This window comes from Arachis ipaensis, chromosome B9, assembly GCF_059453495.1.
Source record: "Arachis ipaensis isolate K30076 ecotype BB chromosome B9, ASM5945349v1, whole genome shotgun sequence".
Classification (NCBI taxonomy): Eukaryota; Viridiplantae; Streptophyta; class Magnoliopsida; order Fabales; family Fabaceae; genus Arachis; species Arachis ipaensis.
This window is the reverse complement of record NC_142444.1, coordinates 139,756,022-139,828,110: the sequence shown is the minus strand read 5'-3', so window position 1 is coordinate 139,828,110 and position 72,089 is coordinate 139,756,022. Positions and strand designations below refer to the sequence as shown.

Sequence of the window (72,089 nt, the reverse complement as noted above, 5' to 3'; positions counted from 1 at the left end):
TCCTGCTCATTTAATTGACACTGAGCTTCATTGAAAACTCTGAAATTTATTGTATCTTAATCTTCTTTTTATCCTACTTTGTTTTTAGTTGGTTGGGGACAAGCAACAGTTTAAGTTTGGTGTTGTGATGAGCGAATATTTTATACACTTTTTGGCATCATTTTCATGTAGTTTTTAGTATGTTCTATTTAGTTTTTATTAAGTTTTCATAGGTTTTAGTGTTAAATTCACATTTTTGGATTCTACTATGAGTTTTTATGTTTTTATGAAATTTCAGGTATTTTTTGGTTAAAATTGAGGAGCTGGAGCAAAAGTCTAATTCAGAGACAGAGAAAGCATTGCAGATGCTATCCGGATCTGACCTCGTTGCACTCGAAAGAGCTTTGCTAGAGCTACATAAGTCCAAATAGAGCATTCTCAACGGCTATCAAAATCTGACTTTCAGAGCTTTCCAGCAATATATATGATGAGCGGATAATTTATACGCTTTTTGGCATTGTTTTTAGTATGTTTTTAGTAGGATCTAGTTACTTTTAGGGATGTTTTTATTAGTTTTTATGCTAAATTCACATTTCTGGACTTTACTATGAGTTTGTGTATTTTTCTGTGATTTCAGGTATTTTCTGGCTGAAATTGAGGGACTTGAGCAAAAATCAGATTCAGAGGTTGAAGAAGGACTGCTGATGCTGTTGGATTCTGACCTCCCTGCACTCAAAGTGGATTTTCTGGAGCTACAGATCTCAAAATGGCGCGCTTTCAATTGTTTTGGAAAGTAGACATCTAGGGCTTTCCAGCAATATATAATATTCTATACTTTGGCCGAGTTTAGATGACGTAAAAGGGCGTTGAACGCCAGTTCTACGCTGCTGTCTAGAGTTAAACGCCAGAAACACGTCACAAACCAGAGTTGAACGCCAGAAACACATTACAACCTGGCGTTCAACTCCAGAAAGAGCCTCTGCACGTATAACATTCAAGCTCAGCCCAAGCACACACCAAGTGGGCCCCGAAAGTGGATTTATGCATCAATTACTTACTTCTGTAAACCCTAGTAACTAGTTTAGTATAAATAGGACTTTTTACTATTGTATTAGACATCTTATGATTTTTAGTTCATCTTAGGATCATAGTGATCTCATTTTGGAGGCTGGCCATTCGGCCATGCCTGGACCTTTCACTTATGTATTTTCAACGGTAGAGTTTCTACACTCCATAGATTAAGGTGTGGAGCTCTGCTGTTCCTCAAAGATTAATGCAAAGTACTATTGTTTTTCTATTCAACTCAACTTATTCCGCTTCTAAGATATTCATTCGCACTTCAATATGAATGTGATGAACGTGACAATCATCATCATTCCCCCACGAACGCGTGCCTGACAACCACTTCCGTTCCACCTTAGATTGAATGATTATCTCTTGGATCTCTTAACCAGAATCTTCGTGGTATAAGCTAGATTGATGGCGGCATTCATGAGAATCCGGAAAGTCTAAACCTTGTCTGTGGTATTCTGAGTAGGATTCTGGGATTGAATGACTGTGACGAACTTCAAACTCGCGAGTGCTGGGCGTAGTGACAGACGCAAAAGGAGGGTGAATCCTATTCCAGTATGATCGAGAACCTCAGATGATTAGCCGTGCTGTAACAGAGCATTTGGACCATTTTCGCAAGAGGATAGGATGCAGCCATTGACCACGGTGATGCCTTCAGATGATTGGCCATGCAGTGACAGTGCATCAGACCATTTTCCAGAGAGGATGAAAAGTAGCCATTGACAATGGTGATGTCCTTACATAAAGCCAGCCATGGAAAGGAGTAAGACTGATTGGATGAAGACAGCATGAAAGCAGAGGTTCAGAGGAACGAACGCATCTCAATACACTTATCTGAAATTCTCACCAATGATATACATAAGTATTTCTATCTTTATTTTCTGTCTATTTATTATTTGTTTTCGAAAACTTCATAATCAATTATTATCCGCCTGACTGAGATCTATAAGATGACCAAAGCTTGCTTCATACCAACAATCTCCGTGGGATCGACCCTTACTCACGTAAGGTTTATTACTTGGACAACCCAGTGCACTTGCTGGTTAGTTGTATCGAAGTTGTGAATGAAAAACGATTTATTAAGACGTGCGTACAGAGTTTTTGGCACCGTTGCCTGAGATCACAATTTCGTGCACCAATATAATACTCCTTACTTTGCTTCATAATAGAAGGCCCAAAACTGGCGTCCAACGCCAGCCTCCTGCCCCCTTCCAAGCGTCCAGTACCCAAGGAGAAGAGACCAGCATCCAAACTCCCATAGAGGACGCCCTAGCCAGAATTCAATGCCCTAGAGGCCTCTTAGCACGTGGATCTCATCAAAGCTCAGCGCAAACACTCACCAAGTGGGCCTCAGAAGTGAATTTTAGCACTAAAAGACTGTTTTACCCTTATTAGTCATTAGTTTAGTATTTAAAGTAGAAGATCACTCTTTGTTGAGTTTCTTCAGCCACTTACACCATATTTTCGTTCATCATTGTATTTTCTATCAGTATGAGTTTCTAAACCTCCTAGGTTGAGGGGAGGAGCCCTGTTGAGTTCTATGAATTAATAAAAGTATTACTGTTTCTCTTCAATCTGTGTTTGATTTAATTTTAAGATGTATATTCGTTCTTCAACATGGTGAATGGGATGGTCCATGACAACTAGCTCCGTTCATAAAACTAGGACCGCGTGCCTGACAACCACCCATGTCTACTTGGGTTCGTGTGAATACTTTAGTGGAAAGCATTGAAACGCCAGCTTGATTACACATCTCTTAGACGGCTAATCCATGACTTTGTTGGGGACTTCTCGAGACACCAGTTCAGCCAATTTACGGGGAGATTAGGGTCTCTGTGGTAGAGGCTAGAACCCAAAGGTGCAGCATTCTCTGATCCGAAAGATTCGAACTTGTTTGTGGCATTTTGAGTAGGATCATTAAGGAGAGTGGACTGCAGAAGCTTCACCCTCAATCAGAATGGATCCACACTAACCCTGGGGTTCAGATCTGGAGGAGTATTGGTGGCTGCTCAAACCAGCGTCAATCACATACAGCCTGCCATAGAAGAAATCATTCACAATTGAAGAAGACAGTAGGACCAGAGTTAATCCAGAAGGACAAAGAAACTCCAAGCCTCAACCATCTAAGTTTTAAGATTATCATTATAAATATATCAACCTAATTCAGATCTCACAAATCTAATAACTCTTCTATCCGCGTGACGAAGACCTGCAAGATAACCATAGCATGCTTCAAACCACAATCCTCGTGGGATCGACCCTGACTCTCTCAGGTATTACTTGGACGACCCAGTACACTTGCTGGTACAGTTGTACAAAGTTTGGGGATTCGTGCACCAAGCATTCTGAGTATTCTTGTGATTATAATGTGGGCTCTACATCGAATGCTTCTAATTCAATAGCAGCATTTCGGTAACATGTAGAAGAAAGTCATCATGAGTTCGTGAAACTATTGACCCAACAAATGATTATAATTCTGAATCCTATGATGGCTGATCACGAATCGAAATTTGATTGTCTTGCAAGGAAAGTCAAGCGAATCACTCGAATCATTGATTATGATGAAGGAGAAAGGCAGAATACCAGAGGAAATAATGAGGGTTTTGAAAACCCATTTCAAAATGAGAATGATGTTTTTAGAAACAGAGAAAATCCTTAATTAATTCCTCGTGGTCAAAATGCAGATAATGTTCTGGCTCGATTACGCATTAATTAAGTCGATGAACGTTATCAGGTTACCAGAATTGTGGAAGATGTTCTGAATAGGGTTGGATTCAATATAGGATTTATGAATCGACCCCACTTTGTGTCAGGTTTTTCTCATAATGTTCAAATGGCTGAAGTGCCAAGGGGAGTGAAAAATCCTAAAATAATTACTAAGTTTGCAGGAAAAGTTGGTTAGTCGACTACTGAACATGTTGCTCGATATTTGGTTGAGATTGGAAATTTAGCCAATGATGAAAATTTGAAAATGAAGTTTTTTCCTTCCTCATTAATGAGGAACGCATTTACTTGGTTTTCAAATCTTAGACCAAATTTTATAACAACATGGGCTCAGTTAGAAACTGTCTTTCATGCCCAGTTTTATCGAGGAGAATTGGATGTGGCAGTTACTGACTCAGTGACTTTGAAACAAGAAGATGGTGAAATCATTGATGATTATATGATTTGTTTCAAGAATGCTAGAAGTCGATGCTATCTCTTCCTGAAAGTGAAGCAGTAATGATAGCAGTTATGAGGTTAGGATTTTATATGCGTCAAAAATTACTCAATGTGCATATTCCTGATTTGGCCCATTTGGCTGAAAGAGTTTGCCAGGTAGAAATTTTGAAGAAAGAAAAAGAGAAGTATAAGAGAAAAAGAAGGTTGAAAAGTAAAACTTTTTCTTAAAAGGAAAAAGTTGCTTTTGTGGCCATGGAATCCTCTGAGGAGGAGTCCGATTTAAAGGCGGAGGTTGATTTGGCCGAACTTAAGAAAGGTCCTCCTTATATTTGTTCTTTACTTAAGAAACTCCCTAGTAGTGAAAAGTCAAATGATTCAAAACTGAAAAGTGGAAAGAGATACAGTTTTGATATTTTGAATTCTGATCATATTTTTAATGTGTTGCTTAAAGATAAACAGTTAATTTTACCAGAAGGCAGAACTTTGCTTTCGGTGAAATATTTAAAAGGGAAACCTTATTGTAAGTTTCACCAAGCAACTAGTCATTCGACTAACAATTGTGTTCATTTCAGGGATTTAATACAAGAAGTCATCATGGAAGGACGATTAAAGTTTAATGATGGTAAAAAAGAGATGAAAGTTGATTATGATCCTTTTGATTCCGAAGCCAGTTTTGCTGAGCCATATTTGGGTGTGAATATGGTTGGAATGTCTTATGACTTCGATGTGTCTTTGGGGGATTTTGAATCGAATGTCTGTGCTGTCTATCCCGGTGTAGGGGATGAGTTGTTGAAGTTTTTGATGCAGTAGAAACTCAAGGATCGGGACGTATCTCTGTGTCCCCGATGCAATGCAGTATTCGATGCTGAGGCTGTAGCAATTTTTGAAAAAGAAAGAATAAAGAAAGAACTATCTCATCGAGAGGAGCAGGCTCGTCAAAAGCATCCTATTCGACGGGTAGAGGGGCAAAGTTCTGGTGGCCTTCAGAAAAGTACTACTGTGCCTATAAGCCGCTCTCAGGCTCTAGATGTACAATGGATTTGAAATTGTGAAGAATTCCATAACAGAGATGTTCATTACAGACGTAACACACAATGGGGGCATAGTGGTCCTCTTCGAGGGCGTTATCCCTATTTCCGCAGCTGAGTCAGGGGGTACCCACGAGGCAGAGGTCGAAGAGGACAACAGCCACCTAAGGTATCTTCTGTTGATAAAGGCAAGGGGACAACACCGTTTGTGCATTCTCGAATAGTATTTCCGACTGATGGAGATACATATCCGAAAGGAATTTTATCTCCCGTGAAATTGGATAAGGGCAAAGCAGTGGTTAGCATTCTAGTCGCTGATAACGACAAGGGTGCTGATATGGATGAAGAATACTTTGAAGAAGGAGACGAGGAGATGCTCGGTACCATTTTGATTATTCCAACTGAGTACTTGGGAGAATATGAAGGTGATTCTGAGGATCATTATGACATGGAAGATGAGAAAGCTTTCTCGTTCATTCGATATGAGGATGAACCAAGTTATTTTTGAAGGCCTTCTGAGAAACAAAAATTCCATCTGCGCCTACTTTACATTACTACAACAATGAGTGGGATTAAAGTAAACAAAGTTTTAATAGATGGAGGAGCAGTTATAAGCTTGTTGCTTAAGAGGATGCTGATGAAGGTAGGCAAGCATCCTGGTGATTTGATCCCAACCAATATTTCAGTGACGGACGTTAGTGGTGCATCGACCCCTACAAAAGGGTTAGTTACTCTGGGGGTGAAGGTTGGATCTTCTGATCGAAACACTGTCTTCGTGGTAGTATCTTTGAAGGCAAGTTATAATGCCTTTCTAGGTCGAGATTGGAATCATGGAGTTGGAGTTGTACCATCAACTATGCATTAGAGCATCCTTCTTTGGACAGATGATGGAAAACCTGAAGTAGTCAAGGATGATTTGAATTTATATGTCGAACAGTTGCATGTCGATTTCAAGGTGTATAGCCCAAAACTAAAGCCTTTGAATGTTGACAGGATACTCAATTATTTCAATTGTGAAGGGTGCTATCTGACTTCAGAGGGTTTTGTGTGAAGCTTCATTATCTACAACTTAGCATTCCTCTATGGGTGGGACTGTTCCACATAAGTGGTGATTTGAGGACGTTTTTCGATGGCAAGTGAGCAAGACGTCTTAGATTATCTGGTAACTTTAAATAAGTATCTAAGTAATTTCCTTTTACTTGAAAATAAAGGTGATTCTTCTGATGAAGTTGAATCATTTAGGAGTATAATTTCTTTTTCTTCTCATACTAAAGATTCGATTTCTTCGATCAAAATTAGTCATGGTTTAAGCTCTTCTTATTTACATAATTCTGATGATATTGTTAGTACTGCTGTTGAAATAGATGTTGTTAATCCAGCAAATTGATAAGTTCGTTCTAACCCTAATGAATCAGTTGATTTATCTTTTGATTGCGTCTATGATTTAGAACCTTTGGGTTTTGAAAAATACTCAGTAAAAGATGATGAACATGTAAAAGGGTTTGAATCACAGGATCCCTTAGAAGAAATTAATTTGGGATCTATTGATGATATTAGAATTACTTATATATGTAAAGGTCTAGTGGCTCTATTTCGAACTGAATTATACCATCTTCTACATGAGTTCAGAGATTGTTTTGCTTATGATTATCATGAAATGCCTAGTCTCGATCGTTCTCTTGAGGAACATCGATTAGCGCTGAAATCAGATGCTCGACCTGTAAAGCAAACGCCTTGACGATTTGCTCCTGAAATTAATCAAAAGATTGAACGCTTGATTAAACCGAAATTCATTCGAACCGTTCATTATGTTGAGTGGATTTCGAATATTGTGCCTGTGATGAAAAAGAATGGAAAATTAAGAGTGTGCATTGATTTTAGAGATTTGAATAATGCCACTCCGAAAGATGAGTATTTTATGCCTATAGCAGATATGTTAATTGATTCTGCTACAGGGAATAAAATTCTAAGTTTTATGGATGGTTATTCAAGATATAATCAGATCTTTATTGCTGAAAATGATGTGTCCAAAACTGCTTTTCAATGTCCCGGGGCATTGGGTACTTATGAGTGGGTAGTTATGCCATTCGATTTGAAAAATGCTGGTGCAACATACCAACGTGCTATGAATACCATTTTTCATGAGTACATTGGGAAATTTATGGAGGTATATATTGATGATGTTATGGTTAAGTCGAATTCAGCAACTCAACACATCGATCATTTGAGAAGAGCATTTATTACTATGTGGAAGAAAGGATTAAAAATGAATCCTTTAAAATGTGCGTTTGGTGTGTTAGCAGGGAATTTTTAGGATTTATCGTCCACAAAAAAAGGGATTGTTATCGATAAGAATAAGGCTGATGCAATTCTGGCATTATCCCCTCCTAAGTCGAAAAAAAAGTCCAATATTTTCTTGGAAAAGTTAATTATCTTCGAAGGTTCATATCGAATCTTTCAGGTCGAACTCGAATATTTGCACCTTTAGTAAAACTAAAAACTGAATCACACTTTGAATGGACGGGATAACAACAAGAAGCTTTCAAGTTAATTAAAGCTTATTTGTCCAAAGCGACAATAATGGCGAATGTTCGCCCTCATGAACCTTTGAAACTATATATTGCTGTATCTGGGAACACGATTGGGTGTATGTTGGCTCAGGATGATGAGAATGGCCATGAACGAGCTGTTTATTACCTTAGTCGAGTTTTAACTAATATCGAGACAAGGTATTCACCTATTGAAAAGTTGTGCTTATCTTTGTATTATGCTTGCACAAAGTTAGAGTGCTATATGGTTGCCAAACCTATGAAAATCATTGCACAAAATGACCTCGTTAAATATATGTTGACTTCTCCAATGTTGCGAGGTTGACTAGGGAAATGGATGTTGGCATTAACAGAGTTTGACTTGCAATATGTTCCAGCCAAGGCTGTCAAGGGACAGGTCATTGCAGATTTTCTAGTTGATCATTCAAATAATCTGAATGACCAAGGGGCAAATATAATTGACGTTCATGTTGATTATTGGAAGTTATATTTTGATGGTTCAAAGCACAAAGATGGTGCAGGGGTGGGAATTTTAATTATCTCAGCAGAAGGAATTTCATCGGAATTTTTGTTTGAGTTAAAACATTTTTGCTTGAATAATTGATGAGCGGATAATTTATACGCTTTTTGGCATTGTTTTTAGTATGTTTTTAGTATATTTTAGTTAGTTTTTATATTGTTTTTATTAGTTTTTAAATAAAAATCACTCTTTTGGAGTTTACTATGAGTTTGTGTATTTTTTTGTGATTTCAGGTATTTTCTGGCTGAAATTGAGGGACCTGAGCAAAAATCTGATTCAGAGGCTGAAAAAGGACTGCAGATGCTGTTGGATTCTGACCTCCCTGCACTCAAAGTGAATTTTCTGGAGTTACAGAAATGCAATTGGCGCGCTCTCAATTGTGTTGGAAAGTAGACATTCTGGGCTTTCCATCAATATTTAATAGTCTATACTTTACCCGAGATTTGATGGCCCAAACAGGCGTTCCAAGTCAGCTTAAGAATTCTGGCGTTTAACTCCAAAACTGGCACAAAAGCTGGAGTTAAACGCCCAAACTGGCACAAAAGCTGGCGTTTAACTCCAAGAAAAGTCTCTACACATGGAAGCTTCAATGCTCAGCCCAAGCACACACCAAGTGGGCCCGGAAGAAGATTTATGCATTAATTAGTCATTTCTGTAACCCTAGGCTACTAGTTCTCTATAAATAGGACTTTTTGCTATTGTATTTTAATCAATCTTTGGACGTTTAGTCCCTAGACCTTGGAGGCTGGCCATTCGGCCATGCGTACACCATTATCACTTTTGTATTTTCAACGGTGGAGTTTCTACACACCATAGATTAAGGTGTGGAGCTCTGCTGTTCTTCATGAATTAATACAAAGTACTATTGTTTTTCTATTCAACTCAAGTCTATTTCTTCTCCAAGATATTCATTCGTACCCAAGAACATGATGAATGTGATGATTATGTGACACTCATCACCATTCTCACCTATGAACGCGTGACTGACAACCACTTCCGTTCTACATGCAAACAAGCTTGAATGTGTATCTCTTGGGTTTCTAATCTAAGATTGGAACCTTCGTGGTATAGGCTAGAATTATTGGCGGCCATTCCTGAGATCCGGAACGTCTAAACCTTGTCTGTGGTATTTTGAGTAGGATCTGGGAAAGGATGATTGTGACGAGCTTCAAACTCGTGATTGTTGGGCGTGTGACAGACGCAAAAGGATCAATGGATCCTATTCCAACATGATCGAGAACCGACAGATGATTAGCCGTGTGGTGACAGCGCATTTGGAACGTTTTCACTGAGAGGACGGGAAGTAGCCATTGACAATGGTGATGTCCAACATAAAGCTTGCCATGGAAAGAAGTATGAATGATTGGAAGAAGTCAATAGGAAAGCAGAGGTTCAGGAGGAACAAAGCATCTTCATACGCTTATCTGAAATTCCAACCAAAGAATTACATAAGTATCTCTATCTTTATTTTATGTTTTATTTATCTTTTAATTATCAATTCTCCATCACCATCTGAATTAGCCTGACTGAGATTTACAAGGTGACCATAGCTTGCTTCAAGCCGACAGTCTCCGTGGGATCGACCCTTACTCACGTAAGGTTTATTACTTGGACAACCCAGTGCACTTGCTGGTTAGTTGTACGGAATTGTGACAAAGTGTGATTCACGTTTAAGAGCTCTAAGTCCTTTGGCGCCATTGTTGATGATCACAATTTCGTGCACCAATAATGTGGCTGAGTACGAATATTTAATTTTGGGCCTTGAAATTTTGACCGGAAAAGGGGCTTTAGAAGTTCAAATCCTTGGTGATTCTCAGTTAGTTCTGAAACAGCTATCGAAGGAGTTCAAATGTAACAATGAGAAGTTACAAAAATATTTAATAACGACATGGGAATCGTTAACTTTCTTTTGAAAGGTTTTATTAGTCCATATTCCAAGAATTCAGAATGAAATTGCTAATGAGTTGGCTCAGATTGCTTCGAGATATAAAATAGGCCCAGAAACACTAAGAAAATTGGCAAAAATTCGCCAAATATTAGTGCCGGTGGATGAAAGAGAAGCTTTGTGTTTGGATAAATGGGAAGATGATGATTGGAGAAAACCGATTGCCGAGTATTTAAACAATCCCAGTATTCAAGTGGATTTTGTATTAATGGCTGATGAGTTATACAAGAAAGGAATCGGTGAAAGTCTGTCGAGATGTTTAAGTCAAGCCGATAAAGATATTGCTTTAGGGGAAGTCCATAGAGGTATATGTAGTGCCCATCATGCGGGGATAAAAATGAAACGGGTTTTACGTCGAAATCATATTTATTATCCTTCGATGGTTAAAGATTGCATCGATTATGCAAAGGCGTGTCAAGAGTGTCAACGCCATGGAGTGGTGCAACAGATCCCAGCATCTGAGTTGCATTCGATCATTAAGCCATGGCCATTTCGAGGTTAGGTGATGCAAAGAATTATTGTCGATCTAGAATTTCACAAAATAGAGTTCCTTTTTTGCAAGCATAGCCTAGACCGACAAGCAATTCCCTCAATCAAAGTTTGATTTTCAAATTAAAATAATTAACCGAGAGTAATGAAACCTCGAGTCGTTCTCCCTAGGAATGCAATTGAAGTCTCACACTTTCGGTTGTGAGGACAAGGGGCTTTGCAATCAAAGAACAAAAGATTAAAAAAACTAAGAAATAAAAGAACTAAGAAATGATCAAATTTGATATTAATGTAAGTAAAAGGAATATAAGATCAAAACTTAGTGAAAATGCTAGAAATGCAATAAAGAGCCTTGACTTGGGAATGAGGATCCAAGGAATCCTATCATCGTCATAACCACAACTACGGCAACTATGATGAGTCAATCTCACTTTGTCTACACCTAACATCGAGGAGTAAGTCAAGCAAGCATAATTGACCTTAATCCATAAGTCCTAGCTAACTTACCAAATTAATTGGTAAAAAGCTAGCGTCGATGGAAACAAGAGTCAACTAACTACCCAAGAATTACCACTAAATGTCGGACATTATGACTCTAGTATCCTAGGAACTCAAATCTCAAGTCAAGGTGTGAAAAATCTACTCAAAACTCATAATTGGCACTTTCACAAACACCTTGTGAGCATAAAAGCAAAACATGAGAAATTGCAAAGAAAAATAAAAAACTATAACCAACTATTCACAATATCAACAATAGACAATCAACCAAGCATATATAAAGCATAAAACATTAAATTCATCCATCAAAACTTCAAGAAACCAAAATTGCATATATAAACAAGGTAACTTGAACCAAAAGAAAATGAGAGCAAAAGTAGTGCAATTAAAGAGAAGATTAAGAGTACTTACAATAAAGATGAGCAAAATCAAAGATCAAAGCTTGCTATAAAATGCTACAATGAACCCTAATTAAAAACCCTAAGAGAGCTCTCCTTAATCTATTCTACTCCTACTCCTACTATATGTTCTAAAATATAATAATAAAGTTCTAAGTCCTAATGCCTTCATATGGTTTCAATTCCCCTTCATATAGCACTCCCATTCAGCATCAAGCCTTCCAAAATTGGGCCAAAAGCCCCCCCCAAAAAATCGCGTATCGCGTGTTTCATTAATGTATCCACGTGCAGGGACCTGTGCGTATGCACAGATGTGTGTGATAAATCCCGATTTCATGGTCTATCTTGTGCTTATTTTAGGGGATTTTATCACCTTTTCCCACATTTATTCAATGAAATAGCATGGTTTAGCAATTCCCCCTTGAATTGTGCTTAAGTGTAAAAACATGCTTTTCAGGCCCTTAAATTGGTGATTTTAACTCACTTTAATTCCATTCGATGCCTTGATGTGTTTGATGAGTGATTTCAGGTTCATAAGGCAAGTATTGGATGGAAGAAATGAGGAGAAAAGCATACAAAGTGGAGAATGCATGAGGAAACAAAGATTGGGAATGCTTCAGGGGACGCACAAGCGTACAAGGGGCGCGAGTGCAGAAATGACATTGCACATCGACGCGCGCGCGTACATGACGTGTACGCGCGGATGAAGAAACAGCCAATCGACGCGCACACGCATATGGTGCGTACACGCCGATACTCACACGTGACCCACTTAAAGGCAAAATGCTGGGGGCAATTTCTGAGCTGCCCAGGCCCAAGTCCAACTTGTTTCTGAGTGTATTTCATGCAGAATTGAAGTCCAAGCAAAGGGGGAGCAATTGTTTTGTAACTTAGCATCATGTAGGTTAGTTTCTAGAGAGAGAAGCTCCATCTTCTCTCTAGAATTAAGGTCCCTAGGGTTAATTGCATCATAGATCCATGTTTAATTCTTTCCTTTCATCTTGTTTCCTCTACAATTTTATGCTGTAGTGATATAACTCTCTTGCTCTCTCTTGTTAATTCCCCTTTTTGTTCTCTTTCGTGATGATGAACTCTTGATGGATTTGGATCTCTTCTATGAAATTTATGTTTGATGTTCTTTTAATTGTTGATTTGAGTTGTGAATTTATTTTTCTTACAATTGGTAGTTGGTAGATTTATTATTCTTGCACTTTTACTATGCTTTCCATTTGTACCCACCAACTGTTTGACAAAATGCTTGGTTGGGCTTTAGAATAGATTTTGAGCATTCTTGACTTGGAAAGAGTAATTAGGCAATCTTGAGTCATGAAAACCCAACCTATGTTGGTGATCTAGAGTTGTTAGTTAATATCATTTCCATTGACTTTAATCTCTTGCTAATCCAATTAGTGAGTTGATTAGGACATTTGGATTGAGATTAGCTAGTCTTGTTAGACTTTCTCTCATGGAAGATAACCTATATCTTTGCTGCACGAAATTGTGATTACACTTTTCACAACTCCGCACAATTAACCAGCAAGTGCACTGGGTCGTCCAAGTAATACCTTACGTGAGTAAGGGTCGATCTTACGGACATTGTCGGCTTGAAGCAAGCTATGGCTATTTTGTAAATCTTAGTCAGGAGATTAATAATAAGAGTGATTGTATTTATGAAAAATAAATAACATGAAATAAATAGTACTTGTGATTCAGTAATGAGAAACAGGCTGAGGTTCCGGAGATGCTCTGTTATCTGAATCTCTACTTTCCTACTGTCTTCTTCTCCAAACACGCATGGCTTCCTTCAATGGCAAGATGTATGATCCTCTCGAATGAAAAATACCAGGTACGATATCTGCACGGCTAATCAACTGTCGGATTGCTCATCTCGGATGAAAAATACCATGTACAACTACCACACGGCTAATCATCTGTCGGTTCCCACTAGCGTCGGAATAGGACCCTTGTCCTTTTGCACACTGTCACTGCGCCCAACATTCACAGGTTTGAAGCTCGTCACAGTCATCCCTTCCCTAATCCTACTCGGAATACCACAGACAAGGTTTAGACTTTCTGGATCCCAGGAATGCTGCCCATACCACGAAGGTTCTAACCTCCGGACTCGGTCTGTGGATTAGAAACCCAAGAGATACGCACTCAAGCTATCGCTCAATGACTATGTTGAGCTCAGATAGAACGAAGTGGTTGTTAGGCATGCGTTCATAGGCTTGAGGGTAATGATGAGTGTCACGAATCATCATGATCTCCATGTTGAAGTACGAGTGAGTATCTTAGAATAGAATCAAGCGTGATTGAATAGAAAACAGTAGTAATTGCATTAATCCATTGAAACACAGCAAAGCTCCTCACCCCCACCTATGGGGTTTATAGACTCATGCCATCAAGGTTACAATATGAAGTGTAAAAATGTCAAAAGGTACAAAATGAATCTCTAAAAGTAGTTTTTATACTAAGCTAATAACTTAGGTTTACAGAAAATGAGTAACTAAATGCAGATAGTGCAGAATTCCACTTCTGGGACCCACTTGGTGCGTGCCTGGGCTGAGCTTTCAAGCTTTCACGTTCATATGCCCAAAGTTGGCGTTAAACGCCACCCTGAGTGCCAGAATGGGCGTTTAACGCCGAAAAAGGTGCCAATTCTGGCATTTTACGCTAGAAAGTTTTAGACTGACTTTGGACGCCAGTTTGGGCCATCAAATCTCGGGCAAAGTATAAACTATTATATATTTCTGGAAAGCCCAGGATGTCTACTTTCCAAATCAATTAAGAGCGCGCCAATTGGGCTTTTGTAGCTCTAGAAAATCCACTTCGAGTGCAGGAGGGTCAGAATCCAACAGCATCTGTAGTCCTTTTTCAGCCTCTGAATCAGATTTTTGCTCAGGTCCCTCAATTTCAATCAGAAAATACCTGAAATTATAGAAAAATACACAAACTCATAGTAAAGTCTAGAAATGTGATTTTTGAATAAAAACTAATAAAAATATAATAAAAAGTAAATAAAACATACTAAAAACTATGTAAAAACAATGCCAAAAAGGGTATAAATTATCTGCTCATCACAACACCAAACTTAAATTGTTGCTTGTCCCCAAGCAACTAAAAACAAAATAGGATAAAAAAGAAGAGAAAGTACAATAATTTCCAAAATATCAATGAAGCTTAGTTCCAATTAGATGAGCGGGGCTAGTAGCCTTTTTGCTTCTGAATAGTTTTGGTATCTCATTTTATCCTTTGAAGTTCAGAATGATTGGCATCCATAGGAACTCAGAATTCAGATAGTGTTATTGATTCTCCTAGTTCAGTATGTTGATTCTTGAACACAGCTACTTTATAAGTCTTGGCAGTGACCCTAAGAATTTTGTCTTCCAGTATTACCACCGGATACATAAATGCCACAGACACATAACTGGGTGAACCTTTTCAGATTGTGACTCAGCTTTGCTAGAGCCCCCAGTTAGAGGTGCCCAGAGCTCTTAAGCACACTCTTTTTGCTTTGGACCACGACTTTAACCACTCAGTCTCAAGCTCTTCACTTGGACCTTCATGCCACAAGCACATGGTTAGGGACAGCTTGATTTAGCCTCTCAGGCCAGGATTTTATTCCTTTGAGCCCTCCTATCCATTAATGCTCAAAGCCTTGGATCCTCTTTACCCTTGCTTTTTAGTTTAAAGGGTTATTGGCTTTTTTTGCTTGCTTTCTCTTTTTCTTTCTTTTTCTTTTATTTTTCTCCAATTTTTTTTCGTAAGCTTTGCTTTTCACTGCTTTTTCTTGCTTCATGAATCAATTTCATGATTTTTCAGATTATCAAATAACATTTCTCCTTTTTCCTTATTCTTTCAAGAGCCAACAATTTTAACATTCATAAACAACAATATAAAAAATATGCACTGTTCAGGCATTCATTCAGAAAACAGAAGGTATTGTCACGACATCAAAATAATTAAACTAATTTCAAGACAAAATTCGAAATTCATGTACTTTTTGTTCTTTTGCAAATAAAAAAAATTCATTTAAGAAAGGTGAAGGATTCATGGAATCATTCATAGCTTTAAGACATAGACTCTAAACTTTATTGATCATGGAATAAAAATGAGACATAAAATAAACACAAAAGCAGACAATTAATAATAAAAGGAAGGAAATTAAAGACATAAAAATAAATGACTCTAATACTAATGCTTATGTGATTCTTAAAATAGGTTCCTAATAATAAAAGTCATTACAGAGTTAGGACTCAACAACCTTAATTTTGAGGGATAGGTGCTCCTTCAATCTGTGGGATCTCTGGCTCTTCAAGGATCAGCTTCTGGCGCTTTAGTTCCTGTAACTCACGCCCTTGCTTCTCTTATTCTCTGAGCAATTTGCAGAGCATGCTGTTCTAATTCTGCTGCTCTTCTTTGAGTTGATCCATAGATTCTTGCAGCTTGTTGACAGATGCTTCTAAGGGGGTCCAATAGTCAAATTGAGGGATTTCTGGGAGGAGCTCATGCGCCCTCCTCTTGATGAGGTTGTCTTGAACTTGAGGTCCATCCATTACCCTTTTAGTGATTGGGTGTTCAACTGGGATATACTCATCCACACCTATCTGTACCCTCGCATCTTTACATAATAGACTAATCAAGCTTGGGTAAGCCAATTTGGCCTCAGTGGATTCCTTGTTTGCAAATAAGTAAATTTCACAAGGAATTAATTGATGAACCTCCACTTCTTTTTCCAGCATAATATAGTGGATCATCACTGCTCTTTTGACAGTGACTTCAGAGTGGTTACTGGTGGGAAGTATAGATCACCCAATGAAATCCAGCCAGCCCCTAGCAACTGGCTTGAGGTCTCCTCTCTTCAGTTGGTTTGGGATACCTTTTGAATTGGTTATCCACTTGGTTCCAGGGAGGCATATGTCCTCTAGAACTTGATCCAACTTTTTATCTTTAGCCATTCTCCTATTAAAGGATTCTGGATTATCCTGTAGTTGAGAAAGTTTGAGGACTTCTCTCACTTTGTCAAGATGGAAGTAGATAATCTTCCCTCTGACCATGGTTCGAAAAGTATGGAAGGCAGTTCCCTCCATTCTTTGCTTATCTGTCAGCCACAGATTTGCATAGAATTCCTGGATCATGTTTCTTCCCACATTCATCTCAGGATTCGCTAGGATTTCCCAGCCTCTGTTTCGAATCTGCTCTTGGATCTCCGAATATTCGTCTTCTTTCAGATCGAACTTGACTTCCGGGATCGCTGATCTTCTGCACATAATTTTAAAGTAATGATCTGCATGTTCTTTGGTGCAGAACCTCTCATGCATCCATTATGGTTTTGGATTATTTTCTTTCTTGCCTCTTGTAGTGGTTTGTTTTTCTTTAGGGGCCATGATCTTGGTCAGTAATCACGGAAAATCACACCAAACTTAGAGGTTTGCTTGTCCTCAAGCAAAAGTAAAGAAAGAAGATGAGTAGATGGAGAGAATGATTCGAATGATAGAGGAGGGGGTGATGGCCGAATGCATACATAGAGGGGATGGAGGGTATGGAGTCAAAATTTTTGAAAAAGATATGATTGAAAGATGTGATTGATACAAGATAAACATGATATGCAAAAGAGAAGATTATTTTCAAAATTTAAGAGATATGAAGAAGATATGAGGAAGTTAAATCTAAATTTTTGTTTATGCATCTAAGAAATAAAAGATAATATGAATGAATTGAAAAGATTTGAAAAGAAATTGGAAAGATAAATGAGGTTTTGAAAAAGATTTGAAAAAAATTTAAAGGAGAATTAAAAGGAATTTATAAGATTATGAATTTTTGTTAATGGAAGTTAGGAATTGAATGTTTGTAATGTTTAAATGCAGAAAATTTTGAATTAAAACAAGAAAATTAAAAAAAATTGAATTGGAAAAGAAATTACCTCTCCCCTAGCTGTTCTGGTGTTAAACGCCCAGAATGATATCCATTCTGGCATTTAACGCCCATCTGGTGGCCATTTTGGGCGTTTAACGCCCAGCCATATACCCTGACTGGCATTAAACGCCAGAAATCCTTTCTCACTGGGCGTTTTTCTGAACGCCCATGATGCTGCTGTTTCTGGCGTTAAACGCCCAGAATGCTGCCCATTCTGGCATTTAACACCCAGAATGGTAGCCATTCTGGCATTTAACGCCCAATTTGCCTCTTTACTAGTGGTTTGACGCTAGTGAGCTCTTTTTCTCTGTGATTCTTCTGTTTTATGTTCTGAACCTTCATTTCCTTGACTTTTTCACTGATAAGCATTAACAAACATAATTAACAAAATTAAATAAACTTATATAATTGTTATAAACATCTAATAATGGCTAGGTTGCCTCCCAGTAAGCGCTTCTTTACTGTCTTTAGATGGACTTTACTAAGCTTTTAATTCAGTCTCAGCTTTGAGCATTCTTGTTCAACATTGCCTTCAAGATAATGTTTGATTCTCTGTCCATTAATAATGAAATTTTTGTCAGAATCAATATCTTGAAGCTCTATATAACCATATGGTGACACACTTGTAATCACATATGGTCCCCTCCACCGGGATTTCAACTTCCCAGGGAACAATCTGAGCCTAGAGTTAAACAGCAGGACCTTCTGTCCTGCCTCAAAGACTCTAGAAGACAGCCTTTTGTCATGCCATCTTTTTGCTTTCTCTTTATTGATTTTAGCATTTTCGAAAGCATTGAGTCTGAACTCCTTTAGCTCATTCAACTGGAGTAATCTTTTCTCTCCAGCTATCTTAGCATCAAGGTTTAGGAACCTGGATGCCCAGTAGGCTTTGTGTTCTAGCTCCACTGGCAGATGACATGCTTTGCCATACACAAGCTAGTATGGAGAGGTCCCTATAGGAGTCTGGAATGCTGTTCTGTATGCCCACAGAGCATCATCCAGACTTCTTGCCCAATCTTTTCTACGGGTACTTACAGTCCATTCCATGATTCGTTTTAGTTCTCTATTTGAGATTTCAGCCTGCCCATTTGTCTGTGGATGATATGGAGTCGCCACTTTGTGGTTAATTCCATATCGGACCAGAGCAGAGTCAAGCTGTTTATTGCAGAAATGAGTGCCTCCATCACTGATCAGTATCCTAGGGACACCGAACCTGCTATAGATATGCTTCTGGAGGAACTTCATTACTGTCTTAGTATCATTAGTGGGTGTTGCAATTGCCTCCACCTATTTAGATACATAGTCTACTGCCACCAGAATATAAGTGTTTGAGTATGATGGTGGGAAAGGCACCATGAAGTCAATACCCCATACATCAAATAATTCAATCTCTAGGATCCCTTGCTGAGGCATGGCATAACCGTGAGGCAGATTACCAGCTCTCTAGCAACTGTCACAGTTACGTACAGACTCTCGGGAGTCTCTATAGAGAGTAGGCCAGTAGAAACCATATTGAAGAACCTTTGTGGCTGTTCGCTCACCTCCAAAGTGTCCCCCATATTGTGATCTATGGCAATGCCATAGGATCTTCTGTGCCTCTTCTCTAGGCACACATCTGTGGATTACTCCGTCCGCACACCTCTTAAAGAGATATGGTTCATCCCATAAGTAGTACTTTGCATAAGAAATCAACTTTTTCATTTGTTGTTTACTGTACTCTTTCGGTATGAATCTCACAGCTTTGTAGTTTGCAATGTCTGCAAACCATGGTAATTCCTGAATGGCAAAGAGTTACTCATCCAGAAAGGTTTCAGAGATCTTAGTAGGAGGGAGGGACGCCCCTGCTACTGGTTCTATCCGGGACAGGTGATCTGCTACCTGGTTCTCTGTCCCTTTTCTGTCTCTTATTTCTATATCAAACTCTTGCAGAAGCAACACCCATCTTATGAGTCTGGGTTTTGAATCCTGCTTTGTGAGGAGATATTTCAGAGCAGCATGATCAGTGTACACAATCACTTTTGATCCCACTAAATAAGATCTAAACTTGTCAATGGCATAAACCACTGTAAGCAACTCCTTTTCTGTGGTTGTGTAATTCTTTTGTGCGTCATTCAGAACACGGCTAGCATAGTAAATGACGTGCAGAAGCTTGTTATACCTCTATCCCAATACTGCACCAATGGCATGATCACTGGCATCACACATTAGTTCAAATGGTAATGTCCAGTCTGGTGCAGAAATGACTGGTGCTGTGACTAGCTTAGCTTTCGGAGTTTTAAACGCCTGCAAACACTCCGTGTCAAAGACAAATGGCGTGTCAGCAGTTAGCAGATTGTTTAGAGGTTTTGCGATTTTTGAAAAGTCTTTTATAAACCTCCTATAGAATCTTGCATGCCCCAGAAAGCTTCTGATTGCCTTAACATTGGTAGGTGGTGATAATTTTTCAATTACCTCTACCTTAGCTTGATCCACCTCTATTCCCTTGTTCGAAATTTCGTGCCCAAGGACAATTCCTTCAGTCACCATAAAGTGACATTTCTTCCAGTTTAATACCAGGTTAGTCTCCTAGCACCTTTTCAAAACAAGTGCTAGATGGTTAAGGCAGGAGCTGAATGAGTCTCCAAATACTGAGAAGTCATCCATGAAGACTTCCAAAAATTTTTCTACCATATCAGAGAAGATAGAGAGCATGCATCTCTGAAAGGTTCCAGGTGCATTACACAGACCAAATGGCATCCTTCTGTAGGCAAATACTCCAGAAGGACATGTGAATGTTGTTTTCTCTTGGTCTTGAGGATCTACTGCAATTTGGTTGTAACCTAAATAGCCATCTAAAAAGTTGTAGCATTCATGACCTGCTAGTCTCTCTAGCATTTGGTCTATGAATGGTAAAGGAAAATGATCTTTTCTGGTGGCTGTATTGAGTCATCTATAGTCAATACACAAACGCCACCCTGTAACTGTTCTTGTAGGAACCAGTTCATTCTTTTCATTATGAACCACTATCATGCCTCTGACGATCGAATTTCTGCTAGTAAAGAAATTCACAAATATAATCGCGTTGTAAGTATAGTTTCTAAACTAACAAGAATCCTTTCGTACAAAAGTTTTGTTTGTAACTAAAGCAAACCCAATAAAATTACTAACCGAAGTATTTAAACCTCGGGTCGTCTCTCAAGGAATTGCAGGGAGGTGTGTAATTATTGGTCATGGGTTTTCCGAGAATTTTTAGAGTTGGGTAATAGAAAAATAAATAATTATAAATTAAGGCAGTGAAAATTAACAAAGAGGTTTTATGTAATTAAATTAAATTAAAAAGCCTTGATCTGAAGAAGATTAATTGGAAGTTCTATCCTTGTTGGATTTTCCAAGTATAATGGTAATTGGTTGTTGTTCTACTTAGTTATCCTTTACTAAATAAAGGAAAATCAAGTTGGGAGCCAACTTCTATTCACAAGTCCTAATCCTCACCTTTGTCTTTGGATTACCGTTAGTGGCCAGAGAGCCAATCACAATTAACTCTTGAGTCTTCCAACTCAAGGGTCTCCAAATATTAATCAACTCCAAAATCAAGTTGGAAACCTACTCCATTGACATGGATGCCAATTTTGCATACATGAAAAGGGAATAGAAAGAAGACATGATAATTGGATTGAATTGAGATAATCAAGCAAACAAAGAAATTAAATAGAAAAATACTCTTTGCATTAAATAAATTAACAAGAGAAGAATATAAATTAAAGTAATAGAGTAATTAAAAGTATAAGAAAACTAAATTAAAAGAACATTGAACCTGAACCAAAGGGGAAATTGAAAGAAGAAGAAATCCTAAATCCTAAAACCTAAGAGAGAGGAGAGAGCCTCTCTCTCTAGAAACTACATCTAAAAACCTAAAATTATGTATATGAATGTTGTATTTGTTGTTGTCCCATTGAATGGATTGATTCCCCCACTTTATAGCCTCTAATCTGTGTTTTCTGGGCCGAAAACTGGATCAAAAATAGCCCAGAAATCGCCCCCAGCAATTTCTGGTATGTACAGGTCGCTGCAAAATCACGCAGAAGCGTCGTCCACGCGTTAGCGTGGATTGCGTTTTTGCCAGGTCACATGTCCGCGTGATCCACGCGTGCACATTGCCTGGCTTCGGGGAAGCTATGGCAAATTATACATCGTTGCGAAGTCCCGGATGTTAGCTTTCCAACGCAACTGAAACCGCGTCATTTGGACCTCTGTAGCTCAAGTTATGATCGATTTAGTACCAAGAGGTCAGGCTGGAGAGCTTTAGCAGTTCCTTCAGCTTCTTGTATTCCTTCCACTTTTGCATGCTTCCTTTCCATCCTCTAAGCCATTCCTGCCTTGTTATCTCTGAAAACACTTAACACACATATCACAGTATCGAATGGTATAAAGGGAAATTAATTTTTGGTAATTTAAAGGCTTGGGAAGCAAGATTCCAATTATAGAACAAAATTAGAAAGGAAAATTTAAAACCATGCAATTTATATGAATAAGTGGGCAATGACTTGATAAAAACCACTCAATTAAGCACAAGATAAACCATAAAATAGTGGTTTATCAACCTCCTCACACTTAAACATTAACATGTCCTCATGCTAAGCTATAAGAGAGTAAAGAGGAATGGTAGAAAGTATGTAATGCAACCTATCTATATGAATGCAACTACATGCAAAATGCTTTCATCTACTTGGTTAAAAGTAAACAAATATTTTAAGAACAAATACGAATTAGATTTCACTAATTCAAATCATAAAATAAAGTACAAGTAAACTTGCAAAAGAAAATAGCTCGTAAAAGCCAGGAACAAGGAATCGAGCATCGAACCCTCACCGGAAGTGTATACACTCTAATCACTCAAGTGTTTAAGGTTCGACTCTCTGAATTCTCTACTAACCTTGCTTTCTAAGGCTTGCTTTTCTTCTACCAATCAACAAAAATTTAATGCATAAATACACATATCAAGAGGTCTTTTAAGGGTTGTAATGGTGTTAGGGTCGAGGTAAGATTGTATTTGGCCAAGTGGACTAAAATCTGAATCCTTAATTAACTTAAACTTTCCACCTAACTTAGGACAATCCATGTAATCAAAATACAAAACCTAACTATCCATTAACAATATTTTCCACATATTCATGCATTCTAATTTCAAGTACAGTACATATGCATTGCTATCACCATTTACTTTGAGGCATTTTGTCCCTTTTTACTTATTTGCTCTTTTTCTTCTTTTCCTTTTCTTCTTCTTATATATATATATATATTATTTTTTTTCTTTTATTTTTCTCAATGCATATGATTAAATTATTGAATGCATGAACATGTCCTAAACATTTCTTTCACATTTTCACGAAAATTCTAACATACTCAATTCTCAAACCAAATATTTCCAAACCCAATTTCTCCACACTTAAATCATAAGCACTCTCACTAGTCTAAGCTAACCAAGGATTCAAATTAAGGACATTATTGTTTTCCGCTTAGAGTTAATGATGTGCTAAAGTAAAGAACAAAAGGGGTAAAATAGGCTCAAATTGGTTTGCAAAGAATAATGAAAGGTTAAGGCCATATGGGTATGTAAGTTCAATGAAACAAAGACCTCAACCATATAAGTGCATGCATACATCAAACCATGAAAATATAGAATTAAGCAAGACAAAGATCATAATTTTAGAGAGAAAAAAACACACCAAAAATAAAATATTGGTTGATAAAATGCAACCAATCAAGTAGGCTCAAAATCTCACTGGTTTTGTGTGTTCGAGCTCTAAAACCATGTTCCAGTATAATATTTCTAAACAAGTTTTTCAAAAAGATTTTAAATCAAATTAGTGAAATGTTATAAAAAGTTTCTTGAAAAAGAAAATATTACTTCAACCAAGTGGTAAAATATGTACAAAAATCAAACAAACATGCAAATGCAACAACTCATTTAACAAAGAAAATTTAAACATTGGTGTTGAGAAGGAAATAACTAACCCATGGAGATCGGTATCGACCTCTCCACACTTAAAGATTGCACCGTCCTCGGTGCATGCTAAGATATGCAAGTGGACGGGCTGCTACAACTGATGCTTTTCTCTAGAGATTGTGCAGATGGACTTGTCTGTTGCCCCATATAGAAGTTTCTCTTTTTTTCTCTTCCTCGGTGGCCATCCTGAAAGAAGAGGAAAAAGAAGGAAAGTAACCCAGAAATAAAGATAAGAAAATAAATAAAGTCTGGGTGGGTTAATGCCAATTAATGAGGGTCTCAATTACATGGTAACTACAACATGGAAGAGAGAAAACAATAGAAGCACATGGCATACCAGTGGTGCAAAAGTTGCAACAATGGGGAGAGAGTGTGGGTAATGCAAGATAGTGTAAGTTCATGTCAATGCAAGATAATATAAGTATCATGAAGGAGTAGCATTGACTTATGAAGAATAATACCCAGTCAGAGTAAAACAAGTCATGAAGCACCAGAATAATTGAAGAAAAGATGCAATAGTTTGAATAAGAAAATTTTAACACCAATGGAAGAATAATAAATTTAGAAAAGAAAATAAAAATATGTACAAAATTAAAATACAGTGAATGAAAGTATGCAAATGCAAGAGGAAAAATAAAATGAAAGAGAATAATGATGAAAAGGTAAATAAATGAAGAAAAAGAAAGTAAAAAAGGAGGAAGAAAGAATAAGAAAAGATAGAAGAAAGAAGAAAGAATGATAATGGAAAGATAAGTAGGATTGGAGAAGAAAAGATAGGAATTCTGACGCTGATCTGGATAAGTTGTGCGGTGCAGGCAACGCGGACGCGTGGAGCATGCGTTCACGTGGTGTGTGATATTTTTCAGGTGACGCGGATGCGTGGGTCACGCGTTCGCGTGGAATGATTTGTGCCATTGGCGTGAGTGCAGCCTCGCGTACGCACAACTCTCTGTTTCATACTCTCATTGCCAAAATTTAGGGTGAGGCGTTCGCGTGGGTGACGCGATCACGTGAATGGCATATTTTGAAAAACAACGCGGCCGCGTGGGGTATGCGGTCGCGTGATAGGGCTTGTGCTTCTAGCATCATTCCAGCCCCACTCCATCATAACTTTCTGCCATACACCCTTTTACGTCGATTTTGCAGGGGCACGCGTTCGCGTGGGTGACGCAGACGCGTGGGAGGCTCTTTTTCAGAATGACGCAGACGCGTCATTGACGCGGTCGCGTCATTGACGCGGTCGTCGCGTGGGCATGCTTGTGCCTAAGGCACGCCTCCAGCCACACTCTCGCGTGACTCTCTGCTTCCTTTCTTTTCGTGTCCAAGGCACATATGACGCGAACGCGTCAGCGACGCTTACGCGTCGCGTGCGAAATTTTTTTTAATGCAGTATGCAAAATGCAAAATGCAGAATACAGATGATTATGCAGAAATTATGAATGAACACGAATGAAACTAAAATTAAATTAAACTAAGAACAAAAAGGAAAGAATATACCATGGTGGGTTGTCTCCCACCTAGCACTTTTGGTTTAAGTCCTTAAGTTGGACATTTTATGAGCTCCTTGTTATGGTGGCTTGTGCTTGAACTCATCCAGGAATCCCCACCAATGTTTGTAATTCCAATGGCCTCCGGGATCCCACACTAGTTGCATAAAGCCTTCAAGCAAGTTAAAGCAAGTGACAAGGCCCCAAGAGTGTTGATTGCCAGAATGAATTTCGGGGTCCCAAACCTTGCTTTTACACCCATCTTCTTGTTGATCATCATTTTTCCACTTGGGTGGTGAACAGTCGGAATTCTCATTGAGGCATCTAAACAGCTTTCTAGACCCATACAATTCAGTATTCTTCTAACCATGATAATTCAGCCGTGAGCTTCCTACCACAATGAACCTAGGATTGTGTTGCCAACCACTAACCATTTTCCTCTTACTCTTATAGCCACAAAGAGCTCTAAGTTGCCCATCCGTCTCAAGCAAAGCATATTCAAGTGGGCTAATTAAGCTTAGAGATGAAAGATTTACCCACTTGAATGAAGGAATGGATGGTGATGGCCTTGGGGGAGAGGTCTCCAACAGCTTTGGCAAGGTGATTTCCAGCTCCATTCCCTTGAGTTCTTCTTTGACAACTTTCACCTCTTTGCAAGCTTCTTTAATATCAACCTCTTCCTCTTGGTAGCTTTCTTCCAATTCAATCTCTTCTTCATTGTTCACCAGGGGCATGGGAGGTTGTCCTTCTTCTTCTTTAATCTCCATGTCAAGTCCAATAGGAGAGTATTCAAATGTAGATAAGAATTCATCAATGATTGAATCCATCTCTTGATCATCCCCTTCAAAGTCTTCAACCATGATATGTCTTGGAGGTTGTACACCCTCCTCAACATCAATTTCAAACATCTTGGAAGGAGGCTCTAGGACTTGACTTTCCCATGGAGGTTCCGCATCTCCTAAGTCTTCGACCACTTCTTTCTCTTCAATAATTTCGGCTTCCTCCACTTGTTCCAATACAAAGTCATGCTGCTCACTGTCCATCGAAGTTTCTAGTGTCTCCTTCATGCAACGTTCTTCATTAGATTCTCCACATGAAGCCATGGGGGTTCCTTGAGTGTCCGAACGTCTGGAAGGTAATCGATTTATTGCTTGCTCCAGTTGATGAAGAGTTGCATGAAATTGATCCACTGTTTCCTTGAGGCGAGTCTGTGATTCTTGGGTCGATGGATATGGACATGGTGCATATGGAAGTGATGGTTCTTAGGAGTAATTGGATTGGAATTGGAGTGGATAAGGTTTAGGGTCATATGGAGGTGAATGGTTGTAGGTGGCTTGTGAGTATGGTGGTTCAAAGGTATGTTGGGGAGGTGGTTCATAAGCATATGGTGGGGCTTGTTGGTAACTACAAGGGGGTCCACCATATCTATCATCTTGGTACGCACCTCGGAATGGCTCTTGACCATAGTAATTTAGTGGAGGTGGTTTGTCACGAAAGGGTCCACCATAACTATTGTCTTGGTATGCATCACAGAATGGTTGTTGGTTATAGTGCATTAGAGGGGTTGTTGCCAAGAGGGTTGATCAAATCCTTGTGGCTTCTCCCATCTTTGATTCTTCTAACCTTGATGCCTATTTTTATTATAGTTTCCATTCCTTACAACAACATTGGAACCAAACTTAAACCCAGAGGGGTGAGAATTCATAGTAGCTAAAGAAAATAAAAACAAAAAAATTAATGAAAATAAACTCCTAAAACTAGAAACACTAAAAAAAAAAAAGAAACAAAAAGCAAATATTTACAATAACCAATAATAAGGCACACGTTTGCAATTCCCTGGCAACGGCGCCATTTTTTGACGATCGGATTTCTGCTAGTAAAGAAATTCACAAATATAATCGCGTTGTAAGTATAGTTTCTAAACTAATAAGAATCCTTTCGTACAAAAGTTTTGTTTGTCACTAAAGCAAACCCAATAAAATTAATAACCGAAGTATTTAAACCTCGGGTCGTCTCTCAAGGAATTGCAGGGAGGTGTGTTATTATTGGTTATAGGTTTTCTGAGAATTTTTAGAGTTGGATAATAGAAAAATAAATTATTATAAATTAAGGCAGTGAAAATTAACAAAGAGGTTTTATGTAATTAAATTAAAAAGCCTTGATCCGGAGAAGATTAATTGGAAGTTCTATCCTTGTTGGATTTTCCAAGTGTAATGGTAATTGGTTGTTGTTCTACTTAGTTATCCTTTACTAAATAAAGGAAAATCAAGTTGGGAGCCAACTTCTATTCACAAGTCCTAATACTCACCCTTGTGTTTGGATTAGCGTTAGTGGCCAGAGAGCCAATAACAATTAACTCTTGAGTCTTCAAACTCAAGGGTCTCCAAATATTAATCAACTCCAAAATCAAGTTGGGAACCTACTCCATTGACATGGATGCCAATTTTGCATACATGAAAAGGGAATAGAAAGAAGACATGATAATTGGATTGAATTGAGATAATCAAGCAAACAAAGAAATTAAATAGAAAAATACTCTTTGCATTAAATAAATTAACAAGAGAAGAATATAAATTAAAGTAATAGAGTAATTAAAAGTATAAGAAAACTAAAGAGAAAAGGACAAATAGGTCCCTGACTTTTTGTCCTGCAGACATTTTTGTTTCTGACTATTGAAAAATACTTTTAAGTCCCTGACCTTCACAAAATTTGGACAGATCAGTCTCTCTATCCAAATGCCTCTGTCAGGGACTAATCCGTCCAAGTTTTTGTGAAGGTCAGGTACTTAAAAGTATTTTTCAATGGTCAGGAACAAAAATGTCCGCGGAGTAAAAGATCAGGGACCTATTTGTCCTTTTCTCAAAACTAAATTAAAAGAACATTGAACCTGAACCAAAGGGGAAATTGAAAGAAGAAGAAATCCTAAATCCTAAAACCTAAGAGAGAGGAGAGAGCTTCTCTCTCTAGAAACTACATCTAAAAACCTAAAATTATGTATATGAATGTTGTATTTGTTGTTGTCCCATTGAATGGATTGATTCCCCCACTTTATAGCCTCTAATCTATGTTTTTTGGGCCAAAAACTGGGTCAAAAACAGCTTTCTGGTACGTACAGGTCACTGCAAAGTCACGCGGAAGCGTCGTCCACGCGTTAGCGTGGATTGCGTATTTGCCAGGTCACGCGTCCGCGTGATCCACGCGTGTGCATCGCCTGACTTCAAGGTAGCTATGGTAAATTTTATATCGTTGCGAAGCCCCGGATGTTAGCTTTCCAACGCAACTAGAACAGCATCATTTGGACTTTTGTAGCTCAAGTTATGATTGATTTAGTACCAAGAGGTCAGGCTGGACAACTTTAGCAGTTCCTTCAGTTTCTTGTATTCCTTCCACTTTTGCATGATTCCTTTCCATCCTCTAAGCCATTCCTGCCCTGTAATCTCTGAAAACACTTAACACACATATCACAGCATCGAATGGTATAAAGGGGAATTAATTTTTGGTAATTTAAAGGCTTGGAAAGCAAGATTCTAATTATAGAATAAAATTAGAAAGGAAAATGTAAAACCATGCAATTTATATGAATAAGTGGGCAAGGACTTGATAAAAACCACTCAATTTAGCACAAGATAAACCATAAAATAGTGGTTTATCAGCCTCCCTTCTTGGGGACAACTTGGACGAGGCTCACCCAGGGGCTATCAAAAATAGGATAAATAATCCCAGCCTTTAGTAACTTAGTGACCTCTTTCTGCACCACCTCCTTCATGGCTGGATTTAGTCGCCTCTGTGGTTGAACCACTGGCTTGGCATCATCCTCCAATAGGATCTTGTGCATGCATCTAGCTGGGCTAATGCCCTTAAGATCACTTATGGACTACCCAAGAGCTGTCTTGTGTGTCCTTAGCACCTGAATTAGTGCTTTCTCTTCATGTGGTTCTAAAGTAGAACTTATGATCACAGGAAAAGTTTCATCTTCCTCCAGAAATGTGTATTTCAGGGATGGTGGTAGTGGTTTGAGCTCGGGTTTAGGAAGCTTCTCCTCTTCCTGAGGAGTTTTCAGAGGTTCTTCTGTTTTTTCTTATTCCTCCAGATCAGGCTGAACATCTTTAAAAATGTCCTCTAGCTCTGATTCGAGACTCTCAGTCATATTGACCTCTTCTACCAGAGAGTCAATGATGTCAACGCTCAGGCAGTCTTTTGGTGTGTCTGGATGCTGCATAGCTTTGACAGCATTCAACTTGAACTCATCCTCATTGACTCTCAGGGTTATCTCCCCTTTTTGGACATCAATGAGGGTTCGTCCAGTTGCTAGGAAAGGTCTTCCTAGAATGAGAGTTGCACTTTTATTCTCCTCTATTTCTAGCACTACAAAGTCAATGGGAAAGGCAAATGGCCCAACCTTGACAATCATGTCCTCAATTATCCTTGATAGAATCTTAATGGAGCCATCAGCAAGTTGGAGGCATATCCAGGTTGGTTTAATCTCATCAGTCAAACCAAGCTTTTTGATAGTGGATGCAGGTATTAGATTGATACTTGCCCCAAGATCACATAAAGCTATCTTGGTACAGGCACCCAATAATGTGCATGGTATCATAAAGCTTCCGGGGTCTTTAAGCTTCTCTGGCAAGCTTTTCAGAATGACTGCACTGCATTCTTCAGTGAGGTAAACTTTTTCAGTTTCTCTCCAATCCTTCTTATGACTTAAGATCTCTTTCATGAACTTAGCATAAGAGGATATTTGCTCAAGTGCCTCTGCAAACGAAATCTTTATTTCAAAAGTTCTGAGATAGTCTACAAAGCGGGCAAATTGTTTATCCTATTCCGCTTGGCGGAGTTTCTGAGGATAAGGCATCTTGGCTTTGTATTCTTCAACCTTAGTTGCTGCAGGTTTATTTCCTACAGAAGTGGTTAGAGAAGCCTGCTTAAGGGGGTTGTTATCAGCACTTGCAGGTGTCTGATCCCTTATTGGCGTTTGAACGCCAAAATTGGGTGTTGCATGGGCATTTAACGCCAGATTGCCACCCTTTTCTAGCGTTTGGACGCCAGAACTGGCCATCCCTTGGGCGTTTAACGCCACTTTCTTACCCTTTTCTGGCGTTTGAACGCCAGAATCATTCCTCTCTGGGCTCTTACTGTCCTCAGAGGGATTTTGGGCAGTGGGTAGGTTATCCTCTGTTATTTGTTCCTTTCTTGGCTTTCTGCTGCTTTGAATTGAGACATTCAATGTCTTCCCACTCCTTAATTGAACAGCTTGGCATTCTTCTGTTATCTGTTTAGATAGCTTTTGTCTTGTCTGATCCAATTGTGCTTCCATATTCTGGTTAGCATTTTTAGTGTCTTAGAGCATCTCTTTTAATTCTGCAAACTGTTTTGTTATAATAAGCAATTGCTGATTGAGTTCAGCAACTTGTTCTTGAGGACTAAGTTCAGTGGATGCTGCTTTAGTTTTTTTCTTTCATGGAGGACTCACTACTTAAGTATAGATATTGATTTCTAACAACTGTATCAATGATCTCTTAAGCCTCTTCAATTGTCTTTCTCATATGTATAGATCCACCAGCTGAGTGGTCTAGAGATATTTGGTCATTTTTTATAAGACCATAGTAAAAGATATCCAACTGCACCCATTCTAAAAACATTTCAGAGGGGCATCTCCTTAGCATCCCTCTGTACCTCTCCCAGGCATCAGAAAGGGATTCATTATCCTCTTGTTTAAAGCCTTGGATGTCCAGCCTTAGCTGTGTCATCCTTTTTGGAGGGAAATATTGATTCAGGAATTTGTCTGATAACTGTTTCCATATTCTTATGCTTGCTATGGGTTGGTTGTTTAACCACCTCTTAGCTTGATCTTTTATAGCAAATGGAAACAGTAATAATCTGTAGACATCCTGATCTACTTCCTTATCATATACTGTGTCAGCAATTTGTAAGAACTGTGCCAGAAATTCAGTAGGTTCTTCTTGTGGAATACCGAAATACTGACAATTTTGCTGCACCATGATAATGAGCTGAAGATTTAGCTCAAAACTGCTTGCTCTGATGGGAGGTATACATATACTACTCCCATATGAAGCATTAGTGGGGTTAGCATATGACCCCAGAGTCCTTTTGGACTGTTCATTTCCACTTAGGTCCATGATGGAGAAAGGGAGATGTTGTAGATTGTAAAATAGAAATAGAGTAAAAGAAAAATCAAAATATTTTTGTTTTTATTTTATTTATTTAATGCTAACCGAATTCAAAAGAGAAGAAAATAAAATAAAATAACTGGAAACTAGAAAAATAAGCTTCGAAAATTAAATAAAATAAAATTGAATAAAATAGATTAAAATAAATAAAAAAATTTGAATACTAAAATGGCTAATTAATTAAGAAGATTTGAAAAATTTTGGATATGGTTTTAAAATTTGAAGATTGAAACTTTCTCAACAAGGAAACACCAAATTTAAAATTTTTCAATCAAAATAATAAAATGGTACAAGTAATTCGAAAATTGTGAATAAGAAAAGAAAAAGATTTTGAAAAATTTTTTTTAAAGGATTTTCGAAAAATAATAAAAGAAATTTGAAAAAGAATTTGTTTTGAAAAAGATTTAAGAAGATAGATTTTTAAAATTGAAATTTTAACTTGCCTAACAAGAAACTACCAAATTTTAAAAATTTTGACTAAGTCAACCTAAGGAATTTGAAAATAATGAGCAAATAAAGGAAAGGATATTTTTTTGAATTTTTGAATTTAATGAGAAAAGAGAAAAATAATAAAATGACACCAAACTTAGAATTTTTAGATCAAAACAAAGAAAGAAAACAAGAAAACTTTGAATGTCAAGATGAACACCAAGAACAAATTTTAAAAATTTTTAAAAAATAGAAACACAAAGGACACCAAACTTAAAAATTTTTATATTTTGGACACTAATAATTCGAAAATGCACAAGAAAAACAAGAAAAGACACAAAACAAGAAAAACTAAAGATCAAACAAGGAAAATAAACAAGAACAACTTGAAGATTAAGAAAGAACTAAGAACATATAATTCGAAAAATTGAAAGAAAAATAAAATCATGCAATTGACACCAAACTTAAAACATAAAACCAAAATCAAACAAAAGACTAAATTATGAAGTTATTGGTTTTTTAAAAATTTTTGAAAACAATTTAGAAAAATAAAATAAGGATTTTAAAATTTTAACCAAAAACAATAATAGAAAACTCAATTTTAGTGACTCTAAACCAAAAAGATAGATTTTTCCTAATCTAAGCAACAAAATAAACCGTCAGTTGTCCAAACTCGAACAATCCCCGGCAACGGCGCTAAAAACTTGGTGTACAAAATTGTGATTACACTTTTCACAACTCCGCACAACTAACCAGCAAGTGCACTGGGTCGTCCAAGTAATACCTTACGTGAGTAAGGGTCGATCCCACGGAGATTGTCGGCTTGAAGCAAGCTATGGCTATTTTGTAAATCTTAGTCAGGAGATTAATAATAAGAGTGATTGTATTTATGAAAAATAAATAACATGAAATAAATAGTACTTGTGATTCAGTAATGAGAAACAGGCTGAGGTTCCGGAGATGCTCTGTCATCTGAATCTCTGCTTTCCTACTGTCTTCTTCTCCAAACACGCATGGCTTCCTTCAATGGCAAGATGTATGATCTTCTCGGATGAAAAATACCAGGTACGATCTCTACACGGCAAATCAACTGTCGGATTGCTCGTCTCGGATGAAAAATACCATGTACAGCTACCGCACGGCTAATCATCTGTCGGTTCCCACTAGCGTCGGAATAGGACCCTTGTCCTTTTGCACACTGTCATTGCGCCCAACATTTGCGGGTTTGAAGCTCGTCATAGTCATCCCTTCCCAGATCCTACTCGGAATACCACAGACAAGGTTTAGACTTACCAAATCCCAGGAATGCTGCCCATTTGGTTCTAGCCTATACCACGAAGGTTCTAACCTCCGGACTCGGTCCGTGGATCAGAAACCCAAGAGATACGCACTCAAGCTGTCGCCCAATGACTACGTTGAGCTCAGATAGAACAGAGTGGTTGTCAGGCACGCGTTCATAAGGTTGAGGGTAATGATGAGTGTCATGGATCATCATGATCTCCATGTTGAAGTACGAGTGAGTATCTTAGAATAGAATCAAGCGTGATTGAATAGAAAACAGTAGTAATTGCATTAATCCATTGAAACACAGCATAGCTCCTCACCCCCACCTATGGGGTTTAGAGACTCATGCCGTCAAGGTTACAATATGAAGTGTAAAAATGTCAAAAGGTACAAAATGAATCTCTAAAAGTAGTTTTTATACTAAGCTAATAACTTAGGTTTACAGAAAATGAGTAACTAAGTGCAGATAGTGCAGAATTCCACTTCTGGGACCCACTTGTGCGTGCCTGGGCTGAGCTTTCAAGCTTTCACGTTCATATGCCCAAAGTTGGCGTTAAACGCCACCCTGAGTGCCAGAATGGGCGTTTAACGCCGAAAAAGGTGCCAATTCTGGCATTTTACGCTAGAAAATTTTATACTGACTTTGGACGCCAGTTTGGGCCATCAAATCTCGAGCAAAGTATAGACTATTATCTATTTCTGGAAAGCCTAGGATGTCTACTTTCCAACGCAATTGAGAGCGTGCCAATTGGGCTTCTGTAGCTCCAGAAAATCCACTTCGAGTGCAGGAGGGTCAGAATCCAACAGCATCTGCAGTCCTTTTTCAGCCTCTGAATAAGATTTTTGCTCAGGTCCCTCAATTTCGGTCAGAAAATACCTGAAATTACAGAAAAATATACAAACTCATAGTAAAGTCCAGAAATGTGATTTTTGAATAAAAACTAATAAAAATATAATAAAAAGTAAATAAAACATACTAAAAACTATGTAAAAACAATGCCAAAAAGGGTATAAATTATCCGCTCATCAATCTTCTTCCATCATTGGGGATGACGTAATAAGATAAATTCTTGTTAATTATTGTTATTAGTGACTATGATGGAAGGCCTATGATCTCAATTCTTGCCATGAATGTCTCTCTTTATTAATTGCTTTTCTTTATTTTGCTTTCTTTAATTGCTTGCTTGATTTATTTTTCTTGCCCTTTTATAAACAAAACCCCTTTGCCCCTTCATAGCCAATAATTGACCATTTCATTGCAATTCTTTGTGAGATGACCCGGAGTCTAAATACTTCGGTTAATTCTTATTTGGGGTTTGTTCTTTGTGACAACCAAAATTTTTTATGTGAGAATTGTTTGTTGGTTTGGAGCTATGCTTACAACGAAGTAATTCTTTTCTATAAGAAGAAAATCTAGACCATCGAGCAAACCTCATTATCAGTGTGCGTACGCACACTTCGCTGAATGTTCACTTGTGCATCCGTACAGTGAGTTGTGCACATGCACGCATACTGAATTCCTTCCTGTGCGTACGCACAGATGCTTGTGCGCACGCACACTTGACTGTGTGCTTCCTCCTTGTTTTCTTCATGTGTTCTCCTTTTGTACATGCTTCCTTCCACTTTTCCCTTGCCAATCATGCCTAATTGACCTGAAATCACTCACAAATCACATCACGGCATCGAATGGAATAAAAGTGGGATTAAATTGCTTAATTTAAGCACAAAAATGCATGTTTTCACATTTAGGTTCAATTTAGGGATCAAACACAAAAGTATGCTATTTTGGTGATTAAGTGTGAGTTTATATGATGAAATTCATTCAAATCAAGCTAAAATATATCGTCAAATATGGACTCGTCATTAGGCTTTCGACCTAATTAGGTTGATACACCCTCCTTCGTCGAAGAATCATAAATTTATCTTGGTGGCCAAAGATTATTTCATGAAGTGGGTCGAAGCTGTTCCTCTGATAGAGGCTGGGAAAAATGAAGTGATAGATTTTATTGAGGAATATATAATCCATCGATTTGGAATTCCTCAAACGTTAAGTACTGATCAAGGGACTATGTTCACTGGTCAACAAATTAAGAATTTTGCAGCTTCAAGAAATATTAAAATGGTTACTTCAACCCCTTATTATGCTCAGGCCAATGGGCAAGTCGAAGCAACAAACAAAATTTTAATTAGTTTGATTAAAAAACAGATCGGATGCAGACCTCGAACTTGGCATGAGACTTTGAGTCAGGTATTGTGGGCTTATCTAAACTCACCAAGAGGATCAACAGGTACTTCTCCTTATAAATTAGTATATGGGCATGATGCAGTTTTGCCTTTAGAAATTAATCTCAATACGTTGAGGATTTTGAGGCAAGATGAGTTGCTAGTTGATAATTATTAGAATATAATGTATGATGAATTAAATGATTTAGACTCCGATCGTGTTTTGGCTCTTGAGAATATGATTCGACAAAAGGAAAATGTTGCTCGAAGTTATAATCGTTGAGTAAAAGAGAAATGTTTTAGTATAGGAGACTTGGTTTTGAAAGTTGTATTACCAATGGAAAAGAAATCAAGATTTCTTGGCAAGTGGTCCCATACTTGGAAAGGGCCTTTTCAAGTAATCAAATTATATTCAGGAAATGCATATCAAATTAAAGATATTGATTCCAAGAATGTGATTAATTCGATAAATGGAAAGTATTTGAAGGAATATCGATGTGTATCGAATCAAGATTAACAATATAAGTGAATAAGTCAGAATATAAAAGAGTCATTACATATAATGATATTCTAAGGTGGAGAAATATAAGGTGCCATAAGTTCTGTTAAGTCTGAATACATTTGAACTCTTTCACTGTCCAGGGCTAAGAGTGCTTCAGTTTGCTCATACTCTTCATTATGGGCTTGGTTGAGTTATTTCTTGCACTCCTCTCACTTGGCTTCAATAGTACAAATTTCTTTGAAGAGTTTCTGTTGTTTGCTTGGAGCAGTAGCCAAAGGTATTGCCATATCAACCTTTCTTTTCTTAACCTTGGCTAGTCTTTCACTTATTTGAGCCAGTTCTGCTTTGAGTTCTTCTTCTTCTTTATCATAATGAGCTCGTGCAGTGAAGGCCTGAGAAATTCTTATATCAAACTCTTCACAAGAAGCTTTTATTGGTCGAAGAGTTATGCCATACCCATTTGTTTCAATTTTGATCTTGGTTACTCTTTCCTTAACTTCTTGTAATTTGTCCTGGAAAATGATGCAGTCATTGGAGACCCGAGCATAAAATATCAGAAAGAAGTGGATTCAATTCTGATTTGTCGGTCCATTCAGAAGGTGGATGTGACAGAAGTCTGAAAAGAGTGAGTAATTGATCTCGAGTATTTGGATTTAGCTCAGATGGAAGACTGGATGTAGAAGGGTCGATACGAGTGATGTGTGGGCAAGATTACACCGTCGATCTAGGTTTTCACAAATTAGAATCCTATCATTGAAAGTATAGCCTAGACCAATGATCAATCCCCAAATCAAATTTTTTAATCCAAAGAATATGTCACAATTCAAAATCAATTCAATTCCGGGAGTTTCAATTCCCGGGTCGTCTCCCAAGGACACTTGAGACCAATGAGTGTGCAATCTTGGTTGTGAGGATCATGGGATTTTCAATAAAGAGATAAACATATAAAGTAATGAAAGAACATGCAAAATTGTAATAAATGAACTAATAAAGGAATCAAAGAAGCAACTATGCAATATAAACAAGTAAAGTGTAAAGGGAACTAATGTAATGTGTATAAAGGAATTTAAGCATAAAAGGTATCTTGGCTTGGAGTGAGCTGAGGGTCCTTTCCTTGTTGGAACCACAACTATGCCAACTACAATGGATTAATCTCACTTGATTAACCCTCACATCAGAGAATAAGTTAAATGAGCATAAGTGTTCCTAACCTACAAATCCTAAATTGCTTGCTAATTGCCATAGCAATAACATAGCGTTAGTTGGAATAAGAACAATTAACAATCCAAAATTGACATTAAATGTTGGACATTCCAACTCTAGGAACCCAATTGCTCACTTTTCCCAAGCCAAGAGATAGAAAACTAGCCCAAAATCATACTTGACATTTTGTCAAACACTTGGTGGGCAAAAACCTTAAACATGGGAAAAATGAGAAAAATCTTGAAACCAAAAGAAAAAAATGATCTCAATCAACAATAAAGACTCAAGAAAGCATAGAAAAATCATCAATCATCAAATTCGTCAACAAGAAATAGAAATTGCAAAGGAGAATTGAAATTGAACTATAACTTGAATTATAAGAAAGTGTAAGAACAATGTAACTATATAGAGTAGTAACAAAGAGATACTTACAATGAGAATTAGCAAAATCCAAGATCAAAATTGAAATAGCACTTGAATGTAAAACCCTAGTATAAACCCTAGTAGAGAAGATGATGAAAAACTTAAAGAAAAACTACCCTAAAGCTATCTACTACTACTCCTAAGCTACACTAATGTTATGCTATGTTATTGTCTTCATTTTTCCCTCCTTATGAGCTAAATGGCTTCAGAAATGGGCCTCAAATCCACCAAAATCGTGAGTCACGTGAGTTTTTAATGAAGGCATGTGTGTCCACCTGTGCGGACGCATAGACGTGTGCGTCCGCACACTCTGCTAAAAATCTCAACCCATGCGTATGCACAGGAAGTTGTGCACACGCACACTAGGCGATGCTTGATTGAACACGCGACGCGCACGGTGCAGGTCACGCGCACGCATGGCTCTGATTTAATGGCTGTGCGTCCGCACACTAGGCTGAGCTCTTCTCCTTTGATTCTTCATACTTCCTCTACTTTGAACGCTCTTCTTCCGTTTTCTCCAAGCCATTCTTGCCTTATACCTCTGAAATCACTCACAAATAACATCAAGGCATCGAATGGAAGGTAAATAGAATAAAATTAATCAAATTAGACACAAAAGAGCATGTTTTGATAATCAAGCACAAATTGGTCACCTTTTTCATACTCCTCCCCAACTAGCTCGGATGAAACCTCAAGAGCTGGGCCGGGGTCTCTTCCTTCTAGCTTTGTCGCTATCCACTCAAAACGCTTCTGCTCCAAATGCTCCATGCGGTGGATATCGTGCAAGATGTCTCGGAATAAATTTGAAAGAGACCAGAGAATCGGTAAAGGGGTCGATGAGGTTGGTAGACTTGATGGTGGTGCTACAGGTGCCTTCCTCTTCGAGGGTGTCTTTGCTAATGATCCATCCAATTCTCCCTTCGGAATGAACTTGTTACCTCTTGGAAACTCTAACATGTTATCCATTGGTTGCCTCTCTAACCCCGCTGCGTTTGCTAAGCGCATCACTATCGACGGAAATGGAATGTTGATATTTTTCTTCTCGACCAATTTCCAAATCGATTTGCACAACAAAGGTACAATGGCTATATGCTTCCCTTGCATAATAGCCCAAAGTAGCAAAGCAGTTCTAAATCTGCCATGGGTAGTGTGGGTGCTCGGGATGATGTAGTCCGCCACAATCTGATGCCATATACGAGCTTCGGCATTCAAATAAGAGTATGCAATACTATTGGGAACAGAATTTCTCCCTTTGCTATACTCCCAAGATGCACCAGGATGGCCTATTCTCTCAAGAATGGGAGTCAGAGATATTCTTCCTTTGAACACATCCGCTTTTATCTTGAAATAATCATCCTTCTCAAGCGAAATGTGGGGGATGTTCAGAATAGCTTCTAGAGCTTGATTGGAAGTATCCAACATCTTTTCCCGGAGGAATACTGACTTCGCTTCCCAAGCTTAGTAGTTCACATAAAATTTCTGCACCATAGTTTCATTGACTTCAATGGGTTCTCGCTCGGGAAATTCCCAATGAAGCGAGGCAATCCTTTGATGAATAGTCGCTTTGTACTTGCTTGGAACCTTCAACGGCCTCTCCCAATGGATTGTGCGCTTCTCAATTGCCTCGTATTGAGAGTCGGCTCTTTGGTTAACCAAGGTACTCAGTTTATCACCTTGGCGATCCCGCCAAACAACAGGAAAACAATCGGTAGTTTGCACACCCGGTGAAGTAACCGGTGCCTTACCCTTCTTTTGCATCCTGAAAATAAAATAAAAGATTTTCGAGATCATAGGGCAACAATAATATAAAATCACTGAGGAAGCACTAACAAGGTTAAAAGAAGCTTTTAAAATAGTGTGGTTTATAAAAACACAGTGTGTATATTCCAATGATGCGCGCAGTTGGAACACACACACCGGCTAGATACCACGGCAACCACTGCTTCTCAAATGAGTGCTTAAGTTACAAGGCTAAAGCATGGGCATAAAAGCAACTTCAAGCTCGCACCAATTGATTTATTAACACACTTTGAATGTGATGGTCATTGAGGTTGTTGGCAAGAAATTTCATTAGCCAAAGAGTGTACAACAACAATAACCATTCACTCAAAGTGAAGTGTCAATTGTTCATCCTCAAGAAGTAACAATCACATACGCAATGTTCTAAGTTAAGGCCAAAAGATGTTTGATCAAGACATCATCTATAGTTGAACAATTGTAAAGTGATTACGGAATTCAAATTCCGAGATGAACAATGACAATTGATTTCCACACAACACAATGCATTTCTAACCAAAATCGCACATCAACCAATAAGGAAATGCATTGGTGCATTCACTTAACTAACATCAAAAATCATAATTGAAGTTGCACAATTCATACACTTTGCCTAACAAAAGATAAATTGAACACATATGATAGCCATGTCATATGAATCAAACAAAATGTTCATAGAGGCATATTCATCAAACATGTGGTATGCAATGTGCAAGCTTATCACAATTGATGCTCAAATTCAATCATAATCAACCCATAATCAAATAGCAACACTTGCAATACAAAGAGACAAAGAAAAGCACTAAATTTAAATTAAGCAACATGAAAAGAAAATAAAAACAATTGCAAAAATCAACAAAAAGGAAAATAAGAACCTAAAAATTGAAGGTTAAAACAAGCAAGAATGGGGAAGAAAACAATGGCACTTCTTATAGCCACTGCGAATTTCAGCGGTTGGGTTCGCCGGAAAAATGCCGGAGAGGGAGAACTCACCGGTGGTGAAGAAAAGAAAAGAGAAAGGAAATAAAGAAAGAAAAGGAAAGGGAAGAGAAAAGAGAAATGAGATAGAGAAGTTATAAGAGAGAGAGGTGGTGGCGGCTTGAAACCATGGTGGGGTGTCTCCCACCAAGAACTTTGGTTTAGAGTCCTAAGTTGGACTTTGCATGGCTTCATTAGTCACTTGAAACTTCTCCAAGGAGGAATATCTCCAACTCCTTGGCATTCTTAGGTTGGGTGTCATCTCTTGAATTAGACTTCTTGGCATCCTTCTCTTCTTTTCGATCTTTGCCAACCTCAATCACTTCATCTTCAATTATATCACACCCAAAGATAGAATAAGCTTCAAGGATGGGTTTTCTTTATTCTTCCAATGTGAATCTTGCTACCTTGCCATCGGCTTCAAAAGAATAGACTCCGAAGTGTGCATCAAGCTTGAATCGGGCTGTCTTTAGAAACGGCCTTCCAAGTAGAATGGATGATGCCTTGTCTGAGTCAATGAGAGGAGTCTCCAAAATGTGGAAATCCACCGGGAAGAGTAAACCTTGGATGTCAACTAGAACATTTTCTGCAATCCCCACAACTGATACAATGCTCTTATCGGCTAACACGAATCTCGCCCCGGACCTCTTTAAGGGTGACAAGTTCAATCTCTCATAAATGGGGAGTGGCATAATGCTTACGCACGCCCCCAAATTGCACATACAGTCTGTGAACTTTATCCCACCAATCAAGCAAGTAACCAAACATAGGCTGGGATCATTGCATTTTTCAGGAATTAAAGAAGAGCTAGAATCATCTACGGGCCTTTTGTTGAGTTCGCCAATTTTCTCCTTGTGGGTACAAACATCTTTGAGGAACTTGGCATATTTGGGCACTTGTTGAATGGCCTGAAATAGAGGGACGGTGACTGATGAGCAGATAATTTATACCCTTTTTGGCATTGTTTTTACATAGTTTTTAGTATGTTTTAGTTACTTTTTATTATATTTTTATTAGTTTTTATGAAAAAATCATATTTTTGGACTTTACTATGAGTTTGTATGTTTTTCTATAATTTCAGGTATTTTCTGGCTGAAATTGAGGGACCTGAGCAAAAGTCTAATTCAGAGGCTGAGAAAGGACTGCAGATGCTGTTAGATTCGGACCCTCCTGTACTCAAAGTGGATTTTATGGAGCTAAAAAATCCCAATTGGCGCGCTCTCAATTGCGTTGGAAAGTAGACATCTTGGGCTTTCCAGAAATATATAATAGTTTATACTTTGCTCGAAATTTGATGGCCCAAACTGGCATTAAACACCAGCTAGAGACACTTTTCTGGAGTAAAACGCCAGAACTGGCACCAAAACTGGAGTTAAACGCCCAAACTGGCACCCAAGCTGACGTTTAACTCCAAGAATGGCCTATGCACGTGTAAAGCTCAATGTTCAGCCTAAGCACACACCAAGTGGGCCCCAAAAGTGGATTTCTGCACTATCTGCACTTAGTTACTTATTTTCTGTAATCCCTAGTAACTAGTTTAGTATAAATAGCACTTTTTACTATTGTATTCGGGAGGGTTGGAACACTTTAAACACTTTTATGTACACATTTGGAGGCTGGCCTCACGGCCATGCCTAGACCTTTTTCTCTTATGTATTTTCTACGGTGGAGTTTCTACACCTCATAGATTAAGGTACGGAGCTCTGCTGTTCTTCATGAATTAATGCAAGTACTATTGTTTCTCTTTCCATTCACGCCTACTTCTTCTCCAAGATATACTCTCGTACTTAATTCAGTTAAGTCAAAATGAAGGGGTGACCCGTGACAATCACCCACTATCTTTGTTACTCGCTTAGCCAAGATCCGTGTGCCTGACAACCACAAGCGGTCTACATGATGTTCAACGTAGTCATTGGACGACAGTCGGAGTATATTCTCTTGGGTCTCTAATACACGGACCGAGTCCGTGAGATTAGGATCTCCGTGGTAAAGGCTAGAACCAATTGGTAGCATTCCTAAGATCCAGAAAGTCTAAACCTTGTCTGTGGTATTCCGAGTAGGATTTGGGAAGGGATGACTGTGACGAGCTTCAAACTTGCGAATGTTGGGCACAGTAACAGTATGCAAAAGGATAGAGAGATCTTATTCCAACGCTAATAAGAACCGACAGATGATTAGCCGTGCGGTAGCTGTACCTGGTATTTTTCATCCGAGACGAGAAATTCGACAGTTGATTAGCCGTGCAGAAACCGTACCTAGTATTTTTCATCCGAGAGGATCATACAGCTTGCCATGGAAGGGAGCACGCATGGTTGGAAGAAGACGATAGGAAAGCAGATGTTCAGAAGCAACAAAGCATCTCCAAACGCTTATCTGAAATTCCCACCAATGAATTACATAAGTATCTTTATTTTATTTTATGTTTTATTTATCTTTTAATTATCAAAACCTCATAACCATTTGAATCTGCCTGACTAAGATTTATAAGATGACCATAGCTTGCTTCAAGCCGACAATCTCCGTGGGATCGACCCTTACTCACGTAAGGTATTACTTGGACGACCCAGTGCACTTGCTGGTTAGTTGTGCGGAGTTGTGAAAAGTGTGAATCACAATTTCGTGAACCAAGTTTTTGGCACCGTTGCCAGGGATTGTTCGAGTTTGGATAACTGACGGTTCATCTTGTTGCTTAGATTGGGTAATTTTATTTTATGTTTAAGCTTTTTATTTTTATTTTCAAAAAAAAAATGTTCTTCAGAATTTTTAAGAATGAATTCTAGAGCTTCTTGAGATATGTTGAAGCCTGGCTGGCTGTTAAGCCATGTCTAATCTTTTGGACCGAGGTTTCCACTTTCCATTGTAGAAAGAACATGTCTGTATTTGTTATGCTGAAGCTTGGCTGGCCATTTGGCCATGTCTAATTCTTTTGGACCGAAGCTTTAGACTAACATTGCACGAATTCTGGAATTCTTATTAAAAATTTTGAATTTCTTTATTTTCTTTTTCCAAAATAATTTCGAAAAATACAAAAAAAAATTAATAAAATCATAAAAACCAAAAAAATTTTGTGTTTCTCTGCTTGAGTCTTGTGTCAAATTTTAAGTTTGGTGTCAAAATCATGTTTTAATTTTCCTTAAATTTTCGAAAATTAATGCATGTGTTCTTCTTTGATCTTCAAGTTGTTCTTGATGATTCTCTTTGTTTGATCTTTAATTTTTCTTGTTTTGTGTTTTTTGTTGTTTTTCATGTGCATTTTCGAATTCATAGTGTCTAAACATTAAAAATTTCTAAGTTTGGTGTCTTGCATGTGTTTCTTTTCTTAAAAATTTTCAAAAATATGTTCTTGATGTTCATCATGATCTTCAAAGTGTTCTTGGTGTTTATCTTGACATTCAAGGTGTTCTTGCATGCATTATTTGTTTTGATCTTAAATTCTTATGTTTTGTGTCATTTTGTTGTTTTTCTCTCTCTTCATTAATTCAAAAAAATCAAAAATAATATCTTTCCCTTATTTTACTCATAAATTTTCGAAATTTTGGTTTGACTTAGTCAAAAATTTTCAAAATTTAGTTGTTTCTTGTTAGTCAAGTCAAAATTTCAATTTAAAAACTTTATCTTTTCAAATCTTTTTCAAAAATCAAATTTTTTCATTTTCTTTCATGTTTTCCGAAATTTTTTTAAAATTTTCAAAATCTTTTTCTCAATTCTATTTCATATTTTCAAAAAATTTACTAACAATTAATGTTTTGATTCAAAAATTTCAAGTTTGTTACTTTCCTGTTAAGCAATGTTCAATCTTTAAATTCTAGAATCATATCTTTTAGTTTCTTGTTAGTCAAGTCATCAACTTTAATTTTAAAAATCAAATCTTTTTAAATTTCTCTTTCAAATCTTTTTCAAAATAAATTTCAATCACATCTTTTTAAAATTTTAATTTCGAAATCTTTTTCTAACTTCTTATCTTTTCAAAATTTATTTTCAAATCTTTTTCAATTAACCACTTGACTTGTTTGTTTTAATTTTAAAAAGTTTACTAATTCTTATCTTTTTCAAAACCACCTAACTACTTTTCAACTTCTCATTTTCGAAAATCACTAACCACTTTTTCAAAATTCTTTTTAATTAACTAATTGTTTTAAATTCTAATTTTATTTTACTTCTTTTCTTAAATTTTGAATACTAACTAATAATTAAAATAAAAACAAAAATATTTTTCTTTTATTTTAATTAATATTCGAATACTCTCTCTCCCATCTCTTTCTATTTATTTTATTTATTTACTAACACTTCTCTTCTACTCCTAATTCGAACCCTATCTCTCTCTGTGTTCGAATTCTTCCCATTTTCTCTCTACCTCATTCTTCTATTCTTCTATTCTTATACTCACATAAAGGAATCTCTATACTATGACAAAGAGGATTCCTCTTCTTTTCTGTTCTCTTCTTTTTTTATATGAGCAAGAGCAAGGATAAATACATTCTTGTTGAAGCTGATCCTGAACCTGAAAGGACTCTAAAGAGGAAGGTAAGAGAAGCTAAAGCACAACACTCTGGAGAGGACCCTACAGAAATTTTTGAAAAAGAAGAAAACATGGCAGCCGAACCCAATAATAATGGTGGAGATGCATGATGCGTGAGCATCTTATCTATCTTTTCCTTATGAATTTGCACTTCAATTGCTAAGTTTGATCAAAATTTAAATATCTTTTGGCCACTATAGATGCTACTTTGAGTTGTGCACAATTCTATTTATTTCAGGTAGCATTCGAATGGATTTAACGGAGTTTTGTAGCAGAAAAGGAGGAAAGCGAATGATGTTGTCAATCCTGACCTCCCTGCACTCAAACAAAAATAACTTGAGCTACAGAGATCCAATTGACGTGATTTCAGCGACGTTGAAAAGCTAACTTCTAGGGCTTTCCAACAATATATAATAGTGTACACTTCTTTTCCATAAACTTCTGCCTTCTCCACGTTGAACTTGGCCCCTGCCAAGTTCAGCGTGGAACTTGAAAGCTCCAGGAAACCATGCGCAACACTCCACGCTGAACTTGGAAAAAGCCAAGTTCAGCGTGGAATCAAAGGGGAGCGCTAAATATCACATTGCCTCCTCCACGTTGATCTTGGCTTTTTCCAAGTTCAGCGTGGATCCTCAATATCAGCGTGGTCCCCATATACGTCAGCGTGGTTACACGAACAATCAATTAATTTTGATTAAATTTGTATATTATTTTTAAATAGGAAAATATATTATTTTAGTTTTAGAAAAATATATTTTTACATTAATTAGGATTAGATATAAAAGAGAAAAGAAACCTCTCTCTCTTCTCTTCTACCTCATTCTGCACTTTACAGTTTTTGAGAATCCTTATTTTCTCTCTGAACCATGAGCAACTAAACCTCCATTGTTAAGGTTAGGAGCTCTGTCTATTATATGGATTGATACTATTATTTTTCTATTTTAATTCATGTACTGATTTATATTTCAAGAATTATTTTTCGTTCTTTATCTTATGAATTTGGGTGGAACGGAAGTATGACCCTCTTTCTAATTGAGTTCTTGTATAACTTGGAAAAGCTCTTTACTTGAACAACAGCTTGAAAACATATTCTCCTAAATTTCTAATTACCTGGATTTAACGGGATACGTGACATATAATCCTATTATATTTGGGTAATTAGGATTTTTGTGGCACATAAACTAGAATTGAACTTCATCCTCTAATTGGAATTAAGTGACCAAGGAATTGGCAGTTGATGAAAGTTAGAGTAGACTAAGAAGGTCTAAGGAATTAGGGCTTAGTCATATATAGTTTGCCATGAATTGAATCTTGCATGATTAAAATAGTTAGTAAGAAAATTCAATCCGGAAAATAGATATCTCTGAAACCTTAACTGTTTCTCCATATATTATTCTCATCAATTTACTGCTTGCTGTTTTAATTTCTAAATTACTGTTTAATTCTTTTGAATACCAAAACACTCTTTTCTGTTTGTCTGACTAAGCCAATCACTCAACCATTGTTGCTTGATCCATCAATTCTCGTGGGATCGACCCTCACTCACCTGAGGTATTACTTGGTACGACCCGGTGCACTTGCCGGTTAGTTTATGGATTATAAATTCTGCACCAATGCAAGGAAGATGCTTGGTGACTTTACTATACCAACTTTCAACTTCTATGGAAGAAGCATCTCAATTCCTGCAATTGGAGCAAACAACTTTGAGCTTAAGCCTCAGTTAGTTTCTCTAATGCAGCAGAATTGCAAGTTTCATGGACTTCCATTGGAAGATCCTCATCAATTCTTAGCTGAATTCTTGCAAATCTGTGACACTGTTAAGACCAATGGGGTTAATCCGAGGTCTACAGACTTATGCTTTTCCCCTTTGCTATAAGAGACAGAGCTTGGATATGGTTGGACTCACAACCTAAAGAAAGCCTGAACTCTTGGAAAAAGTTGGTCAATGCTTTCTTGGCCAAATTCTTTCCACCTCAAAAGATGAGCAAGCTTAGAGTGGAAGTCCAAACCTTCAGACAGAAGGAAGGTGAATCCCTCTATGAAGCTTGGGAAAGATACAAGCAATTGATCAGAAGGTGTCCTTCTGACATGCTTTCAGAATGGAGCATCTTATGTATATTCTATGATGATATGTCTAAATTGTCCAAGATGTCATTGGACCACTCTGCTGGTGGATCTCTTCATCTGAAGAAAACACCTGCAGAAGCCCAGGAACTCATTGAGATGGTTGCAAATAACCAGTTCATGTACACTTCTGAAATAAATCCTGTGAATAATAGGATGACTCAGAAGAAAGGAGTTCTTGAGATTGATACTCTGAATGCCATATTGGCTCAGAACAAAAGATTGACTCAGCAAGTCAATATGATTTCTTAGAATCTGACTAGAATGTAAGCTGCATCCGGCAGTACTAAAGAAGCCTCCTTTGAAGGAGAAGCTTATGACCCTGAGAATCCCGCAATGGAAGAGGTGAATTACATGGGAGAATCCTATGGAAACACTTTCAATCCTTCATGGAGGAATCATCCTAATTTCTTATGGAAGGATCAGCAGAAGCCTAAACAAGGCTTCAATAATAATAATGGTGGGAGAAATAGGTTTGGCAATAGCAAGCCTTTTCCATCATCTTCTGAGCAACAGACAGAGAATTCTAAGCAGAGCCTCTCTGACTTAGCAACCATAGTCTCTGATCTATCTAAGACCACTCTCAGTTTCATGACTGAAACAAGGGCCTCCATCAGAAATTTGGAGGCACAAGTAGGTCAGCTGAGTAAAAAAGTTACTGAAATCCCTCCTAGTACTCTCCCAAGCAATACAAAAGAGAATCCAAAGAGAGAGTGCAAGGCCATAACCATATCCAAAGTGGCCGAACCTGGAGAGAGTAAAAAGGCAGTGATTTCCAATTAGGGAGACCTTGCTGGACGTCCACTAACCATTAAGGAGTTCCCTATTGAGGAACCAAAGGAATCTGAGGCTCATACAGAGACCATAGAGATTCCACTGAACTTACTGTTGTCATTCATGAGTTCTGATGAGTATTCTTCCTCTGAAAAAGATGAAGATATTGTTGAAGAGCAAGTTGCTCGGTATCTAGGAGTAATCATGAAGCTGAATGCCAAGTAATTTGGTAATGAGACTTGGGATGATGAACCTCCATTGCTCATCAATGAACTGAATGCCTTGGTTCAACAGAAATTACCTCAGAAGAAACCGGATCCCGGAATGTTTTTAATACCTTGTACCATAGGCACCATGACCTTTGAGAAGGCTTTGTGTGACCTGGGGTCAGGACTAAACCTCATGCCACTCTCTGTAATAGAGAAACTAGGGATCTTTGAGGTACAAGCTGCATGAATTTCACTAGAGATGGCAGACAAATCAATAAAATAGGCTTATGGACTTGTAGAGGATGTCTTAGTGAAGGTTGAAGGACTGTACATCCCTGCTGACTTCATAATCCTAGACACTAGAAAGGATGAGGATGAATCCATTATCCTTGGAAGACCCTTCCTAGCCACAACAAGAGCTGTGATTGATGTGGATAGAGGAGAGTTAGTCCTTCAATTGAATGAGGACTACCTTGTGTTTAAGGCTCAAGGATCTTCTTTTGTAACCATGGAGAAGAAGCATGAAAAGTTTCTCTCAATACAGAGTCAAGCAGAGCCCCCACATTCAAACTCTAAGTTTGGTGTTGGGAGGCCACCATTAAGCTCTGAGTCTCTGTGAAGCTCTCTAAGAGCTCACTGTCAAGCTATTGACATTAAAGAAGGGCTTATTGGGAGGCAACCCAATGTTATTTAGTTATATTTATTTATAGACATTTGTTTTCCATTTTTATTTTATGTTTTCTTTAGGTTGATGACCATTTGAAGTCATAAAAATAGCTGCAGAATTAAATTAAAATAAAAAATAGCATAAAAAATAGCACACCCTGGAGGACAGGCTTACTGGCATTTAAACGCCAGTAAGGATAGTAGAATGGGCATTTAAACGCCCATTCTGGCAGTATTCTGGGTGTTAAATTCCAGAATGGGCAGCACTATGGGCATTAATGCCAGAAAAGGGTGTCTGGTGTCTGGCTGGCGTTAAACGCCAGAAATGGCAGACAGACTGGCGTTTAATGCCAGAAAAGGGTGTCTGGTGGGCGTTAAACGCCAAAAAAGGGCATCAGCCTGGCGTTTAAAGCCAGAAAAGGTAGCAGAGTTGGCATTTAATGCCAGAAATGGCACACAGAGGGCGTTTAAATGCCAGAATGGTGCAGGAACCAGAATTCCTTGACACCTCAGGATCTGTGGACCCCACAGGATCCCCACCTACCCCAACTCACTCTCTCTCCTCTTCACACCTCTCCATAACACTCTTCCCCAAATACTATTCACCTATCAAGTCCTACCCTCTTCCCCATAATCTCTTCACCACTCACATCCATCCATCATAAAACCCCATCCACCTCACCATTCAAATTCAAAACATTTTCCTCCCAAACCCAACCCCCTCTTACACGAATTCATCTCTCTCTTACCCTATAAATACCCCTCCTTACCACCTTCAATTTTACACATCATAAAAACTTAAACCCCCCCTTTGCCGAATTCACTACTCCCCTCCATCTCCTCCATTTCTTATTCTTCTACTCCTTTCTTTCTTCTTTTGCTCGAGGACGAGCAAAACTTTTATGTTTGGTGTGGAAAAAAGCTCTGCTTTTTGTTTTTCCATAACCATTAATGGCACTTAAGGCCGGAGAAACCTCTAGAAAGAGGAAAGGGATGGCAATTGCTTCCATGATCAAAGTATGAACCCGAACCCAAAGAATTGGCTCACAATAGTTCAGGGGAAATACTTGGATTTCAGTCCGGACACCGTGAGGTTGGCATTCAACTTGCCAATGATACAAGGAGATCCTCACCCTTTCACTAGAAGGGTCAAGTTTGATCAAAGGTTGGACCAAGTCCTCATGGACATCTGTGTGGAAGGAGCTCAATGGAAGAGAGACTCCAAAGGCAAGCCGGTTCAACTGAGAAGGGTTGACCTCAAGCCTGTGGCTACAGGATGGTTGGAGTTCATCCAACGCTCTATCATTCCTACTAGCAACCGGTCTAAAGTTACAATAGACCGGGCTCTCATGATCCATAATATCATGAATGGAGAGGAAGTAGAAGTTCATGAGATCATACCTCTAGAACTCTACAAGGTGGCGGACAAGCCCTCCACTTTGGCAAGGTTTGCCTTTCCTCATCTCATCTGTAACCTATGCAATTCAGCTGGAATTGTCATAGAGGAAGACATCCTCATTGAAGAGGACAAACCCATCACTAAAAAGAGGATGGAGCAAACAACAGAGCCCACTCATGGACCTCAACAAGAGCATGAGGAAATCCCTCATCAAGAAATCTCTGAGATGTCTCAAGGGATGCATTTTCCTCCACACAACTATTGGGAGCAAATCAACACCTCTTTAGAAGATTTGAGTTCCAACATGGGGCAACTAAGGATGGAGCACCAAGAGCACTCCATTATCCTCCATGAAATCAGAGAGGACCAAAGAGTCATGAGGGAGGAGCAACAAAGGCAAGGAAGAGACATAGAGGAACTCAAGCACTCAATAAGATCTTCAAGAGGAAGAACTAGCCGCCATCACTAAGGTGGACCTGTTCTTTAATTTCCTTGTTCTTATTTTTCTGTTTTTCGGTTTTTATGCTTTATGTTTTGTCTATGTTTGTGTCTTTATTACATGATCATTAGTGTCTAGTGTCTATGTCTTAAAGTTATGAATGATTCCATGAATCCTTCACCTTTCTTAAATGAAAAATATTTTCTGAAAAAGAAAAAGAAGTACATGAGTTTCGAATTCTATCTTGAAATTAGTTTAATTCTTTTGATGTGGTGGCAATACTTTTTATTTTCTGAATGAATGCTTGAACAGTGCATATTTTTTTGATAGTGAAGTTTATGAATGTTAAAATTGTTAGCTCTTGAAAGAATAAAAGAAAAATGTTATTGATAATCTGAAAAATCATAAAATTGATTCTTGAAGCAAGAAAAAGCAGTGAAAAACAAAGCTTGCGAAAAAAAAGAAAAAAAATATGTGGCGAAAATTAAAGAAAAAAAGAAAGAAAAAGAAAAAGCAAGTAGAAAAATCCAATAACCCTTTAAACTAAAAGGCAAGGGTAAAAATGATCCAAGGCTTTGAGCATTAATGGATAGGAGGGCCCAAAGGAATAAAATCCTGGCCTAAGCGGCTAAATCAAGCTGTCCCTAACCATGTGCTTGTGGCGTGAAGGTGTCAAGTGAAAAGCTTGAGACTGAGCGGTGAAAGTCGTGGTCCAAAGCAAAAAGAGTGTCCTTAAGAGCTCTGGACACCTCTAACTGGGGACTCTAGCAAAGCTAAGTCACAATCTGAAAAGGTTCACCCAGTTATGTGTCTGTGGCATTTATGTATCCGGTGGTAATACTGGAAAACAAAATACTTAGGGTCACGGCCAAGACTCATCAAGTAGCTGTGTTCAAGAATCAACATACTGAACTAGGAAAATCAATAACACTATCTGAATTCTGAGTTCCTATGGATGCCAATCATTCTGAACTTCAAAGGATAAAGTGAGATGCCAAAACTGTTCAGAAGCAAAAAGGCTACTAGCTCCGCTTATCTAATTAAAACTAATATTCATTGATAATTTTGGAATTTATTGTATTTTCTCTTCTTTTTATCCTATTTTGTTTTTAGTTGCTTGGGGACAAGCAACAATTTAAGTTTGGTGTTATGATGAACGGATAATTTATACCCTTTTTGGCATTGTTTTTACATAGTTTTTAGTATGTTTTAGTTACTTTTTATTATATTTTTATTAGTTTTTATGCAAAAATCATATTTCTAGACTTTACTATGAGTTTGTGTGTTTTTCTATAATTTCAGGTATTTTCTGGCTAAAATTGAGGGACCTGAGCAAAAGTCTGATTCAGAGGCTGAGAAAGGACTGCAGATGCTGTTGGATTCTGACCATCTGACACTCGAAGTAGATTTTATGGAGCTACAGAAACCCAATTGGTGTGCTCTCAATTGCGTTAGAAATTAGACATCTTGGGCTTTCCAGAAATATATAATAGTTCATACTTTTTCCGAGATTTGATGGCCCAAACTGGCGTTAAATGCCATCCAAAGACCCTTTTCTGGAGTAAAACGCCAGAACTGGCACCAAAACTGGAGTTAAACGCCTAAACTGGCACCCAAGCTGGCGTTTAACTCCAAGAATGGCCTATGCATGTGTAAAGCTCAATGCTCAGCCCAAGCACACACCAAGTGGGCCCCAGAAGTGGATTTCTACACTATCTGCACTTAGTTACTTATTTTCTGTATTCCCTAGTAACTAGTTTAGTATAAATAGCACTTTTTACTATTGTATTCGGGAGGGTTGGAACACTTTGAACACTTTTATGTATACATTTGGAGGCTGGCCTCACGGCCATGCCTAGACCTTTTTCTCTTATGTATTTTCTATGGTGGAGTTTATACACCTCAGAGATTAAGGTGCGGAGCTCTGCTGTTCTTCATGAATTAATGCAAGTACTATTGTTTCTCTTTCCATTCACGCCTACTTCTTCTCCAAGATATACTCTCGTACTTAATTCAGTTAATTCAGAATGAAGGGGTGACCCGTGACAATCACCCACTATCTTCGTTACTCGCTTAGCCAAGATCCGCGCGCCTGACAACCACAAGCGGTCTACATGATGTTCAACGTAGTCATTGGACGATAGCCGGAGTATATTCTCTTGGGTCTCTAATACACGGACCGAGTCCGTGAGATTAGGATCTTCGTGGTATAGGCTAGAACCAATTGGCAGCATTCTTGAGATTCGAAAAGTCTAAACCTTGTCTGTGGTATTCCAAGTAGGATCTGGGAAGGGATGACTGTCACGAGCTTCAAACTTGCGAATGTTGGGCGCAGTGACAGTGTGCAAAAGGATAGAGAGATTCTATTCCAATTCTAGTAAGAACCGATAGATGATTAGTCGTGCGGTAGCTGTACCTGGTATTTTTCATCCGAAACGAGAAATCCGATAGTTAATTAGCCGTGCAGAAATCGTACCTAGTATTTTTCATCCAAGAGGATCATACAGCTTGTCATGGAAGGGAGCACGCATGGTTGGAAGAAGACAATAGGAAAGCAGAGGTTCAGAAGCAACAAAGCATCTCCAAACGCTTATCTGAAATTCCCAGCAATGAATTACATAAGTATCTTTATTTTATTTTATGTTTTATTTATCTTTTAATTATCAAAACCTCATAACCATTTGAATCTGCCTGACTAAGATTTACAAGATGACCATAGCTTGCTTCAAGCCGACAATCTCCGTGGGATCAACCCTTACTCACGTAAGGTATTACTTGGACAACCCAGTGCACTTGCTGGTTAGTTGTGCAGAGTTGTGAAAAGTGTGAATCACAATTTCGTGCACCAGTGACTTCAACATTCTTAAAAATTTCCACCATATTGGGGTCAAGTTGTTCTTGCTTCTTGGCCTTCTTGGCAAAAGTTGGGAATGGAATGGGCATAGGCTCTTCAATCGAATTTTTCCTCTTTGGCTCCTTGGCCTTGAGTGGTTCCTCCCCATCCTTCTCAATATCTTTCTCTTCATCATTCATCACTCCCATATCCTCTCCTACTTCTTCCTTGCGGGTTTCCTCACTAGAACTTGTAGGCACAACACCAATTTCATCCAAATTGGTGCCGCTCCTAAGGGTGATAGCATTGATGCACCCCTTAGGATTCGGTTGAGGTTGTGAGGGCAAACCACTAGAAGTTGAGGCTTGTTGGGCATTTTCTGTACTCGGAGGAGAAAGAGTCAAACGGGTGAGTGCTTTGGCAATTGTAGACATATACGCTTCTTGTTTCTTGTGAAATTCCCGTTGCTCTTTGATGAGCGGATAATTTATATGCTTTTTGGCATTGTTTTTAGTATGTTTTTAGTAGGATCTAGTTATTTTTCGGGATATTTTTATTAGTTTTTATGTTAAATTCACATTTCTGGACTTTACTATGAGTTTGTGTGTCTTTCTGTGATTTCAGGTATTTTCTGGCTGAAATTGAGGGACTTGAGCAAAAATCAGATTAAGAGGTTGAAGAAGGACTGCTGATGCTGTTGGATTCTGACCTCCCTGCACTCAAAGTAGAATTTCTGGAGCTACAGAACTCCAAATGGCACGCTCTCAACAGCGTTGGAAAGTAGACATCCAGGGCTTTTCAGCAATATATAATAGTCCATACTTTGCCCGAGTTTAGATGACAGAAAAGAGCGTTGAACGCCAGTTCTACGCTGCAGTCTGGAGTTAAATGCCAGAAACACGTCACGAACCAGAGTTGAACGCCAAAAACACGTTACAACTTGGCGTTCAACTCCAAAAGAAGTCTCTGCACGTGTAAACTTCAAGCTCAGCCCAAGCACACACCAAGTGGGCCCCGGAAGTGGATTTATGCATCAATTACTTACTTCTGTAAACCCTAGTAACTAGTTTAGTATAAATAGGACTTTTTACTATTGTATTTTCATCTTTGGATTATCTTTTGGTCCTTTGATCACGTTTGGGGGCTGGCCATTCGGCCATGCCTGAACCTTTCACTTATGTATTTTCTACGGTAGAGTTTCTACACACCATAGATTAAGGTGTGGAGCTCTGCTGTTCCTCAAAGATTAATGCAAAGTACTACTATTTTTCTATTCAATTCAACTTATTCCGCTTCTAAGATATTCATTCGCACTTCAACATGAATGTGATGATCGTGACAAAGTCATCATTATTCCCCTATGAACGCGTGCCTGACAACCACTTCCGTTCTACCTTAGATTGAATGGATATCTCTTGGATATCTAATACAGGGGACCGAGTCTGAGTTATTAGCGTCTTCGTGGTATAAGTTAGAACCCATGGATGGCCATTCCTGAGATCCGGAAAGTCTAAACCTTGTTTGTGGTATTCCGAGTAGGATCTGGGAAGGGATGGCTGTGACGAGCTTCAAACTCGCGAGTGCTGGGCGTAGTGACAGACGCAAAAGAATAGTAAATCCTATTCCAGTATGATCGAGAACCGACAGATGATTAGCCATGCAGTGACAGCGCATTGGACCATTTTCACAGGAGGATGGGATGTAGCCATTGACAACGGTGATGCCCTACATAAAGCTTGCCATGGAAAGGAGTAGGAATGATTGGATGAAGAGAGCAGGAAAGCAGAGGTTCAGAGGAACGAAAGCATCTCTATACGCTTATCTGAAATTCTCACCAATGATTTACATAAGTATTTCTATCTTTATTTTCTGTTTATTTATTATTATTATTCGAAAACTCCTTAACCATTTGATATCCGTCTGACTGAGATTTACAAGATGACCATAGCTTGCTTCATACCAACAATCTCCGTGGGATCGACCCTTACTCACGTAAGGTTTTATTACTTGGACGACCCAGTGCACTTGCTGGTTAGTTGTATCGAAGTTGTGAATGAAAAACGATTTATTAAGACGTGCGTACTGAGTTTTTGGCGCCGTTGCCTGAGATCACAATTTCGTGCACCAAGTTTTTGGCGCCGTTGCTGTGGATTGTTCGAGTTTGGACAACTGACGGTTCATCTTGTTGCTCAGATTAGGTAAATTTTTTTGTTTTATTTTCAAAAAAAAAAATTTCTTCAAAATCTTTCAAAAATTTTTTTTCCTTTGTTTTCGAAAATTATTTTAAAATTTTTAAGAATAAATTCTAAAGTTTCAAAATGGTATGCTGAAGTTTGGCTGGCCATCAAGCTTTAAACTAACCTGGGATGATTCCTGGAATCTTGATTGAGGACTATGAATTCATTGCTTCCTTTTCCCTATATGTTTTCAAAAAAATAAAAATATACAAAAATCCAAAAAAATTACTAAAATCATAAAATCAAAAATATTTTTTGTTTCTTGTTTGAGTCTTGAGTCAATTTTAAGTTTGGTGTCAATTGCATTTTTTCTAAAAATTTATGCATTTTTCGAAAATTCATGCATTCATAGTGTTGTTCATGATCTTCAAGTTGTTCTTGGTAAGTCTTCTTGTTTGATCTTGATATTTTCTTATTTTGTGTCTTTTGTTGTTTTTCATGTGCATTTTTGCATTCATGGTGTCTAAGCATTAAAGATTTCTAAGTTTGGTGTCTTGCATGTTTTCTTTGCATAGAAAAATTTTCAAAAATATGTTCTTGATGTTCATCATGATCTTCAAAGTGTTCTTGGTGTTCATCTTGACATTCATAGTGTTCTTACATGCATCATGTGTTTTGATTCATAATTTTCATGTTGTGAGTCATTTTTTATGTTTTTCTCTCTCATCATTAAAAATTCAAAAATAAAAAATATATCTTTCCCTTTTTCTCTCATAAAATTTCGAAATTTGAGTTGACTTTTTCAAAACTTTTTAAAATTTAGTTGTTTCTTATGAGTCAAATCAAATTTCCAATTTAAAAATCTTATCTTTTCAAAATCTTTTTCAAAAATCAAATCTTTTTCATTTTTCTTAATTTTATCTCATAATTTTCGAAAATATCATCAACAATTAATGTTTTGATTCAAAAATCTCAAGTTTGTTACTTTCTTGTTAAGAAAGATTCAAACTTTAAGTTCTAGAATCATATCTTGTGATTACTTGTGAGTCAAGTTATTAATTTTGATTTTAAAATTCAAATCTTTTTCAAAACTAATTTTAATCATATCTTTCTATCATATCTTTTTCAAAATTTTATCTTTTTCAAAAATTTGATTTTAAAATATCTTTTCCAACTTCTTATTTTCTTATCTTTTCAAAACTGATTTTCAAATCTTTTTCAATCAACTAACTAATTGACTTTTTGTTTGTTTCTTATCTTTTTCAAAACCACCTAACTACTCTTCTCTCTCTAATTTTCGAAAATACCTCTCTCTTTTTCAAAAAAAAATCTTTTTAATTAATTAATTGTTTTAAATCTTAATTTTTAATTTTATTTCTCCTTTAATTTTCGAAAATCATCAACTCCTTTTCAAAAATTATTTTTGAAAATTTTTCTCTCTCATCTTCTTCTATTTATTTAATTACCTACTAACACTTCTCTTCATATCTCTGCTCCTATCCTCACCCTTGTGTTTGGATTATCCATTCTTCTTCACTCTTATTCCCTTTCTTTTTCTACTCACACAAAGGAATCTCTAAACTGTGACATAGAGGATTCCATATTTTCTTTGTTATTCCCTTCTTTGTCATATGAGCAGGAGCAAGGACAAGAATATTCTTGTTGAAGCAGATCCTGAACCTGAAAGGACTCTGAAAAGGAAACTAAGAGAAGCTAAAATACAACAATCCAGAGACAACCTTACAGGAATTTTCGAACAGGAAGAGGAGATGGCAGCCGAAAATAATAATAATGCAAGGAGGATGCTTGGTGACTTTACTGCACCTAATTCCAATTTACATGGAAGAAGCATCTCCATCCCTACCATTGGAGCAAACAATTTTGAGCTTAAACCTCAATTAGTTTCTCTGATGCAACAAAACTGCAAGTTTCATGGACTTCCATCTGAAGATCCTTTTCAGTTCTTAACTGAATTCTTGCAGATCTGTGATACTGTTAAGACCAATGGGGTTGATCCTGAGGTCTACAGGCTCATGCTTTTCCCTTTTGCTGTGAGAGACAGAGCTAGAATATGGTTAGACTCTCAACCTAAGGATAGTCTGAACTCTTGGGATAAGCTGGTCAAGGCTTTCTTAGCCAAGTTCTTTCCTCATCAAAATCTGAGTAAGCTTAGAGTGGATGTTCAAACCTTCAAACAGAAAGAAGGTGAATCCCTCTATGAAGCTTGGGAGAGATACAAGGAACTGACCAAAAAGTGTCCTTCTGACATGCTTTCAGAATGGACCATCCTGGATATATTCTATGATGGTCTGTCTGAATTAGCTAAGATGTCATTGGATACTTCTGCAGGTGGATCCATTCACCTAAAGAAAACGCCTGCAGAAGCTCAAGAACTCATTGACATGGTTGCTAATAACCAGTTCATATACACTTTTGAGAGGAATCCTGTGAGTAATGGGACACCTCAGAAGAAGGGAGTTCTTGAAATTGATACTCTGAATGCCATATTGGCTCAGAACAAAATATTGACTCAGCAAGTCAATATGATTTCTTAGAGTCTGAATGGAATGCAAGCTGCATCCAACAGTACTCAAGAGGCATCTTCTGAAGAAGAGGCTTATGATCCTGAGAACCCTGCAATAGCAGAGGTAAATTATATGGGTGAACCTTATGGAAACACCTATAACCCCTCATGGAGAAATCACCCAAATTTCTCATGGAATGATCAACAAAAGCCTCAACAATGCTTTAATAATGGTGGAAGAAACAGGTTTAACAATAGTAAACCTTTTTCATCATCCACTCAGTAACAGACAGAAAATTCTGAGCAGAATCCATCTAGCTTAGCAAATTTAGTCTCTGATCTATCTAAGGCCACTCTGAGTTTCATGAATGAAACAAGGTCATCCATTAGAAATTTGGAAGCACAAGTGGGCCAGCTGAGTAAAAAGATCACTGAAACTCCTCCTAGTACTCTCCCAAGCAATACAGAAGAAAACCCAAAAGGAGAGTGCAAGGCCATTGAATTGACCATCATGGCCGAACCTACAAGGGAGGGAGAGGACGTGAATCCCAGTGAGGAAGACCTCCTGGGACGTCCAGTGATCAACAAGGAGTTTCCCTCTGAGGAACCAAAGGAATCTAAGACTCATCTGGAGACTATAGAGATTCCATTGAACCTCCTTATGCCCTTCATGAGCTCTGATGAGTATTCTTCTTCTGAAGAGAATGAGGATGTTACTGAAGAGCAAGTTACCAAGTACCTTGGTGCAATCATGAAGATGAATGCCAAGTTATTTGGTAATGAGACTTGGGAAGATGAACCTCCCTTGCTCATCAATGAACTAAGTGATCTAGATCAACTGACATTGCCTCAGAAGAAACAGGATCCTGGAAAGTTCCTAAGACCTTGTACCATAGGCACCATGACCTTTGAGAAGGCTCTATGTGACCTTGGGTCAGGGATAAACCTCATGCCCCTCTCTGTAATGGAAAAACTAGGAATCTTTGAGGTGTAAGCTACCAGAATCTCATTAGAGATGGCAGACAACTCAAGAAAAGAGGCTTATGGACAGGTAGAGGACAAGTTAGTAAAGGTTGAAGGCCTTTACATCCCTGCTGATTTCATAATCCTAGATACTGGGAAGGATGAGGATGAATCCATCATCCTTGGAAGACCCTTCCTAGCCACAGCAAGAGCTGTGATTGATGTAGACAGAGGAGAATTGATCCTTCAACTGAATGAGGACAACCTTGTGTTTAAAACTCAAGAATCTCCTTCTGTAACAATGGAGAGGAAGCATAGAAAGCTTCTCTCAGTACAGAGTCAACTAAAGCCCCCACAGTCAAACTCTAAGTTTGGTGTTGGGAGGCCTCAGCCAAACTCTAAGTTTGGTGTTGAACTCCCATATCCAAACTCTAAGTTTGGTGTTGGGAGTCTATAAAATTAACCTGATCACCTGTATGGCTCCATGAGAGCCCACTGTCAACCTATTGACATTAAAGAAGCACTTGTTGGGAGGCAACCCAATTTTTATTTATCTAATTTATTTTTATTTTATTGTTCTTTCATGTTTTAGTAGGTTCATGATCATGTGGAGTCACAAAATAAATACAAAAATTAAAAATAGAATAAAAAAACAGCAGAAGAAAAATCACACCTTAGAGAAAGGACTTACTGGCGTTTAAACACCAGTAAGGAGCATCTGGCTAGCATTCAACGCCAGAATAGAGCATGGATCTGGTGCTGAACGCCAGAAACAAGCATAGAACTGGCGTTCAACGCCAGAAACATGCTGCATCTGGGCGTTGAACGCCCAGAACAAGCATCAGTTCAGCGTTTAAACGCCAGAATTGCATGCAAAGGCGTTTTACATGCCTAATTGGTGCAGGGATGCAAATCCTTGACACCTCAGGATCTGTGGACCCCACAGGATCATCTCAGTATCTATGGACCCCACAGGATCCCCACATACCTCCATTCGCCTTACCTCCTCATAATCCTATATCACCCTTTCCCAAGAACCCTTCGACAATCACCTCCAATTCCCCTCCAAAACCATCAACACACCTCCATCTCTCCTTCTTCTCATCCTTTCTTTCTTCTTTTGCTCGAGGACGAGCAAACATTCTAAGTTTGGTGTGGAAAAGGCATTGCTTTTTTGTTTTTCCATAACCATTGATGGCACCTAAGGCCAGAGAAACCTCTAGAAAGAGGAAATGAAAGACAAAAGCTTCCAAATCCAAGTCATAGGAGATGGAGAGATTCATCTCAAGGGTCTATAGCTCAGTGGTAGAACATTTGACTGCAAATCAAGAGATCCCTAAGATACCTCAGGGGATACATTTTCCTCCACACAATTATTGGGGACAACTAAGGGTGGAACATCAAGATCACTCCATCATCCTTCATGAAATTAGAAAAGATCAAAAAGCAATGAGGGAGGAGCAACAAAGACAAGGAAGAGACATAGAAGAGCTCAAGGACATCATTCGTTCCTCAAGAAAGAAACGCCACCATCACTAAGGTGGACTCATTTCTTGTTCTCAAATTTTCTATTTTTCGTTTTCTTTATGTTAAGTGCTTATCTATGTTAGTGTCTTATTACATGATCATTAGTATTTAGTAACTTTGTCTTAAAGTTATGAATGTCCTATGAATCCATCACCTCTCTTAAATGAAAAATGTGTTTTAATTCAAAAGAACAAGAAGTACATGAGTTTCGAAATTATCTTTGAACTTAGTTTAATTATATTGATGTGGTGACAATACTTTTTATTTTCTGAATGAATGCTTGAACAGAGCATATGTCTTTTGAAGTTGTTGTTTAAGAATGTTAAATATGTTGGCTCTTGAAAGAATGATGAACAGGAGAAATGTTATTTGATAATCTGAAAAATCATAAAATTGATTCTTGAAGCAAGAAAAAGCAGTGAATAGAGAAAAGCTTGCGAAAAAAAAGGAGAAAAGAAAAATAGCTTAAAAAAAAAGAAAAACAAAAAGCAAGCAGAAAAAGCCAAAAGCTCTTAAAACCAAAAGGCAAGAGCAAAAAGCCAATAACCCTTAAAACCAAAAGGCAAGGGTAAATAAAAAGGATCCCAAGGCTTTGAGCATCAGTGGATAGGAGGGCCTAAAGGAATAAAATCCTAGCCTAAGCGGCTAAACCAAGCTGTCCCTAACCATGTGCTTGTGGCGTAAAGGTGTCAAGTGAAAACTTGAGACTGAGCGGTTAAAGTCAAGGTCCAAAGCAAAAACAGAGTGTGCTTAAGAACCCTGGACACCTCTAATTGGGGACTTTAGCAAAGCTGAGTCACAATCTGAAAAGGTTCACCCAATTATGTGTCTGTGGCATTTATGTATCCGGTGGTAATACTGGAAAACAAAGTCCTTAAGGCCACGGCCAAGACTCATAAAGTAGCTGTGTTCAAGAATCAACATACTGAACTAGGAGAATCAATAACACTATCTGAAATCTGAGTTCCTATAGATGCCAATCATTCTGAACTTCAATGGATAAAGTGAGATGCCAAAACTATTCAAGAGGCAAAAAGCTACAAGTCCCGCTCATCTGATTGGAGCTATGTTTCATTGATATTTTGGAATTTATAGTATATTCTCTTCTTTTCATCCTATTTGATTTTCAGTTGCTTAGGGACAAGCAACAATTTAAGTTTGGTGTTGTGATGAGTGGGTAATTTATACGCTTTTTGGCATTGTTTTTAGTATGTTTTTAGTAGGATCTAGTTACTGATGAGCGGATAATTTATACGCTTTTTGGCATTGTTTTTAGTATGTTTTTAGTAGAATCTAGTTACTTTTAGGGATGTTTTCATTAGTTTTTATGTTAAATTCACATTTCTGGACTTTACTAGGAGTTTGTGTGTTTTTCTGTGATTTCAGGTATTTTCTGGCTGAAATTGAGGGACTTGAGCAGAAATCAGATTCAGAGGTTGAAGAAGGACTGCTGATGCTGTTGGATTCTGACCTCCCTGCACTCAAAGTGGATTTTCTGGAGCTACAGAACTCAAAATGGCGCGCTTCCAATTGCGTTGGAAAGTAGACATCCAGGGATTTCCAGCAATATATAATAGTCCATACTTTGCCCAAGTTTAAATGATGCAAACTGGCGTTCAACGCCAGTTCTCTGCCCAATTCTGGCGTCCAGCGCCAGAAACAAGCTGCAAAGTGGAGTTCAACGCCCAAACTGGCACAAATGCTGGCGTTCAACTCCAAGAAGGACCTCTACACGTGCAACGCTCAAGCTCAGCCCAAGCACATACCAAGTGGGCCCCGGAAGTAGATTTATGCATCAATTACTTATTTCTGTAAACCCTAGTGACTAGTTTATTATAAATAGGACCTTTTACTATTGTATTAGACATCTTTGGATTATCTTTTGATCCTTTGATCATCTTTGGATGGCTGGTTCTTAGATCAGAGGGGCTGGCCATTCGGCCATGCCTGGACCTTTCACTTATGTATTTTTAACGGTAGAGTTTCTACACTCCATAGATTAAGGTGTGGAGCTCTGCTGTTCCTCAAAGATTAATGCAAAGTACTACTGTTTTCTATTCAATTCAACTTATTCCACTTCTAAGATATTCATTCGCACTTCAATCTGAATGTGATGAACGTGACAATCATCATCATTCCCTATGAACGCGTGCCTGACAACCACTTCCGTTCTACCTTCGACTGAATGAGTATCTCTTAGATCTCTTAATCGGAATCTTCGTGGTGTAAGCTAGAATGATGGCGGCATTCAAGAGAATCCGGAAAGTCTAAACCTTGTCTGTGGTATTCTGAGTAGGATTCAATGATTGAATGACTATGACGAGCTTCAAACTCGCGATTGCTGGGCGTAGTGACAGACACAAAAGGATAGTAAATCCTATTCCGGCATGATCGAGAACCGACAGATGAATAGCCGTGCCGTGACAGGGTGCGTTGACCATATTCACTGAGAGGATAGGATGTAACCATTGACAAGGGTGATGCCTCCAGACGATTAGCCGTGCCGTGACAGGGCATTTGGATCATTTTCCCGAGAGAAGACCGAAAGTAGCCATTGACAATGGTGATGTATTACATAAAGCCAGCCATGAAAAGGAGTAAGACTGATTGGATGAAGATAGCAGGAAAGCAGAGGTTTAGAGGAACGAAAGCATCTCTATTCGCTTATCTGAAATTCTCACCAATGATTTACATAAGTATTTCTATCACTATTTTATTAATTATTTTCGAAAACCCCATTACTATTTTATATCCGCCTGACTGAGATTTACAAGGTGACCATAGCTTGCTTCATACCAACAATCTCCGTGGGATTCGACCCTTACTCACGTAAGGTATTACTTGGACGACCCAGCGCACTTGCTGGTTAGTTGTGCGAAGTTGTGAACCATGGTATTGGCATCATATTTTTGGCGCCATTACCAGGGAAAGAAAGAGCGATGAATTTTACATAATCAAAGTGTAATCACAATTTCTGCGCACCAAGTTTTTGGCGCCATTGCCGGGGATTGTTCGAGTTTAGACAACTGACGGTTCATCTTGTTGCTCAGATTAGGTAATTTTCTTTTTGTTTTGTTTTCAAAAAAAAAATTTCAAAAATTTCTCCTTTGTTTTCGAAAAAAAAAAATCTTAAAATAAAAATGTTTTCAAAAATTTTATAATTTTATTCAAAATTTTTAAGAATGAATTCTAGTGTTTCATGAAGCATGTGAAGCCTGGCTGGCTACAAAGCCATGTCTAAATTCTTTTGGACTGAGGCTTCCAAACCATCAGCATAGAGGCAAGTTACATATTTGATAAGTAATGAGCAGTATATTCTGATATCTTGCTGAAGCTTGGCTGGCCATTGGCCATGTCTAGTGTTTTGGACCGGAGCTTTCATTGAAAGCTTGGCTGGCTAGTGAGCCATGTCTAATTCCTGGACTGAAGCTTTAGACTAACATGGCAAGATTCCTGGAATTCATATTAAAAATTTTGGAATCCTTATTTTTTCTTTTACAAATAATTTTTGAAAAAAAAAATTTTCCAAAAAAATTAGAAAATCATAAAAAAAAAATTTCAAAAATATTTTTTGTGTTTCTTGTTTGAGTCTTGTGTCATGTTATAAGTTTGGTGTTAATTGCATATGCATCTTGTATTTTTCGAAAATTCATGCATTCATAGTGTTCTTTATGATCTTCAAGTTGTTCTTGGTAAGTCTTCTTGTTTGATCTTTGCATTTGCATGTTTTGTGTCTTTTCTTGTTTTTCATATGCATTCTTGAATTCTTAGTGTCTAAGCATTAAAGAATTCTAAGTTTGGTGTCTTACATGTTTTCTTTGCATTAAAAATTTTTCAAAAATAAGTTCTTGATGTTCATCTTGATCTTCATAGTGTTCTTGGTGTTCATCTTGACATTCATAGCATTCTTGCATGCATCACATGTTTTGATCCATAACATTCATGCATTGCATCATTTTTCTTGTTTTTCTCTCTCATCATAAAAATTCAAAAATAAAAAAAAAATATCTTTCCCTTTTTCTCTCATCAAATTCGAAAATTTGGATTGACTTTTTCAAAAATTTTCAAAATCAAGTTGTTTCTTATGAAGTCAAATCAAATTTTCAATTTGAAAATCTTATCTTTTTCAAAAATCAAATCTTTTTCAAATTTCTTAGTTATTTTCGAAAATTTCAGAAATATTTTTCAAAAATCTTTTTCTCATTTTTATATCAAATTTTCGAAAATAACAATAACAATTAATGTTTTGATTCAAAAATTTTAAGTTTGTTACTTACTTATTAAGAAAGATTCAAACTTTAAGTTCTAGAATCATATCTTGTGATTTCTTGTGAATCAAGTCATTAATTGTGATTTAAAAAAAAAATCAAATCTTTTTCAAAAACTAATTTCTATCATATCTTTTCAAAAATATCTTCTTATCTTATCTTTTTCAAAAATTTGATTTCAAAATATCTTTTCTAACTTCCTAACTTCTTATCTTTTCAAAATTTGTTTCAACTAACTAACTAACTTTTTGTTTGTTTCTTATCTTTTTCAAAACCACCTAACTAACTCTCTCTCTCTCTAATTTTCGAAAATATCTCCCTCTTTTTCAAAAACTCTTTTTAATTAATTAATTATTTTAACTTTTGATTTTAAAATTTTCGAAAAAATACTAACCTTTTTCAAAAACCATTTTCGAAAATCACTAACCCTTTTTCAAAAATAATTTTCGAAAATCCTTCTCCCTCATCTCCTTCTAATTATTTATTCATCCACTAACACTTCTCTTCATCTCACATCACTGCTCCTATCCTTACCCTTGTGTTTGGATTCTCCATTCTTCTTCACCCCTATTTCTTTTCTTCTTCTACTAACAATAACGAACCTCTTTACTGTGACATAGAGGATTCCTCTTCTTTTCTTTTTCTCTTCTCTTTCTTATGAACAGGAACAGAGAAAAAGGCATTCTTGTTGCAGCTGATCCAGAACCTGAAAGGACTCTGAAGAGGAAACTAAGAGAAGCTAAATTACAACAATCCAGAGACAACTTGATTGAAAATTTCGAACAAGTAAAGGAGATGGCAGCCGAACCCAATAACAATGCAAGGAGAATGCTTGGTGACTTTACTGCACCTAATTCCAATTTACATGGAAGAAGCATCTCCATTCCTGCCATTGGAGCAAACAATTTTGAACTTAAAACCTCAATTAGTTACTCTGATGCAGCAGAACTGCAAGTTTCATGGACTTTCATCTGAAGATCCTTTTCAGTTCTTAACTGAATTCTTGTAGATATGTGATACTGTTAAGACTAATGGAATAGATCCTGAAGTCTACAGGCTCATGCTTTTCCCATTTGCTGTAAGAGACAGAGCTAGAATCTGGTTTGACTCTCAACCCAGAGACAGCCTGAACTCTTGGGATAAGCTGGTCACGGCTTTCTTAGCCAAGTTCTTTCCTCCTCAAAAACTGAGCAAGCTTAGAGTGGATGTTCAAACCTTCAAACAGAAAGAAGGTGAATCCCTCTATGAAGCTTGGGAAAGATACAAGCAGCTGACCAAAAAGTGTCCTTCTGACATGCTTTCAGAATGGACCATCCTGGATATATTCTATGATGGTTTATCTGAGTTATCAAAGATGTCATTGGATACTTCTACAGGTGGATCCATTCACCTAAAGAAAACGCCTGCAGAAGCTCAAGAACTCATTGACATGATTGCTAATAACCAGTTCATGTACACTTCTGAGAGAAATCCTGTGAGTAATGGGACGCCTATGAAGAAGGGAGTTCTTGAAGTTGATACTCTGAATGCCATATTGGCTCAGAACAAAATATTGACTCAGCAAGTCAATATGATTTCTCAGAGTCTGAATGGAATGCAAGCTGCATCCAACAGTACTCAAGAGGCTTCTCCTTAGGAAGAAGCTTATGATCCTAAGAACCCTGCAATAGCAGAGGTGAATTACTTAGGTGAACCTTATGGAAACACCTATAACTCATCATGGAGAAATCATCCAAATTTCTCATGGAAGGATCAAAAGCCTCAACAAGGCTTTAATAATGGTGGAAGAAACAGGTTTAACAATAATAAACCCTTTCCATCATCCACTCAGCAACAGACAGAGAATTCTGAGCAGAATCCATCTAGCTTAGCAAATCTAGTCTCTGATCTATCTAAGGCCACCGTGAGTTTCATGAATGAAACAAGGTCTTCCATTAGAAATTTGGAAGCACAAGTGGGCCAGCTGAGTAAAAGGATCACTGAAATCCCTCCTAGTACTCTCCCAAGCAATACAGAAGATAATCCAAAAGGAGAGTGCAAGGCCATTGACATAAGCACCATGGCCAAACCCAAAGAAGGAGAGGAGGACGTGAATCCCAAGGAGGAAGACCTCTTGGGACGTCCAGTGATCAATAAGGAGCTTCCCTCTGAGGAACCAAAGGACTCTGGGGCTCATCTAGAGACCATAGAGATTCCATTGAACCTCCTTATGCCCTTCATGAGCTCTGATGAGTATTCCTCTTCTAAAGAGAATGAGGATGTCACTGAAGAGCAAGCTGCCAAGTTCCTTGGTGCAATCATGAAGCTGAATGCCAAATTATTTGGCATTGAAACTTGGGAAGATGAACCTCCCTTGTTCATCGATGAACTAAGTGATCTGGATCAACTGACATTGCCTCAGAAGAGACAGGATCCTGGAAAGTTCATAATACCTTGTACCATAGGTACCATGATCTTTAAGGCTCTGTGTGACCTTGGTTCAGGAATAAACCTCATGCCCCTCTCTGTAATAGAGAAACTGGGAATCTATGGGGTGCAAGCTGCTAAAATCTCATTAGAGATGGCAGACAACTCAAGAAAACAGGCTTATGGACAAGTAGAGGACGTGTTAGTAAAGGTTGAAGGCCTTTACATCCCTGCTGATTTCATAGTCCTGGATACTGGAAAGGAAGAGGATGAATCCATCATCCTAGGAAGACCTTTCCTAGCCACAGCAAGAGCTGTGATTGATGTGGACAGAGGAGAATTAATCCTTCAAGTGAATGAGGACAACCTTGTGTTTACAACTCAAGGATCTCTCTCTGCATCCATGGAGAGGAACCAGAAAAAGCTTCTCTTAAAGTAGAGTCAAACAAAGCCCCCACAGTCAAACTCTAAGTTTGGTGTTGGGAGGCCACAACCAAACTCTAAGTTTGGTGTTGAACTCCCATATCCAAACTCTAAGTTTGGTGTTGGAGAGTCTCAACAATGCTCTGAACATCTGTGAGGCTCCATGAGAGCCCACTGTCAAGCTATTGACATTAAAGAAGTGCTTGTTGGGAGGCAACCCAATTTTTCTCTAACTATATTTTTCTTAGTTATATGTCTTTGTAGGTTCATGATCATGTGGAGTCACAAAATAAATATAAAAATTGAAAACGGAATCAAAAACAGCAGAAGAAAAATCACACCCTGGAGGAGCATCTGTCTGGCGTTCAACGCCAGAACAGAGCATGGTTCTGGCGCTGAACGCCCAAAATGGGCAGTGTCTGGGCGCTGAACGCCCAGAACAAGCATGGTTCTGGCGTTCAATGCCAGAAATGGCCAGTAAATGGGCGTTGAATGCCCAAAATGGGCACCAACCTGGCACTGAACGCCCAGAGTTGTGTGCAAGGGCATTTTACATGCCTAATTTGGTGCAAGGTTGTAATTCCTTGAACACCTCAGGATCTGTGGACCCCACAGGATCATCTCAGGATCTGTGGACCCCACAGGATCACCTCAGGATCTGTGGACCCCACAGGATCCCCACCTACCTCCACTCACTTCTTCTCACCCCTCTTTCACACAATCCCATAAACACTCTTCCCCAAAACCCTTCACCAATCACCCCAATCCCTCTTCCCCATCACCTCTTCACCACTCACATCCATCCACTCTTCCCCATAAACCTACCTCATAAACTCCACCTACCTTCAAAATTCAAAACCAATTTCCCACCCAAACCCACCCTAAATGGCCGAACCTTAACCCCCCTCCCTCCCCTATATATAGCCCTCCATTCTTTCTCATTTTCACACAACACAACCCTCTCCTCTCTACTTGGCCGAAACACACTTCACCCTTCTTCTCCATATTTTCTTCTTCTTCTTCATCTATTCTTTCTTCTCTTGCTCGAGGGCGAGCAAATTTCTAAGTTTGGTGTGGTAAAAGCATAAGCTTTTTTGTTTTTTCATTACAATTGATGGCACCTAAGACCGGAGAATCCTCTAGAAAAGGAAAAGGGAAGACAAAAGCTTCCACCTCCGAGTCATGAGAGATGGAAAGGTTCATCTCCAAAGCCCATCAAGACCACTTCTACGATGTTGTGGCCAAGAAGAAGGTGATCCCTGAGGTCCCTTTCAAACTCAAAAGAAATGAGTATCCGGAGATCCGACATGAAATTCAAAGAAGAGGTTGGGAAGTTCTAACAAATCCCATCCAACAAGTCGGCATCCTAATGGTTCAAGAGTTCTATGCCAATGCATGGATCACCAAGAACCATGATCAAAGTAAGAACCCGGATCCAAAGAACTATGTTACAATGGTTCGGGGGAAATACTTAGATTTTAGTCCGGAGAATGTGAGGTTGGCGTTTAACTTACCCATGATGCAAGGAGATGAACGCCCCTACACTAGAAGGGTCAACTTTAATCAAAGGTTGGACCAAGTCCTTATGGACATATGTGTGGAAGGATCTCAATGGAAGATTGACTCCAAAGGCAAGCCAGTTCAACTAAGAAGATTGGACCTCAAGCCTGTGGCTAGAGGATGGTTGGAGTTCATTCAATGCTCAATCATTCCCACTAGCAACCGATCTGAAGTTACTGTGGATTGGGCCATCATGATTCATAGCATCATGATTGGCGAGGAAATAGAAGTTCATGAAGTCATCTCTAATGAACTCTACAAAATAGCCGAAAAGTCATCCCCCATGGCAAGGCTAGCTTTTCCTCATCTTATCTGCCATCTATGTTACTCAGCTGGAGCTTTCATAGAAGGAGACATTCCTATTAAGGAAGAGAAGCCCATCACTAAGAAAAAGATGGAGCAAGCAAGAGAGCCCATTCATGGAGCTCAAGAGGCGCAGGAAGCTCATCACCATGAGATCCCGGAGATGCCTCAAATGCATTTTCCTCTACAAAACTATTGGGAGAAAATCAACACCTCCCTAGGAGAATTAAGTGCCAACATGGGACAATTAAGGGTGGAACATCAAGAGCACTCCATCATGCTCCATGAAATAAGAGAAGATCAAAAAGCAATGAGGGAGGAGCAACAAAGACAAGGAAGAGACATAGAAGAGCTTAAGGACATCATTGGTTCCTCAAGAAGGAAACGCCACCATCACTAAGGTGGATTCATTCCTTGTTCTTATTTCTTCTGTTTTTCGTTTTCTATGTTATGTTCTTATCTATGTTTGTGTCTTCATTACATGATCATTAGTAGTTAGTAACATTGTCTTAAAGTTATGAATGTCCTATGAATCCATCACCTCTCTTAAATGAAAAATGTTTTAATTCAAAAGAACAAGAAGTACATGAGTTTCGAATTTATCCTTGAACTTAGTTTAATTATATTGATGTGGTGACAATGCTTCTTGTTTTCTGAATGAATGCTTGAACAGTGCATATGTCTTTTGAAGTGTTGTTTAAGAATGTTAAATATGTTGGCTCTTGAAAGAATGATGACTAGGAAACATGTTATTTGATAATCTGAAAAATCATAAAAATGATTCATGAAGCAAGAAAAAGCAGCAAAGAACAAAGCTTGCAGGAAAAAAAATAGGCGAAAAAAATAGAAAGAAAAAAGAAAAAGCAAGCAGAAAAAGCCAAAAGCTCTTAAAACCAAGAGGCAAGAGCAAAAAGCCAATAACCCTTAAAACCAAAAGGCAAGGGTAAATAAAAAGGATCCCAAGGCTTTGAGCATCAGTGGATAGGAGGGCCTAAAGGAATAAAATCCTGGCCTAAGCGGCTAAACCAAGCTGTCCCTAACCATGTGCTTGTGGCGTGAAGGTGTCAAGTGAAAACTTGAGACTGAGCGGTTAAAGTCAAGGTCCAAAGCAAAAAAAAAGAGTGTGCTTAAGAACCCTGGACACCTCTAATTGGGGACTTTAGCAAAGCTGAGTCACAATCTGAAAAGGTTCACCCAATTATGTGTCTGTGGCATTTATGTATCCGGTGGTAATATTGGAAAACAAAGTGCTTAGGGCCACGGCCAAGACTCATAAAATAGATGTGTTCAAGAATCATCATACTGAACTAGGAGAGTCAATAACACTATCTAAACTCTGAGTTCCTATAGATGCCAATCATTCTGAACCTCAATGGATAAAGTGAGATGCCAAAACTATTCAAGAGGCAAAAAGCTATAAGTCCCGCTCATATGATTGAAGCTATGTTTCATTGATAGTTTGGAATTTATAGTATATTCTCTTCTTTTTATCCTATTTGATTTTCAGTTGCTTGGAGACAAGCAACAATTTAAGTTTGGTGTTGTGATGAGCGGATAATTTATACGCTTTTTGGCATTGTTTTTAGTATGTTTTTAGTAGAATCTAGTTACTTTTAGGGATGTTTTCATTAGTTTTTATGTTAAATTCACATTTCTGGACTTTACTAGGAGTTTGTGTGTTTTTCTGTGATTTCAGGTATTTTCTGGCTGAAATTGAGGGACTTGAGCAGAAATCAGATTCAGAGGTTGAAGAAGGACTGCTGATGCTGTTGGATTCTGACCTCCCTGCACTCAAAGTAGATTTTCTGGAGCTACAGAACTCAAAATGGTGCGCTTCCAATTGCGTTGGAAAGTAGACATCCAGGGCTTTCCAGCAAAGTATAATAATTCATACTTTGCCCAAGTTTAGATGACGCAAACTGGCGTTCGACGCCAGTTCTCTGCCCAATTCTGGCGTCCAGCGCCAGAAACAAGCTGCAAAGTGGAGTTCAATGCCCAAATTGGCACAAATGCTGGTGTTCAACTCCAAGAAGGACCTCTACACGTGCAACGCTCAAGCTCAGCTCAAGCACATACCAAGTGGGCCCCGGAAGTGGATTTATGCATCAATTACTTATTTTTGTAAACCCTAGTGACTAGTTTATTATAAATAGGACCTTTTACTATTGTATTAGACATCTTTGGATTATCTTTTGATCCTTTGATCATCTTTGGACGGCTGGTTCTTAGATCAGAGGGGCTGGCCATTCGGCCATGCCTGGACCTTTCACTTATGTATTTTTAACGGTAGAGTTTCTACACTCCATAGATTAAGGTGTGGAGCTCTGCTGTTCCTCAAAGATTAATGCAAAGTACTACTGTTTTCTATTCAATTCAACTTATTCCACTTCTAAGATATTCATTTGCACTTCAATCTGAATGTGATGAACGTGACAATCATCATCATTCCCTATGAACGCGTGCCTGACAACCACTTCCGTTCTACCTTCGACTGAATGAGTATCTCTTAGATCTCTTAATCGGAATCTTCGTGGTGTAAGCTAGAATGATGGCGGCATTCAAGAGAATCCGGAAAGTCTAAACCTTGTCTGTGGTATTCCGAGTAGGATTCAATGATTGAATGACTGTGACGAGCTTCAAACTCGCGATTGCTGGGCGTAGTGACAGACGCAAAAGGATAGTAAATCCTATTCCAGCATGATCGAGAACCGACAGATGAATAGCCGTGCCGTGACAGGGTGCGTTGACCATATTCACTGAGAGGATAGGATGTAACCATTGACAAGGGTGATGCCTCCAGACGATTAGCCATGCCGTGACAGGGCATTTGGATCATTTTCCCGAGAGAAGACCGAAAGTAGCCATTGACAATGGTGATGCATTACATAAAGCCAGCCATGGAAAGGAGTAAGACTGATTGGATGAAGATAGCAGGAAA

At 38.1% G+C, this 72,089-nt stretch overlaps 2 protein-coding genes and 3 non-coding genes across 5 annotated transcripts; 1 reads left to right on the top strand and 4 right to left on the bottom strand.

The window, feature by feature from the left end:
• Positions 1 to 7,820: 7,820 nt before the first annotated feature.
• On the top strand, positions 7,821 to 10,756 carry LOC148546549 (uncharacterized). The gene is made up of 3 exons (XM_088499249.1): positions 7,821 to 8,109; positions 8,167 to 8,312; positions 10,226 to 10,756. Exons 1-3 carry the CDS (start codon positions 7,821 to 7,823, stop codon positions 10,754 to 10,756), a joined length of 966 nt encoding a protein of 321 aa, XP_088355375.1.
• A 29,661-nt stretch (positions 10,757 to 40,417) lies between these two features.
• On the bottom strand, positions 40,418 to 53,434 carry LOC107616019 (uncharacterized). The gene is made up of 2 exons (XM_016318024.1): positions 53,021 to 53,434; positions 40,418 to 40,945 (listed from the first exon to the last, which is right to left on the bottom strand). Exons 1-2 carry the CDS (start codon positions 53,432 to 53,434, stop codon positions 40,418 to 40,420), a joined length of 942 nt encoding a protein of 313 aa, XP_016173510.1.
• Positions 46,543 to 46,650, bottom strand: LOC148546548 (small nucleolar RNA R71). The gene has a single exon (XR_015901160.1). It is a non-coding gene; the product is annotated as a small nucleolar RNA R71 (small nucleolar RNA).
• A 3,908-nt stretch (positions 53,435 to 57,342) lies between the features above and the next one.
• Positions 57,343 to 57,450, bottom strand: LOC148546547 (small nucleolar RNA R71). The gene has a single exon (XR_015901072.1). It is a non-coding gene; the product is annotated as a small nucleolar RNA R71 (small nucleolar RNA).
• An 8,201-nt stretch (positions 57,451 to 65,651) lies between these two features.
• LOC148546546 (small nucleolar RNA R71) lies at positions 65,652 to 65,759 on the bottom strand. The gene has a single exon (XR_015901085.1). It is a non-coding gene; the product is annotated as a small nucleolar RNA R71 (small nucleolar RNA).
• Between the last annotated feature and the right edge of the window lie 6,330 nt (positions 65,760 to 72,089).

What these genes read in the sequence shown, in the direction of transcription:
- LOC107616019 (XM_016318024.1), bottom strand. Translation starts at nt 53,434, where the DNA reads ATGTCTACAATTGCCAAAGCACTCACCCGTTTGACTCTTTCTCCTCCG. An exon ending in AAATTTTTAAGAATGTTGAA is followed by an intron (nt 40,946 to 53,020) that starts GTCACTGGTGCA and finishes CCTCTATTTCAG; the next exon opens with GCCATTCAACAAGTGCCCAA.
- LOC148546549 (XM_088499249.1), top strand. Translation starts at nt 7,821, where the DNA reads ATGGCGAATGTTCGCCCTCATGAACCTTTGAAACTATATATTGCTGTA. An exon ending in GACTTCTCCAATGTTGCGAG is followed by an intron (nt 8,110 to 8,166) that starts GTTGACTAGGGA and finishes AATATGTTCCAG; the next exon opens with CCAAGGCTGTCAAGGGACAG. An exon ending in AGCACAAAGATGGTGCAGGG is followed by an intron (nt 8,313 to 10,225) that starts GTGGGAATTTTA and finishes TTCTTTTGAAAG; the next exon opens with GTTTTATTAGTCCATATTCC.